Source organism: Papaver somniferum, chromosome 1 (genome assembly GCF_003573695.1).
Source record: "Papaver somniferum cultivar HN1 chromosome 1, ASM357369v1, whole genome shotgun sequence".
In the NCBI taxonomy this organism is placed as follows: Eukaryota; Viridiplantae; Streptophyta; class Magnoliopsida; order Ranunculales; family Papaveraceae; genus Papaver; species Papaver somniferum.
The window spans coordinates 209,058,089-209,130,177 of NC_039358.1; the positions used below are offsets into that span (position 1 = coordinate 209,058,089).

At 36.8% G+C, this 72,089-nt stretch overlaps 2 protein-coding genes and 1 non-coding gene across 4 annotated transcripts; all 3 read left to right on the forward strand.

Moving 5' to 3' along the window:
- The first annotated feature begins 3,477 nt into the window (after positions 1 to 3,477).
- LOC113314397 (protein NAR1-like) lies at positions 3,478 to 11,393 on the forward strand. Of its 2 annotated transcripts, XM_026563198.1 has the most exons (12): positions 3,478 to 3,704; positions 3,808 to 3,932; positions 4,025 to 4,107; positions 5,968 to 6,121; positions 6,763 to 6,922; positions 7,589 to 7,715; positions 8,512 to 8,692; positions 8,873 to 8,922; positions 9,023 to 9,203; positions 9,643 to 9,772; positions 9,881 to 9,972; positions 10,522 to 11,393. In XM_026563198.1, the coding sequence occupies exons 2-12, from the start codon at positions 3,810 to 3,812 to the stop codon at positions 10,672 to 10,674; spliced, it is 1,434 nt and encodes a 477-aa protein (XP_026418983.1). In that variant the 5' UTR covers positions 3,478 to 3,704; positions 3,808 to 3,809; the 3' UTR covers positions 10,675 to 11,393. The 2 variants fall into 2 exon arrangements, with proteins under 2 accessions (XP_026418983.1, XP_026418988.1); XM_026563203.1 differs by lacking the exon at positions 3,478 to 3,704 and having other exon boundaries at positions 3,914 to 3,932; positions 5,988 to 6,121.
- Positions 11,394 to 26,310: 14,917 nt separating this feature from the next.
- On the forward strand, positions 26,311 to 26,397 carry TRNAM-CAU. The gene is given in 2 exon segments: positions 26,311 to 26,348; positions 26,362 to 26,397. It is a non-coding gene; the product is annotated as a tRNA-Met (tRNA).
- A 2,703-nt stretch (positions 26,398 to 29,100) lies between these two features.
- Positions 29,101 to 30,485, forward strand: LOC113314414 (transcription factor IBH1). The gene has a single exon (XM_026563215.1). It carries the CDS (start codon positions 29,541 to 29,543, stop codon positions 30,072 to 30,074), a length of 534 nt encoding a protein of 177 aa, XP_026419000.1. The 5' UTR covers positions 29,101 to 29,540; the 3' UTR covers positions 30,075 to 30,485.
- The last annotated feature ends 41,604 nt before the right edge of the window (positions 30,486 to 72,089 follow it).

The following is a 72,089-nucleotide window of genomic DNA, read 5'->3' on the forward strand; positions in this document are numbered from 1 at the left end:
TGAGGAACTAGATCTGATTCACATAATATAAACACATGCTCGCTAATGTATCAATCCAGCCAAATAATCATATCTATTGTAGCTTTATAAATGTTGCTTCTATTTGACCACAAGAACTTACATCAACGGATGCAACCCAAATTGGCAACAACCTCTCGAATCTTGGTCAGATATATAACAGAAAAGATCATTCAACAAAAGTATTGGTAAGCACATATTCTCAAAAATACGTAAGAATTAACTGGTGTATTTTCTTGTACACCAGTTATATGAGTGCATATAAAAGTGCACCTTTTTTTTGTGCTTGTTACAGGTGTGTTTGCTCGTACACCTTGCTCTTAGAGATTCAATGGAGATAGAGAGGGCAAGAAAGGACACTGCTGCAAGGGCTGCAGAAGAAAAAGGAGGTGTACAAGCTTCAAGTTCACATGATACAACTATGACTGAAAACGCTGGCATTATGTCTGATGGAGCTAATACAGGCGATTTGATGGCAGGTCTCATGCTTGCTATTGGTTGTCCTGGGGTTGAATCTGTGGTTAGAAACAGAATGTAGTTTATGATTGTATATGAATTAGAAGATGTGGTTTTTTGCAGTGAAGAAAAGATGTGTTTGGTTTGATTAGAGTTTATGCCTGCTCAAGTCTGAAAGAAGATGGTGTTACTGAGATTTCAAGGTTGTTAGAACTGTTGATTTGATGAATATGAGATGGAGACAGTACTGTTACTTTGTGTGATTTAGAGTATGCAGTGAGTAAGCTGATAACGAAATGAAGAAGCGCGTGTATTGTTGTTGGCTGAGCAATTACAAGGTATGGATGAGATGCAGCTGGCTATGAAGCAATTGCAGGTGATGCTATGGGAAATTTGGAAGAATGAGTTTGCTTCTATGTTGCAGTACAAGGAATGGTGCAGCTGAGTAACTGGTGCTATTGAGATGGTAGAACTCTGAAGTGGTGATCTGGTAAATAAATATGAAATGTCGATGGAATTGAAAAGATGAAATATGAAATGTGTGTTATTGGTGGTACTGAGGAGTAGGAATTTATGTTGATGTTGGATGGGTAGTGTTGCTGCAGAGAAGCTATAGAAACGGATATAAAATTTGAGTTGAATTGCTGTGGTGCTCTAGTTGTTTGCAGCAGCAGGGTTAAGAGTGGTTGAGCGTTGGAGTTGGTGTTGGCAATGAGTTTGGTTGTAATCATGTTGTACTTTTGTAGATGTGTACACGTTTGTACACCAATGTAAACTAAGTTTTTTTTTAAATGAGAATTATATAGTCATATGGGTACTCTTTTTGTAGCTCTCGGAAAGAGCTTTCCGAATATATAAAGTTTGTGAATTTTGGACAAACGGTTTGAAAGATAAATTGATTTTATTTATTTTTTTATATTATTTAAAACTGATGACATCATCATGAGTCATTATGGATTAAACTGCAAATATTTGGACTAAATTGAACCAAGAATGTGTACTTTCCATAAAAAAGGACTAATTTGTACCTAGTTGAATGGGTTAGGACTAACTAGTATATTTGGATGGGATTTTGGACTAAACCGTATTTTTCCCTATTTTATTTCGTAATTCATACCTGATATGTTTAACCAAGGCTAACCTAGCTTGAACTTACCAGAAAAAAGAAAAGGTTAAATATAGAGCTGGCAAACAAGCCGAAACCCGCGGGTTAACCCGTGCCCGGACCGTGAAAACCCGAACCCGGACTGGCTGGTTTCTAAACAAGCCGGGTTCGGGTTGGAGATATGGTGACCCGTCGAGAAACGGGTTAACCCGGCCCGGACCGTGAAACCACTGGTTAACCCGTTAACCCGCACTTCATTCGTGTCGCCTCTCCTTCTCTGGGTTAATCGACTGAGAGGATAAACTCTCATTTATATTTTCTTCTTCTTCTCGTTTCTTTCTTCTTCTCTTCTTTCTGTTTTTCACCTCTGGTGAATTCTTGTGAGGGCTCTGAGGTGGTGAGGTTGGGATAATTAGACAAGAGTCATGGGTTGTTGCTGGAGGTGGTGTTGTTCTTGGCTGAACAATGAGAGAAGAGGAAATATTAAATCAGTGAAGATATGAATTAGAGTTTATAGAGTTGGATGATGTTATGAAGATTTAAAAGATAAATTATGAAGTTATTGTTGTTGAAGATTCATGAGTAGTTTTTTAATTTAAGCCTTGAAGTTGATTCAGTGACGAATCATTGAAGAATCAATAGTTAGGGTTTTCTGTAATTGATCGAGAATTCAATTAAAGGTGAATAAGGAGAAGTTATAAGATGAGTTTGTTTTTGATTGGTATTTGATGTAAATGGTGGAGTTATCCTGAAAAATTGATTAAGAAATTGCAGATTTAGGGTTCCTCATGTTCTTCCCCAATTTATGAATTAGAGTTTCTCAGGGTTGCTGATTATGAGACTCAGATCGAGACAGAAGAAGGGCAGAGTTGGTTTTGGTAGATGGTGGTGATCTTGAGATGAATTCTGAGTCAGGTCAGAGTAAGAAGAATCTAATTCAATTGCTTGAGTTGGATTGGTTTGAGGTAATTATTCTTCTCAATCGAATTAGTAAAGTTATTTATGTATGTTGTCGAGACTATGTGGTTGTTGATGAACCAGGATTTGAGATGAGTATTTAAGATATTGTATATATGTTGAACTGATACTTGGATGTGCATGCATGTTGTTAGGTTGAACTGCAGTTATTAGCGCAACACTGAAGTGAGTTAGTATTAGTAATATGCCTGGTGTGATCGAATTACTAGTAGTATTGTTGAATGAGGTATGCCTTTGTTTGTTGATAATTCTAATTGAAGTATATATGGTCATGTGGATATAATTGCAGTTGTTGATGATAATTCTAATTGAAATTGATTTTCATCTCTGTTTTTATTTCTTTAAAGAGTGGAAGATGATTTGGTTAAATGTGATTGTTCTTGTTTGGAAAAAGGAGAGAAATAGAGAGCTATTGATGGCAGTAAGAGTTGGTGACTAAAATGGCAAGGTTCGTGCTTGGAGGGTGGTTGAAAAATTGTCTCAACAAAATCCCTTGTGATTTGAAGGAGCTAATGCACATATTCTTCTGCAACATTTTTGTAGTTGACTCAACAAAAACCAGAAATCCCTTGTGGTTGGGAAGGAGCTTTAGATGGCCTGAATGTGGCCGGAAATAGCCCAGAAATCGATTTCTGGCGAGTTGACTCAACAAAAACCAGCTAACCCGTGAGCTCCCGTGAACCCGCAAGCTTTACCCGGGACGGGCGCGGGTTGGAGAAATGACCACCCGTAAAGAATTTCAACCCGCAAGTTTAGGCTTGTATTAACCCGTAACCCGCGGGTTGGTCACAAGCCAGATCCGGCCCGCCCGTTTGCCAGCTCTAGTTAAATATGTGAAAGGGTAAACATGTCCAATCGGGGGCCAAAGATAAAAAAATAGCCTTTTTTATTTTATCGAAGCATAACCAGGTTGAATTACAACATCTGGCCGTCAAGCTAGGTTATCTTTTTTTTTTGTTGTTGTTCATATAGAAGAGAAAAGAGGGAGAAGAAGTTTTGGCGGTGCTAGTGTCCAGGGTTTATACTTTTGAATTCTACTAGTTCCATAATCGTTGGCAACGACAAGAGAGGAATTCCGGTTCACTCGTTGGTTTCTTCCTTCACATCCTTTCAAACAGTAAGGCGGTGGTGGGTTTACATAAATTAGGTATGTCCTGTTAATCTAATTTTGGGGTGGTTCTTATTCAGTAATCGTCAATTTTATAGCTATTCTCACTGAAACTTGGTGTTTATTTCTTCAATTGCTTTAGATATGTCGGCAAAATTCTCACCAACTTTACAAATCAGTGATCTCAATGATTACATCGCCCCATCACAAGCTTGCATAGTCTCTCTAAAGGGGACTACTACGGCTAAGAAGCAGGAGACAGCCCAGGTGGTGGTCACTGTAGTTTCAATAAGAATTTTATTGATTTCTAGTTGCTATATCAAATGATTTTTGACTAATTCTTGTTCTTGTTTTTACAGAACCAAGTGGTGATTGCACCTTCTGTCAAACAATTGAACACAGAACCAGTTACAATTTCATTGAAAGACTGCTTGGCCTGCAGGTACGGTGTCTATTTTATCTGTATCATTTGTGTGTAATCAGTAACGGGTGAATTGGTACGAATCCGTAATAATCATGCCACTGATACATTTGTAAAATCTACATCTCTGCAATACGATTTGATCAATAGAATTGATATAAAGAAAGACAATTATTTGTTACAGCGATCTCTCCAGGTTATATACTCGACTCGACTCATTCTCTGGCTCTCTATAAACCACACGTGCACATGGCACGCCTACACTAACATGCACTCTACAGCACACACACTAACATATGCTATCACCCTCCCTCAAAGTCAAGGTGCCTGGAAGGTACATTGATCTTGTTCACTCTACAGCACACACACACACACACTTACATATGCTAATAGAAAAATAGCAGCTTATCACCAGTTCGGCATCAGAAATATGAACATAGTCACTGTAACATGATAAGTAGGTGATGTTGGGCATTTGCAGGTGTAGATTTAGCAGCATATCCAGCAGAAAGAAATGACAGACAGATGTACCGTACACAAATAAAAAACCAACAGATAAGAGTTGCAGTTCTAAGTTGGGTAGTACCGTACTCAGATAAGCAAACAGCTGCAGTTGAGTGTGACTGTAGAATCATAATGTTGTAGCAGCAGTAAAATATACTGATAGAAGTAGTAGTTGTAGTAGGTGTCATAGCAGCAGCACGGACACAGGCAGCAGCAGGAGTAGGTTGCGCAGTAGAAATAATCGAAGAGAAATACGAGCACATACCATCAGCACAATTAAACCTGAAGTACACAGGAGCCAGCTACTAGTAGTTAGTTGTTCAAGACCATAATGAGAGGTAGGTGATGCTGCAGTTCACAGAAAGTAAGAGATGGGAGCAAACAACAACATCAGTTGAGTCTTGTATCATTGGAAACAGCACCAGTACAACTGCAAAACTTAACACCAACTGACTATACTAACTGTACCACCATTTTTAGAAGTAAACAGTCTCACATACTGCAAAGTTTATCATTGGCATATGACATTCAGCACATATCCTGAGTGAGTTCTTGTTGCTGCAGACCATATAATATTTCATCACTTGTAACTCAGCAAAACCAAATAGAAGCTTGAAATAGAAATAGTGCTGAATGATAGTGAACCAAAAGATGTCCTGCATAGTTGAAGTACAAAACCAGCAAGAATTGAAGCTTCGTTTCAAACACGAACTTGATATAGAACAGAAATCCTTGTGATAGACAGGTGAATATGCTTACTATGCTGGTAACAAACCAAACCATCACACACACTTAACCAATATAAGCCCTTGGCCTAGCACTTGTGCACCAGAAAGCTGCAGCAAACTCATATATCACAAGGGAAGTAATTAACAAGAAGTCTTGTCACATTTACCATCTCCACTAACTCAGCATTGTGAAGTTAAACCTTAATATGAAGTGTGAGAGCTTATTCGCTTATTGTTGAACCTTAATATGTATTCTGTGGGTAACTATCTGCGGAGAAAGCGGAGAAACAAGTTGTGTATCTTAAATTATCAGTTTGAGTGATGTGTTTCTGTCTAATTGCACATAGAGACCAAAAGATGTGTACAAATTTTTCCTATTGGACCAGGGTTTGGTGTATCCTTTCATTTTCTTGACTAAAATTAAAAAAGTTTTTATGCGGAATTTACTACTTCTAGAACCATGTATACGTATCCGTCTAATCATCATCTTTAAAGTGCTTATCAATGTTATCATCCTCTAATGAGTTTTTGTAAACAAAATGCGACTTTTAAGTATTATCTGTTTCGTTGGTTTCTGGTTTTTTCGTTTTGGCAGTGTTTTTCTTTTTTGGTTTATCTTCTTCTAAATGATTAATATTTTATAATGCAGTGGTTGCATTACTTCTGCAGAAACCGTTATGCTTGAGAAGCAAAGCTTGGAAGAGTTCCTTACCAATATCAAAGATGGAAAGGATGTTATTGTCTCTCTCTCTCCGCAGTCTAGGGCTTCATTGGCTACACACTTTGGCCTTTCTCCATCTCAGGTAATATCAATGCTGCCTGTGTCATGTTAGTTGAAGATGAGCCATCTATATATATGTTTCTGCCTATTGTTGTTCCTAGATGTTGAATCAGATTAAAATCAAAGTAGGGATACAAGCTTTCATGAACACTTGATGAGTTTTTAGCAGTATGTAGGAAAAAAATAACTAGTTCATAAAAAATCACCAGTGCTCTCTCTGGAAACTTGCTTTAGAGGTGCTGGTTTTTCAAAATCTGGAGTGCTACTGGAGACAGTATCGCATACAAATATAGCTCAGCATTATGTTACTTTTTATTTCTGAATATGGCCAAAGTTACGAAATTAGCGACGCTTAAAAGATGGTCAAGTTATCTTGTTTAATTTCGAGTTGTAACAAATCAGCTACCAATTCAAAGATGTAATCGAATTCCTTGATTATCATCTTTCAGTTTCTGTTTTTAGTGATTACCAGTTGGATTTTGCGTTTCTTCCACCACTTAACTTTTAATTCTGGCTTCCATACTGAAACTGGGTGAAGTTTGTTCACACAGTTTCCTCCTAATTTCCTACTGTTCAAGCAGCTTTCCATTATTAACATGATTGATAGTTTCCTTTTGTCACACAAGAGACAAGTTTCTGATACACATTGTTTTGAATTTCCAGGTGTTTGGAAAACTCACTACCTTTTTGAAGTCCTTGGGGGTAAAGGCTGTATTTGATACCAGCTGTAGTCGAGATTTATCACTCATTGAATCGTGTAATGAATTTGTTGCTCGATATAAACAACAACAGTCGTTGCCAATGATTTCATCAGCATGTCCAGGTATGTTGTATTCCTTTTATTATTTGCACCTCTCCATGAATGTCAAGGGTTGTAATAGAGCTGGTTTTGGGTGACATGACTTTCTACCATGTCAGGTAGTGGTCTGGTTTAGCAAGTGACGTGATATATTCTACCATGTTAGATAATGACATGATATTCCACAGGGCTCTGATTTAGCAATTTTAGCCGTTAATGAGGTATATCATTATAAAAATAAAACTGTCATGTTCTGAAGCCCTTTAACCTCCTCAAATCAGCCTTAGATGTTGAAGTTTCATCTTTTCTCTGTTGTAAAATTTACTTTATGGAGTTACAGAATTGGCAGATAATAGAGCGTGGTCATCCCTTGTGGTCCGCATGGGTCAGGTTGTTAATTGAGAATGCAGCAATAACCACAAAAATAAAATAAACTAATACGGATTACTAAACTTTCATGTGTTTAGTAATTAGTTCTATCATCCAGAAATAGTAGACTTCTGCACCAACTAGAAGTCTCGTGTCATTTCTTCCATTGGGAAATCCCTTATCAACTGCAGCTATTGTTAGCAGCACATATGTCTTGAGATTGCACGAATCTGTTAATCATCATTTTACTGTTCTGCATGGTTCTCATGTTATAGTTGCTCACCTGCTGCCTGAATTCATGTTTTTCTGTTTGTTATTCAGGTTGGGTATGCTATGCAGAGAAAACTCTGGGATCTTATATTCTACCTCACATTTCGTCTGTGAAGAGTCCCCAGCAAACAATGGGAGCCACAATCAAGAATCATATTTGTCAAAGAATGGGTTTCCGGTGAGTTCTTCTAACCTTTACTCCACTGCATATCATGAACATTAACTGCTGGGATTGTGAGCTCAATGTTTTAATCCGAATTTTAGGCTCTGTTGGTAAGGGAAAACACATATAGCTCTGGAAGCATCAATAATCAAATGATGTGTAGGGAATTACATAATCTCTTACTTATGAAGATATTATCTAAACAAAGAGAAAGGGAATTGAAAAGTTAGATTGTGGTCTGATTTAGCAATTTTGGCCAAGTGATGGCAGTAAACTTGTTAATGAGGTGTCCGAGAAATATTTTAGCTGGCAATTTCGCTCAACTATTTATAAACTTCATACAGAACTCTAATGAGAACCTTTCTATAATGGGTATTTATAATTTAAGATGGCGTTACTAAATAGTGTCGTTGATAATGCTTTAGTGGTCATAACAACTTCAGTAAATATCCTATTTGTCGGCTTCTAGATACTTACTTTTCTTTTCAATATGCTATTCTGCTTCCAGATGTGACCTTTGTCTTCTTAGGAAGATCAACCTAACCATATATCCGGTTTAGACATTTTTCATTTGTGGTTCTGGAATTGATTATCTATTTCCTGTAATGGACTCATACTATTATTATTGTTATTTGGTTCATGTGTTGGATCTGTTTTTTTTAACCATTTTATCACGAAATCTATCTGTCCCTGAAATATCAAGTATTATTTTGGATACAATCTAAGACGTGAGGGTCAATCCGAAGTTCTACACTCCTTTCAATGCATTTTCTGGTTTATCTTTCAATGATTTGACTGAGATTATTTGTAGGCCGGAGAATGTCTACCATGTGACAGTTATGATGTGCTATGATAAGAAGCTCGAAGCTTCGAGGGATGATTTTTTGTTTCCGCTGGACTCAAATGGAGAAACTAGGAATGATGCCGAAAACCCAATGGTTGCAGAGGTAGATTCGGTCTTGACATCAGGAGAGGTCTTGGAATTGTTACAGGTATTTGTGGTGGCAATTTCTGTCTCTGAAAGCAATGTATCATCAACTTCCTTTCCTTTTACTTGAGATTTAACTAGTATTGTAATTATTATTGTTATTACTATTTTGGACGGGGAAGAAGTGGGCAGTGTTTAAACTTGTTTCAAGTTTCTAAGATTTTAAGCTATGTTATTTGTGCAGCGAAACTCTGTGGATTTTAAGACCTTGGCAGGTTCACCATTGGATAGACTGTAAGTCACCCATATCTTTAAGATTCTCATTGGTAGTTGTAATGTGTACCGGCAAAGTACAATTGTTGTCAATCTTTTAAATACATGGAACTGCTTGCAGGTTAACAAATGTTGACGAGGATGGACGTCTGTATGGTGTCAGTGGAGGCTCTGGAGGCTACGCTGACACAATATACCGGCATGCTGCTGAAGTACTAGCTGGAAAAGAAATTGAAGGACCTCTTCATTTTGAACCAAAACGGAAGAATTCAGATTTCCGTGAATTAAATCTGGATGTGGAAGTAAGTGGTTACCTTTGGGTCTGCTGTCATAGTAATTTAACAATACCATGTATGTGCCTTTTAAATACCTATGGTGCATGCAATGATACAAAGCAAGATTTAGTTAAACAAATGTCTGTCTAGTTCCACCTGATGGAAACGGATACTGAATTACTTCCTTGCTATCTTATTTCCTGGCATACATATCTTACCAACCCTCTGGATGAGTGTTATGGACCTCTGCCTTACTATTATTATCATCCGATGATGACTATAGTAATTTCTTAGATATTTATTTTTCTGGGAATTCAGACAATGGAGTTATGTACCCCCTCCCACACGTTAGCTCCATGTTTTATCATACTAAAAGTTCGCGAGTTTGATACCTTCATAAAACTTTATTGATTCATGCTTAAACTATGCTAGTATCTAACTTCTTAAGTGCGTCATTTTGATATAGGTGGAGGGGGAGAAAAGAGTTTTGAAGTTTGCCCTTTGTTATGGTTTTCGGAACCTGCAGAATGTTGTCAGGCAAATTAAAACTGGAAAATGTGATTATCATTATTTGGAGATCATGGCCTGTCCGTCAGGTAAGTGCTTGATGAAAAGTAGTTCCATAAATTGTGAATTTACGAGTCTAATGTATTTTGAGATTCAGAAACTAATTTTGGATGTAATTTTGGTTTGTTCATTGACAGGTTGTTTGAACGGTGGAGGTCAAATCAAACCAAAAGAAGGGCAGTCGGCAAAGGAATTAATTCAAACATTAGAAAGTGCTTATATGGAAGATGTAAGTTGCTCATCTTTATGGAGATATGAGGTTTGCTGAACTGCTTTGGTATTTGGAAGTTATCATCATTTCCTAAGTTCTGCCTTTCATATTCTTGAGCGGTTTGAAACATCCAACTAATATCCTTATCTGGAGACGAAATGTGATCTCTTATATTCTTTGGTTCGGTTTGTGGAATGAATCAGTTTTTTTTGTCATCTCCCCTTCATTTTCTATCTTCTGTGATTTGTACTGTGTTTTTTTGTTTGTTGTTTTCACAAATTAACGGTGTTTTCACATATTAACGGTATTTACTAAGGGTTTCCCTTGTGCTGGATGATTTATGAATGCGAGTTGTTACTCTTGGAGTCACATCCTTGTCATACCCTTTTTTTTTGTTATATTCTCGATCTTGATTTCATCATTGCCCCCCAGTGTCTGCTGTTTCATGCTAATATTGCACTCTTGATCATAGGTGGATAAAAAGCACTAGCAGTAGCCTTGTCTTTTTATAATTAGTTTGTCTCTCTGCTTTGTGTACACTCAATGACATTGGTATATTTCATACAGGTGGTGGTGGCTAACCCTTTTGAGAATCTGTTAGTGAAGGGGTTATATGATGAATGGCTGGAGCAACCTGGTTCGGAGAAAGCTAAGAAGCACATGTACACCCAGTATCATCCGATGGTTAAAAACATTACCTCTCAACTCCATAACTGGTGAGGAGCACGAAAGAAACATTATTTGTTGGCTCTTTTTGTTTATTCAAGCCGTAGGCACCATCCCTTCACTACTGCTACTACCACGGAGAAGTTGAGTGTTGGAAGACTTCCTTGTCTATGGCGGCAGTTGTTCAATTTCAAGACAGCTTTCTCAGCACGTAACTCCCTTACTAGGTAGATATTATTTAGAGGTAAAGCAGATCATCTTTCTGTCATAATCTCATCACTTTTGAGAGAAAAAGAAACAAGTATAAATTATTCACCAAGTATATGGAATGTATATGTACGCAAGCCTTGTGGTTGACAGAATACCAGAATCTGAATCCAGAGTTTGGACGGCGTTTTTCCTGTTTCTTCAGCTGTGCAAACTACAAGTGATGAACATATGAAACTATGAAACAAGTCTGGTATAAGGGGTTGCGGCGTGTGTTCATCCAACTGTTTCTGCCATGTGTTGGAAAATGCTAAGAGGTGCCGTGGCTACCGATGGTAGAGTCAAGTCGATTGGTTCACCAGAATCTTTTCTAATAATAAGGTTCTTGTCATGCCTTATTAGTGCCCTTCAAGCTTCTTCATTGTTATTTTGTTTATCTAGAGTGATCCTGTATATAGTCACTCTTGGAAACAATTTTTATGTTATGAATTTTGGATCATTTTGATATTGTTAAAAAGCCAAAAAGAGCAACAGATATATCTTAAAATGTGATGTTTGTTTGACTGTAGTAATGCTGTTGACTACAAGGTTCTTGATTATAGAAATACCATTCTATATAAAAAGAAAGGTCCACAGGACGCCTTGAACTTCAAGTGCTTCAGTTTGCTGCACCAAAAGAGAAGGCACTGAGCTCTTACAGCAGCACAAACAATGCAGAAATTCATACTTCTCTTGCCTTTCCGGACAGGAGTTGCAAATTTATTTTCTGAAAACGCCTACATTGCATTTTTGGGACCAACGTTCCTGATAGGACGGACTCGAGCACAGTTGCCCAAAGTTAAATAACTCGAGCAGAGTCAATTGACCGGAAATTTCTTATCTTCCCTGCATAAAAAGTTCTTTTTTCCATCCCTCTGCTCTTGCCTAGAAATTTAGCTCCACCATTAGTTCCTCTAGTCTTTAAATTGACATGCTGAAGAACCTTAGCTACAAATGGCTATGTCGTGTGTGAATCTACGAAAGATAATTCCTTGTATGCCCCACCATAATGATAAGATCCCTAGTATCCACGCAAGTAATTAATTAGTGGAAGTAGCACTAATGGCTGATATTAAGTTTCTAACAAGATTGAAATGACATTTTAACGAAAGCTTATTTCAACTCTCAGCCATCATCTCATTCTTATTCAAGAAGACGACTAATTTCGTCTTTACATTATGGTAGCCGTACCTAATATTTGGTTATATAAGTTAAACTCAAAGATAAGGCAACATGGGGCGGTGGCTTGTTGGCTAGCTCGTAGGTCTCATAGCTATATTGAGTGATCCTGAGGTCGAGAGTTCGAGCCTCTCTCGACCCAATTTTTTTTTCTCTTACTTTTTTATCGCCTTACATCATGTATGAGATCACCAGTTCGAGCCTCTTTCACCAGTTAGTTGTTTACTGCTTCAATGGCCCTTGGCCAACAGTCATCTTGAACGATTTTTTGGGACCATGGTTTTATTTTGGGTAAAGGTATTAGAAGTAATTCTAGGTCACCCCATATCTAGTTATTTATGTAATACCTAATCTACCCTCTTAATTAATTTTAGGTTATGATTAGTGAATGATTTAGTTAAAAACAATTAGTGAGATTAAATTAAAAGATGGGTTTATTATTAGTTGAGTAGAATTATTGAGAGAGTAGAGTTAAAGAAGATGAAGGAGAAAAACATGGAAAATAATTTTTTTTTCTAATTCACTAAGTTTGAGTATTCAAATGATGAAAACTCATCTGATTCTTCATCTCCCTCCTCTCCTAGAATATTTGTTAATCTTCAAAATGATCCGGATTTGAACTGGATTTTGAACAGTTCGGTTACTTTATATGAAGAACAAGTAACCGAACTCATCTGAAGTTGTAGTTCGGTTGCCCCGTGAGATGAGAAAGTAACCGAACTCATCTGAAAGTGTAGTTCGGTTACTTGCTCCAAACACGCAGGTTACCGAACTTTCTAATAATTTCTAGGAGTTACAGCGTTATGTTCGATTGGTTCTCAACTAACCAAACGTTGGTGTACAAAGTTCGGTTGGTTCGCAAACTGCATGCACTTTTGATCTAACCGAACTTTACGTAATATAAGAGTATATAAGTTTATAAAGTTCGGTTCTTTCGCAAACTTGAACCTAACAGCTAACCAACCGAACTCTGAGTTCGGTTTCTGCGATAAAATTGTGAAGTTACCGAACTTAACAAACAAAAAAACGTGAAGTTCCAGCGTCTATTGGCTAAGTTCGGTTACTTTGTAGTTTTAATTTTTTTTGCGAACAAACCGAACTCTATTGGCTAAGTTCGATTATTTTGGAACTCAACATAGTGGCCACAACAACACAGTTCGGTTAGACTGTATTTGTTTTTTTTCGGTTCTAAGGGTGGAGTTCGGTTACTTTGTAATTTTATTTTTTTTGCGAAACATTCGAACAGAGAGTTCGGTGACTTAGTTTTAAATCCAATAGAACCGAACTGTTCTTCGTGTTCTTCATTTTCAAGAAGTTCGGTTAGTAAACTATGATTTTTTGGAAAATCGACCTAACCGAACATGGCTCTGTAACTCCTATTAAAACCCTATTTTGATGATTTCTATTCGATTGAAGCAATCAAAATCAAATTAAAGCGAAGGGTTTGTTGGAAAATACCTCCGGAGTGGTCCCATGGCAGAATCAGGTTGCGGCTGGCGTCTTTTATACTCGATAAAATTATTATGTAACCGAACTTAATTGTGATTGCATTGATGTTGTTACATTTCTTAAATAGGCGGTGGTGGTGGTGGTGGTGGGAGGAGGTGGTTGGTGGTGCTGATAATCGGAGGTGGTGGTGGTGGTAATCGGCGGTGGTGGGCGGTGGTGGTAATCGGTGGTTGGTGGTGGTGGTGGTAATCGGCGGTGGTGGGTGGTGGTGGTGGGAGGAGGTGGTGGTTATATATATATATATGTGGTTATTAGGTTAGTTTTAAATTAAATTAGATTAAGAATAGGTTAGTCATTTCAACGTTTTAGGACACCCCTTATTACTATAGGGAAGGTAGCCTAATAAAATCATGATCCCCTCAAAAAAATCATGGTCCCTAAAAAATCATTCCAAACATATCACGGATGCGGTACCAAAATGGGCGTGCTAGTTTGACTTATGATTATATTTTTGGTTTGCACATGATAAAGAAATTTGGTCTGTGGGAGTAATGATAAGGCATATGCACAGTTTATACAAGCAAAAAATTGGGGGGCAATTCTCCTCATTTTTTTCTTCTTTAGATGGTTTTTTAGAATAATTGACATGAACGGCTCTTCAATCTATTCCCTCCCTTTCCTTTACGAGCTTGTTCAATGGGGGCCCACTAATGTATTATGTATCTTGCTAAAGAAGGACATAGGATCTTTGGAAGCTTATCCATGTCTTGTATCAACTCTAAAGTTGCAAAAAGAAACTGTTATAAACGTGGTGTGATGATTAGTCACTTAACAAAACTCAACTCATAATTATGGTAAAGGGAAACTCCAATGACATGGAAGTAAAATCATCTATAACTTAAAGAAATATCCACAAGTATCAGCACTGCTCGGTCGAACTCGTAAGCGTTGTTATCTCAAGCTTGTTTGTCAATGTTAGTGATCAAAACTATAAGTCTTGATTTCTAGTCTACTTATAGTGATGTCTCGGACTAGGATAGATTGTGTAGTTGAGGATTAGACTTCATGGCGTTCATCAATTGAAGACGAAGAACTACTAAGGAGAGCTTGTGGAACTTCATCAACAAAAGGTATGTGGAGACTAAAACTCACCTATTACTTGGAAAGTCTATTTCTACTCTATCTCCTATATTGAGACAAAAATCGTATTACTATATAGTATTCGATTATACACATTTGAGATTTCGAGCTGAGTTTAACTCGCTTACATATTTCTCGAAATATGTGTTGGTAAGCTTTCGCTTCAACCAAGTTCAACTTATATTCTTGACGAAAGTCAAAAGATGATCATGTGAAAATCGCCGAGTAGCATTTTACAAGGTTTGTGTGATACAATCATTTGGTGTAGACTTGGAATGTTTCGTTATGATTATTTCAATAACTTGAAAATTTCTTTGATGCTAATAGTAAGTGAAAACGGATAATGTCATCCTATAAGAATGTTTCAATGATTGAAATAGAGTTTAGAACTATTGGATTATGAACATAGTATGCATTCTTGCATGTATGTGATCCATGACCAGAACTATAGTATGCATCGTATGCATACTTGTAGTTGTGGAATTTCGGGTACCAAGTACACATACCGGTACACATGCTTGCGTAATGTATAGGTCCGGGAGTTTTTGTTGGGTTTTGGATGTGTACTAAGGTATGCGTACCTGTTCACATACTGGCGAACCCAAATTCAGACCGGCTACTTAGGTATGCGTACCCGTATGCGTACTTGAGTGGTTAAAGTTCTAAAATCGGTTGGCTCATGAACTAATACATTTATATATTAAGGAATGCATTATTTGCAAACCATGGCTATAATGTTCATGAATTGATTCGAGTGAATCAAAACGATTTTGCTTCAATTGTGTTCTTGTATACTGTTAGAGCATTGCTCGGTCGAACTCGCAACCGTTGCTATCTCAAGCTTGTTTGTCAAATTTAGTTGTCAAAACTATATGTCTTGATTTCTAGTCTACTTATATCTCAGTTTCGGACTAGGATAGTTAAGTGTAGTTGAGCTCCAGACTCCGCGGCGATCATCTTACGAAGACGAAGAACTACTCAAGGAACCAGTTGAACTTCATCCGACTAAAAGGTATGTGGAGACTTGAACTTATATATCACTCAAAAGTCTATCTATTTTATCTCCTACTCTTGAGACAAAAGTCGTATAAGTATGATAGTTTTCATACATACACATTTGCTATTTCAAGACGAGTTTATCTCGCCTATCTATTTCTCAAAATATGTGTTGGTAAGCTTTCGCTTCAACCATTTTCATCTTTACCCGTGACGAAAGTCATGATGACGTTTCAATCTCTTGAAAATTGCTTTGATGACGATAGTTGTGAATAACGACTATTATAACATTATAGAAGAATGTTTCAATGATTGAAATGTAGAGTTGAGATTATGTAAACATTTATGGATATAAGCACATATAGTGTGTCCGCACATTAGTGTATAAATCCATGTACCGGAAACCAAGTGTGTGCATATGTGTGCATACAAAATTGGTAAAGGAGACAGGTTGGGTATGCGTACCGTACGCGTACTGGCGGAACTTTTCCTCCCGGAAAATTCTGCTGAGTTTGGAAACCAAAAACCAACTCAATCCGGTTGCTAAGGTACGCATACCCGTACGCGTACCCAAGCTGGTTCTTTTCTCAAATCGGTAGTTCATGAACTTAAACAATAAATTATAAGTAATGCAGTCTTTGCAAACCATGGCTATATTGTTCATGAATTGGTTCAAATGAATCAAACCGATTTTGTTTCAATTGTGTCTATGTATAAAGACCTAAGCAATTGCACAACTCTTCAATTAGTTCTTTTGAAGTCATTTGAACTAGTTGTGAAGAAGATGAATACGGTTAGTATGAAAGTGCTCTTATGGCTAACCATTGGTTAACTATTTGTGAACCGACTAAGTGTACACATTTAGGTATGGTTACTCAAACCTAAATGAAATATTTTTCATTTGTGTATGACAAGCTAAGTTTCGATCCAACGGTTGAAAGATATTAGCTTGTATCTAATCAGGTTTTCATCCAACGGTGAATATTGAATGCTTTGTTACTAATCTAACATTGATTGCAAACCCTGATTTGAAAACTATATAAAGGAGAACTCTATCAACTAGAAAAACTAATCACCACACCTCCTGTATGATACTAGTTGGTTTAGCTAGAGTCGATTCTCCTTTAACCTTAGGTTTATTCTCGAGACCCTGTAGGTTAACGACTTAAAGACTTCATTGGGATTGTGAAGCCAGACGAAACTACTTCTCTTGTAGTTGAGCGATCTGATCTTGCCATTTTCTATCGTACGAGTTCAATTGAAAGATTTGCTTGAGATTATATCTCCGATATGGGAAGATAAAAAGAAATCACAAACATCTTCATCTCATCGTTTGTGATTCCGCAATATCTTGTTTCGCTACCATACGATTAAGATTATTGTGAGGTGATTGATAATTCTAGGCTATACTTCGGGAATATAAGTCCGGGTTATTGATTAGTTCCCGTTCACCTTGATCTTATCAAAAGACGGAACAAAACTCGTAGGTTTATCTGTGGGAGACAAATTTATCTATTACCGTAGACTTTTCTGTGTGATACAGATTTGTTTATTCAAGTCTTCGACTTTGGGTCGTAGCAACTCTTGGTTGTGGGTGAGATCAGCTAAGGGAATCAAGTGTGTAGCATCCTGCTGGGGTCAGAGACGTAAGGAGCGCAATTGTACCTTAAATCAGTGTGAGATTGATTGGGGTTCAACTACAGTCTAGACCGAAGTTAGTTTGTAGTAGGCTAGTGTCTGAAGCGGCTTAATACAATGTGGTGTTCAATCTGGACTAGGTCCCGAGGTTTTTCTGTATTTGCGATTTCCTCATTAACAAAACTTCTGGTGTCTATGTTATTTCTATTCCATATTATATTTTGTTATATAATTGAAATATCACAGGTTGTGCGTTGTATTGATCAATTGTGAAATCCAACCTTTGATTGTTGATTGGAAATTGATTGATCCTTGGATATTGGTCTTTGGTACCATCTAAGTCTATATATATTGTATTTAATAAAGACTCGCAGATTTCTATTTGCTTGAGTATAGATTAAATCAAGAGATCGAGATATTAACTCCTTGATATACTTTTTATTAAGATTGAGTCTGACTGTCTAGTTGATTCTCTTAAAAGTATATTAGAGTTAGTCCATACTGATTGCTAATCAAAATATTGGGTGAGGTTGTTAGACCCTCATATACTTCTATGAGAATATAGCAATTGAAAAACTCTATAACTAGTTTCATTTGAGTCATTTCAACTAGTTGTGGTTAAGATGGATAAGGTTGATATGAGAGTGTTCATATAGCTAACCTCGGTTAACTACTGTTGATCCAACATGTGTACACGTTTAGGTACGGTTAATCAAATCTAAATGAGGGTACATTTCATTTGTGTATAACAAGCTAAGTTCTATCTAACGGTTGAAAGATATTAGCTTGAGCCTAATCAGGTTTTCATCTAACGGTGAATATTCAATGCTTCGTTACCAAGGTAACTTAGATTGCAAACCCTGATTTGAAAACTATATAAGGGAGAACTCTAGCAACTGGGAACTTAATCCCCACACCTCATGTGTGATATAGTTGCGACTAGAGTCGATTCTCCTTTAACCTTAGGTTTTTCCCGAAACCATGTAGGTTAACGACTTAAAGACTTCATTGGGATTATGAAGCCAGAGCCAACTATTTTCTCTGTAGTTGAGTGTTCCGATCTTGCCCTGTTCTATCGTATTGAGTACTATCTTCTCTAAGATTTGCTCGAGATTGATTCTCCGATAGGAAAGATAAAAAGTAGTCACAAACATCTTCGTCTCATCGTTTGTGATTCTACAATATCTTGTTTCGCTACCATACGATTAATATTATTCTGAGGTGATTGATAATACTAAGCTGTTCTTCGGGAATATAAGTCTGGTTTATCAATTGGTTCCTGTGCACCTTGATTTATCAAAAGACGGAACAAAACTCGTAGGTTTTTCTGTACGAGACAGATTTATCTATTCCAATAGACTCTTTTGTGTGACACAGATTTTTTTTATCAAGTCTTCGACTTTGGGTCGTAGCAACTCTTGGTTGTGGGTGAGATCAGCTAAGGGAATCAAGTGCGTAGAATCCTGCTGGGGTTCAGAGACGTAAGGAGCGCAACTGTACCTTGATCAGTGTGAGATTGATTAGGGATCAACTAGATTCCAGTCCGAAGTTCATTGGTAGTAGGCTAGTGTCCGTCGCAGCTTAATACAGTGTGGTGTTCAAAGCTGGATTAGGTCCTGGGGTTTTTCTGCATTTGCGGTTTTCCTCGTTAACAAAATTCTGGTGTCTGTGTTGTTTCTTTTCCGCATTATATTTTGTTATATAATAGAAATATCACAGGTTGTACGTTAAGATCAATCAATTAGATAATCCAACCTTTGGTTGTTGATATAAATTGATTGACACTTGAACATTGGTATTTGGTACCGTTCAAGTTGTTTCACATAATAATCAGGCTCGCGGATTTCTATCCATTTGATTTGCTGATGACATTGTGAAACAGAGATATAAAACTCATTGATAAACTTTTCTCTAGATTGAGTCTGACTGCCTAGTTGATTCTCTTGAAAGTATATTGGAGTTTGTTTATTCAGATTGTCGAACGAAATATTGGGTGTGGTTGTTAGTAATGTAATGTATCCTTATTTTTGACTTGAGAATAAGGATTACATAAATGGTGCCCAAGTCCTATAAATTATGGTAGTAATTTCTCATTAGTCTATTTTGAGCAAGTAAATATTTTGTTGTTAAGATAGATAATGGATCATGAACCGTGGAGACTTTTTCAAAGTTTCTTTAAGGTTAGTTATCCTATAAGTCTATTTATGTTCATTTGTAATCAAAATCGTTCTTCACGTTTTTATTTTTGAAAGATACAGTCTCATGGCACCTATAACTAGAGGTATCACAAAAAGGGATGCAGTAGAAGCTGTCAATGTGTATCTTTGTGAAGGAATCCAGTCCTCAGGGATGAAAAAGGTGAAGGAAACGATTAGTGATCAGGTTCTTCCTCTAACTGCCTATTGTCTATTTGTCATTATGATAATAACTTTAAGGCTATGGTGAAAGATTTCATCAAGAAAATAAATGATTTAAAATCTCAAATAATTTTATCTTTAGAAGAAATATTTCACTATGAACAAATATTGTCTCTTACAAAGAACACTTTGCGTGGACTGAAAAGAGAACTTAGTGAGTTAACTGATATTTTTGAAGATTTGGAAGAACTAAATGATCATATTATCAATAGTTTTTTCAATAATGAGAAGGAATTCTCTGTAGATGCCCTGAGAAAGCTCTACAATGCCTAGGAAACTTCTTATGAGAATTTATTCTTGTGTTTTTAAGAAGGATAACTAGGGTTTGGAATAGCCATTATTGTGAGTACACATAGCTATTGCCAACGTTTTCATCTTGCAATGCCTTTAGATTTATTTATTTAAATTCTAAGTTATTTGGAAGATGATTTTTGTAGTATTAATCTTTATGGTTTTATATATTGCAAATTGTTATGGGATATGTTGTTTACGTCCGTGAACCTTGACTGTCCCATATTTTTTCAAAAGTTAACTCTATTATATGTCGGTATGAAAGTATTGATAAAAGATAAAATGAACTTTTGACTGCAAGAGTGAAGCCTATTATGTCATTATGCAAATATTGATGGAAGATAGGATAAACTTTTGTTTACAAAGATTAAGTCTATTATATGTCATTGTGAAAATAGTGATGAAAAATATAATGAATCTTTGATTATTCCGCAGTATTGGTCTTTCCCTGATCCACATCTTTGTGTATGTACTGTGTGGCTCCACAAGTTCTCTTATGTTGAGCATGACCAATTGAGTTGATCATTTTCCTTGTGGTTAATTCAATTAAGATTTTTGGATACAAATTCATGTTTCATGTGATTTGTTAATGTCCAAAGAAGTCCTTCTTTTCTTGTAAAAGTAAGGTCACTCTTGTTGTTCTTTCGGGAATGACATTTTATGGGGGAGAGTTCTTAATTGAGCTTGTGCTTAATTTCCAAATCTTTGTGGGGAGTGTGGCTGTGGAATATTGTAGGAGTTATCTTGTATCTTTATAAACTCCTTGATGAATACACTAAGTTTCGAGTATGTGAATTCATCGAAACAAATTGGTATGTTGTTCTCTTTTGGTCATGAAGTATCTCTATGAAAATTTCATGAGGATTCCACTAGTTTTCGTACCTTTGTCAATTTATATTGACAAAAGGGTGGAGAATTAATATGTAGTTCACACTAAAAATATGGTTTACGGATCATTATGTAAGGGGGAGTGGTTTTCATTGTGAGATGAAGTATTGACTAAGGGGGAGCGATGCATATCACCATAGTATTGTTTTCAAAGTTGTGATACAATTGAACTTTGATGATGTGTAATAATACTATGACACTGTATAACAATGATTGAGAGCAACTGTTTTCTCATTGTTATAGATACGAATCTTCAACAACTATGATGCTGAGTTGAACACCTTTAGAATCATTGGAGTACTTGGAAGTGACGAAGATTTCGAGTAATGTTGAAGAACCAAGGAGATAAAGCATTTGGATGAGAAGCTACAAAAGTTTATTTATTTTGTAATCCATATGTATTGATAGTTTTGTCACTAAAATTGACAAAGGGGGAGATTGTTAGAGCATTGCTCGGTCGAACTCACAAGCGTTTTTATCTCAAGCTTGTTTGTCAATGTTAGTGATAAAAACTATAAGTCTTGATTTCTAGTCTACTTATAGTGATGTCTCGGACTTCGATAGATTGTGTAGTTGAGCATTAGAATACATGGCGTTCATCAATTGAAGACGAAGAACTACTAAGAAGAGCTTGTGGAACTTCATCAACAAAAGGTATGTGGAGACTAAAACTCATCTATCACTTGGAAAGTCTATTTCTACTCTATCTCCTATATTGAGACAAAAGTCGTATTACTATATAATATTCGATTATACACATTTGAGATTTCGAGCTGAGTTTAACTCGCTTACATATTTCTCGAAATATGTGTTGGTAAGCTTTCGCTTCAACCAAGTTCATCTTATATTCTTGACGAAATTCAAAAGATGATCATGTGAAAATCGCCGAGTAGCATCTTACATGGTTTGTGTGATAAAATCATTTGGTGTAGACTTGGAATGTTTCGTTATGATTATTTCAATAACTTGAAAATTGCTTTGACGCTAATAGTAAGTGAAAACGACTATTGTCATCCTCTAAAAATGTTCCAATGATTGAAATAGAGTTTAGCACTATTGGATTATGAACATAGTATGCATTCTTGCATGTATGTGATACATGACCGGAACTATAGTATGCATACCCGTATGCGTACTTGTAGTTGTGGAATTTCGGGTACCAAGTACAGATACCGGTACACATACTTGTGTAAGGTATAGGTCCAGGAGTTTCTGCTGGGTTTTGGAAGTGTACTAAGGTACACGTACCTGTTCCCATACCGGCGAACCCAAACTCAGACCGACTACTTAGGTATGCGTACCCTTATGCATACTTGAGTGGTTAAAGTTCTAAAATCGTCTGGCTCATGAACTAATACATTTATATATTAAGGAATGCATTCTTTGCAAACGACAACTATAATTTTCATGAATTGATTCGAGTGAATCAAACCGATTTTACTTCAATTGTGTTCTTGTATACTTTTATGAGAATGTAACAATTGGACAACTCTATAACTAGTTTCATTTGAGTCATTTGAACTAGTTGTGGTTAAGATGAATAAGGTTGATATGAGAGTGCTCATATAACTAACCTCGATTAATTACTGTTGAGCCAACATGGTGTACACGTTTAGGTACGGTTGCTCAAACCTAAATGAGGGTACATTTCATTTGTGTATAACAAGCTAAGTTCGATCTAACGGTTGAAAGATATTAGCTTGAGCCTAATCAGGTGTTCATCTAACGGTCAATATTGAATTCTTTGTTATTGAGGAAACTTAGATTGCAAACCCTGATTTGAAAACTATATAAGGGAAAAGTTTAGCAACTGGGAAACCTAATCCCCACACCTCCTGTGTGATACTAGTTGCGACTAGAGTCGATTCTCCTTTAACCTTAGGTTTTCACGAAACCCTGTAGGTTAATGACTTAAAGACTTTATTGGGATTGTGAAGCCAGACCCAACTATTTTCTCTGTAGTTGCGTGTTATGATCTTGCCATGTTCTATCGTATTGAGTACTATATTCTCTAAGATTTGCTCGAGATTGATTCTCCGATAGGCAAGATAAAAAGTAGTCACAAACATCTTCGTCTCATCGTTTGTGATTCAACAATATCTTGTTTTGCTACCATACAATTAAGATTATTGTGAGGTGATTGATAATACTAGGTTGTTCTTCGGGAATATAAGACCGGTTTATCAATTGGTTCCTGTGCACCTTGATTTATCAAAAGACGGAACAAAACTCATAGGTATTTCTGTGGGAGACAGATTTATCTATTCCAATAGACTTTTCTGTGTGAGACAAATTTGTTTATCAAGTCTTTGACTTTGGGTCGTAGCAACTCTTGGTTGTGGGTGAGATCAGCTGAGGGAATCAAGTGCGTAGAATCCTGCTGGGGTTCAGAGACGTAAGGAGCGCAAATGTACCTTGATCAGTGTGAGATTGATTAGGGATCAACTACATTCCAGTCTGAAGTTCATTGGTAGTAGGCTAGTGTCTGTAGCGCCTTAATTAATACAGTGTGGTGTTCAAAGCTGGACTAAGTCCCGAGGTTTTTCTGCATTTGCAGTTTTCCTCGTTAACAAAATTCTGGTGTCTGTGTTATTTCTTTTCCACATTATATTTTGTTGTATGATAGAAATATCACAGGTTGTGCGTTTAGATCAATCAATTAGATAATCCGATCTTTGGTTGTTGATATAAATTGATTGACACTTAAATATTGGTCTTTGGTACCGTTCAAGTGGCTTCACATAATAATCAGGCTCGCGGATTTCTATCTGTTTGATTTGATGATTACATTGTGAAACAAAGAATAAAACTCTTTGATATACTTTTCTCTAGATTGAGTCTGACTGTCTAGTTGATTCTCTTGAAAGTATATTGGAGTTTGTCTATTCAGATTGCCGAAAGAGATATTGTTGTTAGACCCCCGTTTTTTCAAAGGATACTATTCTGTAAGTTCAGATTCAGGTCTTCAACTGGGCTCATTCAGATGGTGGTTTTAATCTAGACAACATTATCGATAATCGGGACATTCATACTTTATTTCTATTCTTTGGGCATATGTTGCTTGAGGAATATCTCCAACTTGATTTGTTTTTGTTGTATCTCTTGAGCTTGTTTGCTAACCTTTGGTGGATGCTTTAAAAATATTGTTAATCTCTACCGATTAAAAAAAGTAATTTCATTGTTCTCTAGATTTAATGAGATTAAATCCGTTTTAAACCATAGCTAGTAAGTAGTAAGTTCTCCAAGCAAGCAAGAACCAACTAGGTGTATTAGCCTCTCTACAACTCAAACCACTGCGCTAGTCAATTTGGTAATGTCCGGATATACTAATTAAGAAGCAAAAAGGCCATAAGTTAGGTTGGAAACAAAGTTTGGGAATGAATTCTAGAAGTGAGAAAGTATCGCTCTGACTTTTGGAATTTATAGAAGCACTTCTGCTTCTCGTATCTGTTAGAGCATAGTTCGGTCAAACTCACAAGTGTTGCTATCTCAAGTATGTTGTCAAATTTAGTTGATCAAAACTATATCTTGATTTCTAGTCTACATTTTAGTCATGTCTCGGACTAGGTTAGAAGTGTGTAGTTAAGTACCATACTTCACTGCGTTCACCATTTGAAGACGGAGATCAATTGAAGACTTTGTAGGATTTCATCGACAAAAGGTATGTGAAGACTGAACCATTCCTATTTACTAAAGTATCCACAATTTTATCTATGAGATTAAGTCGTATGACTAAGTAGACTTTAAATTATAGCACAATAGAAATTTCGAGCCAAGTTTATCTTGTTGAATATTTTTCTCTAAATTTGAATTAAGCTATAAGTCAATCATCTACTTGATGAATTTTGTTAAGAGCAATTCATTGTTTATGAACTAGATTATGATTCAAGTTAATTTTATTGAAGTGTACTTCAACTTGTTTGAAGGCTTAATATTCTAACTCGCCGCCGTACTTGGATATACCCAAACTAATCGGGGGCTAGGTAATATGACAAATTATGGTCATTTGAAAGTAAAATCCCAAACCCCTTCCATATATCTTTAGCAATACCTAATCTGCCCCCTAACTAATTAATATTAATCTATTGAATTAGTTAAGTTAACAATGTTAGATTAAATTTGCTAACCGAACATTTTGATTATTGATTTTGTTAGATTTAATTTATGAATCTTGTTAAAAAAAATTGGAATTTTTTTGGTTTTTATCGTAACGAAAAATCGTCATGATAGTCATCCGACAAGCATGCCGACTAGTCAAAAATATAAAAGAAACTGTCATGTTAAGTGAAACAATACCATAACTGTTGCGAACTTAAAGCAACATAAATTCGCAACTGACATCCGCAACAACTACATTTATGTTGCGAATCTGAGTTGCTATATCTTGAATTTGGTTAGTGCTAACATAAATCAACTTTCAAACCTAATATGCTTCTTGAAGAACAAAATAAAGTAACTGATTGAGTATATGACATCAATTACTAGCTATCTCATTCTCTCGACGAATTAATCAACGATTTTTTTCATTTAAAAATAATGAAATATAGAGAAGAAGAAAAGACTTGATCATTAGGTTGATGAAGAAAGGGAAACAAGTGATTAAGGTTTTGCGTTTGGATTATTAGGGGAACTCCCGCTCTCACGTCTACATGTGTGACTAGTTGTGACCATTGTGTTGTGGCCTGTTTTTGTGAAACTTACGAGAGTAATATGTTTATAAATTTTATCATTATATAAGTTTACATTTCTTCCATATTTCAATTTTAATTTATAATGTAAGGAAATTTAATAATCAACCATGAATTTTCGATTCACGATTCAACAAATAATTTGATATTTAAAATTGAAAAACGATTTGTTCCGTGATTTATGATTTCACGATCTTGCTTTGGACCATGCCAATGTAAGTGCTATTTGGTGTGAGTTAGTTAAGACCAGTCGGCCGTCCACTTACTAAAATGAGATTTTTAGCCAATCATCTGATTCTTTTGGCCGGATATTTTAGTTATGCAGGGATAAATAGTCAATTCTCGACTTACAAACTCCTCAAAACTATTGAAAAGTAACATTTTCCCACAAATCTCTTTATACGTGTGTTTTCAAAACAAGATCCTAAAAACAACGTCGGGCTTCAAAGTCTTTGAATTGGAACTGAACCTTAGCTGCTAATGGCTATGTCTTGTGTGAATGTGCGTTGACAATTCTTTTTAGGCCCCACAAAAATAATACGATCGCCATTGTCCACGTATGTAATTAATTAGTGAATGCTAATTGGTGATTTTGAGCTCCTAACAAGATTGAAAGGACATTTTAACTAAAGCTTATCTCAACTCTCAGTCATCATCTCATTCTTATTCAAGAAAATGGCACCTCGATTGAGGCCTTACGTCTTGTTAAAGGTCCTCATAGCTGATGATATATCTGGATTGGATTGAAACAGCAACATGGGGCGGTGGCGCAGTTGGCTAGCGCGTAGGTCTCATAGCTATATCGAGTAATCCTGAGGTCGAGAGTTCGAGCCTCTCTCGCCCCATATTTTTTTTCCCTTTTAAATGCTAACATTTGGCTTAGCTTAGCTGATGCGTTGGCGCTTTTTTTTTTAAGTGTAAAATCGTAAAGACTTGAACCAGCAGTGTGATATATATATTGCATATCCGAGAGAAGCACTTCAATTTTTTGATCTATATGGGGACGTTTTTTGAAGGGGGCATGGGGACAAATAATACGTTTACACATATATTTGATATTAATTAATTCTCATGAATTATGGTTCGTTTTCTAAAATATCAACACCAATTAAAAAAATAAATCTTTTTTTTAAAAATACACTTTTTTTATATTTTTGTAAACATGATTCATTAATATTAAAGATATTTGTCAACATATCATTTGTCCCGCATGCTCCATCAAAAATTTACTCATGACGAATAATACATCAACACACTTTGTACAATCAATGGGGCCGTCTCTACTCATTTTTCCTTCTTTATATTGTACTGTACAGTATTTTAGAATAATTGACATGAACGGCTCTTCAATCTATTCCCTCCCTTTCCTTTAATAGCTTGTTCAATAATGGCCCGCTAATCTATTATGTACCAAAGAAAAGAGGGACATAGGATCTTTGGAAGTTCATCCATGTCTTATCAACTCTAAATATCCATGTCTTAAATATCACAAAAATTAACTGTAATGAGCATGCTGTGTGTTATGCCCCGTATTGTACTTAAGTATGCAAAATTCGTATTATCAAATCGTATCAGGCGAGACGGCACTTTTTAAACGTCTCATAGTCATAGCTATGGTAAGTTGTGTTTCCTTCATTTTAATCTTTGATGGAGCCACTGAAACTAAATAAGTAGGGGGGAGATGCAACATAGCATGGGCATCCTTCATTATTAGAGTGGTCACTTACAAACTCCCAACAACACCTTTCTACTGAGAAGTCAGAAGTGGAGTTCAATTCGCACCATCTCTCTCGCATACACTGTAGAATTTGAAGTTGAAAGGAGATGTCGATTTATATGTCTGGGCATGCATTTTATGGTCGGCCTTACCAATCAATGGAAAAATCAAATACGCATGATGTAATGTGAACATCCAGCTATATGTTGACACATGTCGAAAGGTGTTTAGTCAAATTGCGAAGCTCGACCGATGAATCATTAGAAAACATGTGGATTTGCCTACCCAATATTTGCATGGAGTGAGCATTATTATGTGAGGTGGTTAAGTGGTCTAATTTGAAATTTGATGAGATTTAATATAAGTTGATTGACATTGGTGGAGGCCACAATTTCTCATCTTTAATCAATTCAATCCTTTCTGAAGAGAAAAAAGAAAATAAAGAATTAATGCTGGTTGAGCGTGCATCTTGATATGCTTCTTTTTGTCTTGTGTCTCTTTCTGTTTCTTTTAGGTAGAATTTTCTTTTTCTTTTTTATTTAATAATTTATAGTTTAATGAAATTATGAGCGTATATTGAAAAAAGAAAATAAATGTCAATCAAAATAGTTTTTTTTTTAAATTAAATTTGAATACTAGTATAGAATTTGTACCGACTACTAAAGAAGAGAAAAGAAGAGAATGAGAATTATGCTTGTGAATGCAAAGGACGGCCGAAGAGTCTGCATTCCATTCTTCTGATAATTCTTTGGCAATTATATGTTGTGTCGCTGTAACCATCATTATCTAAAAATGGTCCAAAGAAATTACGTGAGAGCTATACAAATAGGAGTTTTAAAGCCCCAACATCACCTTTTTATAGAGTTAGAAACTTAGAAGTAGGTAGTTCTAGATTGATGATTAATTCGTAGATTTGTACCCACAGAAATAATTCTCAATGGATGATGTTGGCAAGGTTTATGAGCTGAATAACCCATTTCTTTTATTAAGATCATAAACAAATTACAACGATTTCCCAGTGCATACTGTCACCCTGGATTTACAATACAAACGGAACTAAGCAAGGGCAAGTGAGGGCTGTTTTAACTGTTAATTGGTTTTCAAAGCTTAATTATGCATACTTTCTATGCAAAACCCCTATTCATATTGTATATCAATAATATTTTGTTTTCCGTTCCTAGTGTCAATCCTACGCCACTTTACATGCACTTGCATACCATGTTACAGGCAAGGAAGTAAAAACATAGATAAACAGTTACTCTTTTATATTCTTCATCCAACTAATTTTTGCAGTACCGAGCTAAGTATCTAACAACTTTTGTTTCCTTCATATTTCCTCACTTTTTGATGATGGTTGCACCAACACTTAACACCATTAGATATAAGCAATCTTCTCATCTACTCTCCCACCCATTAGACATTTGTAGCGCGTAACTTAAAAAATATAGTTTAGTGCATGATGAAGAATCCAGTTATAGAGATGTGTTGATGAAGGGTCATGGCTGTGATGGAAAAGGAATATTGTTTGGAGTTTAAGTAGAGAAACATACACTGTATTAGCAGTCAGCCGTCATTGTTTAAACTTTGTATATACGAAAAACATGGAACAAAATGGAAAAAAACAATAGATTTATCAACTAATAAACCAGATTAATGACTTAATTAAAGAAAAAATTAGTAAAGGAAGAAAAAAGAAATTAAAGGTCCCCTCAGAGCCAATTAGGGTCATTCTAACCATGTGCTATCATGTGGTGGTTGGTCCTCTTGGTGGGCCCACTAACCCACTTCTCCAACCCCTCCTTTAATCCTAAAAATACAGCCTTCATACCCAAGTTTCATATTCTCCTCCTCCTCCTCATCCTCACCTCACCTTTCTTCATCATCATCTCCTCTAGAGAGACTCCAATCCTTAGTTTCATATCCCCTTCTCAAAATTTTGGCAAGATTTGTAGAGAAAAACAAGGGTGTTTTAATTGATACTTTGTGTCAGAAACTGGTTTTAATTTTACCTTTTGTCTCTCTGACAATAGGACCCAATTGTGTCCGAAGAAAATCTCTGCTCTGACAAGTACCATAATTCTAAGTCATTCCTCTCTCTCTTAATCACGTATATATATATAACTCATCATCAAGTGTAGGAGCTTCAAGAACCCTAAACATACCTTATATGTGTATGTTATAGGGATCCATATATATCTCTTGTTGCTTTCTCTTTTTCATTTTATTTTTTGAGACTCAAAGTAGTCTAATATTTTTGATTGAATTGTCGTGATGATGAATCAACAAAGCATGAGTTTGTCTTTAAACCGGAATTCTTCTTCGCGCAAATTTGCTATTCGTTTTGTAAGGGCTTTAACCAGAATAAAAATGGCCACACCGATTGTATCATCAGTCCAGAGTCGGAAAAAATGTAGCCGGAGAATTAAGTGTGCAGCTGATACATCCATGGCAGCAACTATTGGGTCTAGAAGAGCTTGGGGTCGTGCTATCCTTTTGAAACATCGAAACCAAGTTAGAAAACGTGTTTTGATGAGGCAAAAAGTTGTTGGTAATAATAAGGAGAATAAAACTAGGAAGATTAAGGTGATGAATAAAGAGAAGAAGCAGATTAATAAAGCAAGGAAGATTGATCATATTAAGGGGGTTCAGGGATCTGTAAACCGAGCTAATAAACTCCGAAAACTTGTTCCAGGAGGAGATGCCATGGATTTTTGTAGCTTATTGGAAGAAACTGCTCACTATATTAAGTCTCTTAATACGCAGGTACAGCTTATGCAGAAAATCGCTGACATCTACGAAACTTGATGGATCCTTTTTATTCTTACATCACAAATCTATACAAACATACCAACTTCAACGATGCGAAAAAGAAAGAAAGAAAAGGATCAGAAACAATATAAATCAAGAGTGTGACCATGGCCGGCCGTGGTGGTAAGTGATAATCATCAAAGTTTATAAACAACTACTACTTTACATGCACATATATATGTTATATATAATAATTTAATAACAGTCCTATATATGCGAGCTATAGAAGAAAATTAAGGTTTGGTTGTAAATTAGACAGAGAGCTAGAGAGACGTATATTGATATATAGATTTGTCGAAAACATATATACTGTTCTTGGGTGTGGACAATTACATATGTACATAGGTAATATAACCTGTTTGATGAAAACAATGCATACTGTTTGTTGAATTTTGTTATTGAGATCTACTCTCGTAGTCATCATCTTTCAGTAGTTCTCTGTTGCAGGGTGTTTTACTTATGGTTCCCACTTCTCAAGATATTATTGTCTGACCAGTATATATATCTTGATGAAAATCTAAGGCTGATGAGGATACTATATGTCTAGTTGCTACGTTCGTTGCATTGATTATTGCATAATTAATCAGCTAATGACTACCACATCTGTTCGTATTCCAGATCGAATCCGGATGTCGTGTGATATTTTCAGATACAGATGCGGGTCCGTTTACTCTCTTAACTAATGTCGTATTAGCAAAGAAAATACCGTAGATAACCACCAAAATATAAATGGTGATTGGTTATAGTGTCAGTCAGGTCCTACTAACATGCACTTAAAAAAATGGGTTTTCCTTTAGTTTGGAAAACTAGAGCCCTAGGTAGCTAGTTAGCTATATATATCTTGGGGTTAGTACTGTAACTGATCATATACACATAACTATGCTAGATCCGTGAAGCAATTCATCAATCATTTGTTTGCTTGTTAGGAGTGTAATGTTAGAAATAATCATACGACCATTTGTCTTGTGCAAGAATTATGGATTGATATACACATACGCGACAAGTTGCAAAAAAGAACAAAAGCACACAGTATCATGGTGATAGAATAGCTAATCTAGATTTGTCCATAGATTCATATCAGAATCATGGTGATAGAATTCACAAGCCGATAAGCAGTGCCTTTGAAATTTGCATAGTGTACCGCAATACTGCATTTACTATGCTAGTTAGCTAGCTAGCTGTCGTTAGTGAAGGGATATTTCATAAATATAACCACGTCAAAGGGTATGGTCATAGCTGGTGAAGATCTCTCTAGCTACTTAGTTAAGGCTTGGTATAACCAGCTATTATCAGTTTGGTAGCACTTCCATTTTAAGAGAAAGACAAGCACATGGATAATTGATAATTTTGGATATACAAGTATGTAATGCAGGAACTCCCTCTGTTTTTGTTGTAAGCTTAGAATATAGTGTTGCGTCTATGACAATAAAACACTCAAGAAAGATGTTAGAATAAAAAGATTAATTTCTGTAAGGTAAATAAACACTCAATTGGACTGCAAACAGAGGACAGAGTCACGTGTTCAACACGCTGTCCTTAACACGATATTTGACCGGTACGCCTCAAGAATGAGTGATGCCTATACCCTGTGGTCAAGTTCGTATCCAGGATAAAACTGCCCGTTGCGAGCACTGTTAGCATTACAGTACTTGCCCACTCTTACGACCTCAACAGCGATTGTGCATGGAATGAAAAATAAAGGACCACACAGGGGGAGAAGACGAAAAGAAGAGGATAGTAGCTCTTCTGAACACAAAACGAAATGAGAGAAAGTGATCGCTTTATATAGGGGAGAATAGAGAGAGGTCTCATAAACGCGCATTAAAACAATTTCAATTAATTCAGATTTTTTCCAACGGTTTTAAACGTTCATGCATCACTTAATATCGATTTGAAACGTTCATGCGTCATTATGTTTGATATAAAACGTTCATGCAAATTTAAGTTTGATATAAAACGTTCATGCATAAACATAATGTTTCCCAAAGAATTATTTTGTTTCAAATATTAATTCGATAATGCAAAAGAAATTTTGCCAAAAAATATAAGTCCACACCCGCACGGACGGACGGCGGCGGCGTGCTTCGTTGCGAAGCAACGCGCGTGTGTGAAAATGTGTGATTGCACCAACTAGCCCATTGCCTAAGTCCTCTCCCTCGCACAAAAGTGCTAATGACCCAAGGGCCACTCTAATATCAAAAAATTCAATACTTATGGAGAGGTATCATCTTTAGTTTTCCCTATGTGGGACTAAAGGTTCATTCACAAATAGTGAAAATGAGCTACTGTCCTTAGTGACCAATAGATCCTAAGTTCCAAACACACCAAGACCAAAAAAAAAACCAAATTATTGTATAAATTCATTTTCTCTGACATATAGTTATACTTGCCCATCTTCGAATCGAACTAGAACTACGAACTTTTGTAGCCAGAGTTCACATTATGCCCATATACATATCATCCATGCACAGTACCGATAGTTAGTTACGTTTTTGCATTTTTTTCAATATGGTAGTCTTATATTTTTCGAAATGTTCTCATTTTTTATTGGAGTAGAGAGTTTTGTAAGAGGAACATGTCACTAAAATATTAATTTCAAATTCATTTTCGTTTGGGTTTTATAGAAAACATGACGAAAACATATCGTAATAATGTCAATATAACCATGTCATTGGATCCTGCCCAACGAGTAGTAATACATTTAATTGAATTCCATTCACGCGCCGCGCCTTTAATGTGACTCTTTCCTAGACTTTGAGTTCTAAAGGCCCTCCTGTTATAGCATCATTCGTGAAAACTCGCTACGCTCATTTGGCATGGCATTGATATTGTCATCTCAATTTGTTATTTTATTTAAGGCAGTTTGATCAGACTTTACCTGATCAAGTTTCTTCATTTGCATGAAAAATTATTTCGAGAAAGAGACAACCAAGGAAAACTAAACGATACCAGTCAAACACCAAAAATCTGAAGCACATTTATGTACAGTATGTAGTAGTCAACCTTTACATTTTGGGCTTGAATATATAGATCCGTCGTTGGCCGGTCACCGTGAATGGTCTACAGGGATGTCCAAATGTATTATCCCATTGGATCCATACAATAATGTTTGTTCTTGCATTTAAAGGAGTAAAAAAAAGTTCAAAGAGACTTTGGAATATATGCATCGTTCATGGCGAATTTAATGCAAAATAAAAATAAAAAATAAAAAAACCCCTTCTACAACGTGGCTTGATTGGGGTATACCCAAACTAATTGGGGTATACCCAATAGGACAAAATCTGGTCATTATGAAGTAAAATCAGGCCACCCATTAACCTTATATTTTCTAAATGGCTAAAATGCCCCCATAATGATTAATACTAATTTAATTAAAATGATTAGATTAGTTAAATTAGTTAGAATAGTTAGTTGATTTATAAGTTGAGTTTTAGAAAAATTTAGAGAGAGAAGTAGAATGAAGTAGTAGAGGAAGTTTTGGGGGGTAAAAGTTAGGGTTTTTGAGAATTTGTGATATGAGTGATTCAAATCCTGATTTTGAAGTGGGGGAGTCTTCTAACTTTCCTCCTACAGATGAGTACTTGTATGATGATCTACCAGACCATGATCAAATGGATTACATGCATGACCCTCACTTTTGTTTTCCTCAAACTCATGATGGGCATGGAAGTGATGAATATCTTGAGCCAAACGTGGAATCCAATGACCAAGAAGAAGAGAATGGTGCTACAAGTAATCAGGTAGACAACATACGTGGTGAAGATTGTGATTTTTCCATGCAAATGATGGATTTTGATTTTGTTTTTCACTTTTGCTGCACATGGTCGGCAGGTTCGACAATTGTCGATCATGCCGACTGACTACACCGGCGTGGTGTGTATTTCAACAACGTGCCGTCTTTTCATGAGAAGTATTCGTGTCGGCAGGGTAGAAAATTTAAACCATGTCGGCTTTCAGTTTTACAACACAGGAGATCGTTACTTGAAAATGCTTAAGCCGGCATTTTAATCTTTTTGAACCCTGCCGACTCTAGTCTAGTCGGCACTGTTAAATTTTTCTTCCATGCCGACTATTTGTGGTCGACAGGGTTATATATGTCGACCTTGCCGACTTTGGTAATACATATCAACTAACTTTTGATGTTTTGTAGATTGTTGCATTGGTACCGATGACGGATCAACCTCAAGATCAGAAAATTAGGGGTCCTGATACTTCCGCACGTTACGCTAATGATTTGGAATGGGAGGATAAAAATGACGCGGTCAAATGGATTATTGAGAAAGAAAAAGAGAAGATCTGCGTTCTATTGAAAAACACCCAACAAAAATCTACACGGTTTGAAATGGTATGCGAGTGTTATGGGTCGCCAGACGAAAGTCACAAGAGAAAGGGTTATGTGTATGATGAGAAGACGACTAGGGTGTACAAGACGAAGTCAAAGAAGTGTTGATGCCTATTCAAGATTATTTTTTGGAGTAACAAAGAAACCGACAACATGTGAAGAATGAGTAGAGTTGATGTTGGTTGGCATAACCATAAAGATCCGGAAACTCTTGTTGGGCATTATCAAGTTGCCAAGTTGAAACCGCACGAGTTCGAACAACTAAGAACAAGTTGGGGAATTAAACCAAGCAAGCTCCTTAGTAAGTTCAAGAGGGACGACCCGGATAATCTTTCTCCATTATCTACAATTTATACTACCAAGGAAACTATTAAAAAAATTGAATGGGATGGAAGAAAGGTGATGGAAGAATCACAATGGTTAATACACAAATACAACTACACGGCGAGACATCATGAGTCATCGGAGGGGAAGGTGGATCGTATTTTTCTTGCGCATCCCGATATGATTCAATTGACGCGTTGCTTTTACCAAGTCTTGTTCATGGACTGTACTTATAAGACGAATAGGTACAACATGCCTTTGTTGAACATTGTTGGACAAACCTCGGATAAGCAATCGTTCACGGTGGCATGGTGTTTTATGGATCGTGAGAAGGATGATAGCTATACTTGGGCATTGAAAACTTTGAAGCTTCTCTACCACGAAGACGAGACTCCCGGGGTTATAGTCACCGACAATGAGCAAGCAATAATGAACGCCGTGAGGATAGTCTTTCCCAATGAACAAAATTTCCTTTGCACTTGGCATATACAATGCAATATTAGAAAGAATCGTAGAAGTCATATCCAAAAACCGAATGCAAAGAAAGGAACTAAACGTGAAAAAGAGGAAGATGAACGTCTTATCAAACTAACTAAAGAGGAGCGAGAGAAGGAGAAAGAGAAAGAAGACGAAGAATGGAAAGAAGGTGAGATCAAGTTTGGGTTATTCATGAAAGCGTGGGATAAGGTGGTTTGGTCGATGAGTGTTTCAAGATATGAGATAAACTTGAAGGAGTTCGAGGAAGATTGGGGGACTAATTACCCCAAAGTAGTGGAATATTGCAAGAAACAATGGTTGAGGCCACACAAAGAGAGGTTTGTGTATGCTTTTACTTACAACTATAAACATTTTAAACTTGAATCCACAAGTATGGTAGAGCAAGCTCATGGGAGACTAAAATGTCTACTTTTCAAAAGTCAAAATGGGATTGTGACGGTGCAACATGCTATCCATGAGTACACTAATAATGATATCAACAAGATAAAAAAAACAATTCCAAGAAAGTAGCTTCCGGAAGTTGTGGGAGTTTAAGGAGGATAATTGGATGCTTGTTGGTATACATTGCAACGTCTCGCATTAGGCAATACGTTTTATGATGAAATATCTCGCTTTGTTTAAAAAGTATAAAAAGTATGACGACCTGAGCACTCCTTGTAAGTGTAGGATAATGAAGGCTATCGGACTTCCATGTCGTCATATGCTTGGTAGGTATAAAACTCCCATTCCTCTTGATGATATCGATCCTTATTGGAAGCATTTATCTTTCAAATCGGCTCCAAGAGAAGATCCCGGTGAAGAGTTTGGCGACATGGAACTTGGGAGAATAATCCTTGAAAAGTACCCCAAGTTGAATAGGTTGGACAAACAAACTATGAAGCACAAGTTGATGCCGATTAGGGCTGCACATGGGCGGGTATGGGTGGGTATAAGCTAAAACCAACCTCGCACCCACAGACTGCGGGTTTTTTTTTCATAACCAACCCCGCACCCACAAACAACGGGCGGGTTTTGTTACCCGCCCGCTACGGGTTGGGCGGGTATGGGTTTAAACGGGTTTAAACCCGCTTTATATTCAAGTATTTAGAGTAACTTCTATTCTCCTTGATTAAGTGAGGAAAAAAATCCAAAACCCCCAAAATATTCATATCTAGGAAGTTCACAGATGAAGATTAAGTGTTGAATCTGTTGATTTTTCGATTGTTGTCGATTTCTGGTAGGCCTTTTTGATATTATATTTAAATGCAAAATGGTCCCCGGCAGCGGCGCCAAAAACTTGGTGGACCCGGGAACGTGTATAAAATTAAAGCGCAATGAAACGCGGGCCTACAGTAATACCGCAAGTGCACGGTCGTCGGTTGTAGCTCGTGCAAGTACGGGTCGATCCACAGAGACTGGGTGTGTTTTGTAGTGTTTAGCTATTTTGGGTTCTAGTTGCTATTGTTGGGCTTTGGGTACCAATGGATTTTGGTAACCAATGGGTTATGATTGTGCTTTGGGCCTTTGAGTTCTTTGGGAATGAACTGGGCTTTAGCTTTAGCCTATCAGTACACTAGGCTTTTGGATATAACTGTGGACTGGGCTTAACAGCTCACTTGTGAACTGGGCTTGGTCTCTGAATTAGGCTTTTGCCTTAAACCTGAATTGGATTGGGCCTTTAATTGAGTTCAGGCTTTTGGATTAAGCCCACAGTTGAATGAATTGGGCTTCAGTTTGTACAAACAATGAACAGTGGGCTTCAACTTTTGGTTCAAACCTGGGCTTGGTCTTGAACTGAGAACTGAGCTTGGGCTTTGATTTAGCTAGGCCTTTGGGGCAGCAGCAGACAGGGAAAAGGCAGCAGCAGTGGAGCAGCAGCAGGAAGAGGAAGGAAAGCAATGCAGCAGCAGCAGGAAGAGGAAGGAAAGCAATGCAGCAGCAGCACAAGCAATGGAAGGGAGGCAGCAAGCCAAGGGAAGAAAACAGGGCAAAACAAGGCAATGAAGAAAGAAGAGATGGCAGTGAAGTAATGGTGGCACTAAGCCAAGGTAACAGTGGCAATGAGGCACAAAGGCAGTTAACAGGAAACAATGGAAGGTGACAGACAGCACAAAAGCAAGGGAAACTACAAGCAATGAACAATGGAACCAAGGCCTAAGCCAAGGGCAGGGGAGATAGGAAGCTAACAAAGCAAAGCTAAGGCATTCATCTAGAGTGGGAAGAGAACCAGCTTGCTCACAGTCACTAGTGAGCACTAGTTTCTCCCCACTGCTCAATCAACTCAATGCACTGAGATTTCTAGCCTAACATTCCACTAAACTAACATTACATGGAACACAAACATCAACAGGAACAACACACATTAACATGACACATGTAAACAACATTTAACAGGAACAACACATCTCTTGATTATAGCACATGTAAACAACATCAACATTAACAGCACACATTTAACAGGAATTGATTGGAAACTGAAATTGAATATTAACAGAACAAAGTTCTGGACACTGGCTAGTCCAGCATCAAACCTCACAGTAACAGTTAACAATGGATAAAACAAGAGCAAAATATGAATAGCACAAAGATTGGAGAGAAAAAACATTAACAGAACATAGTTCTGGACACTGGCTATTCCAACATGAGTCTTTACATCACACCCACAGTCCCAATTTATACCCACAGACCCCATTTCCCCAAAATACAAAATTAGGGTTCTTCACCCAAATCCCAAAATCAAACAACACAGAAATTAGGTATTTGATTCTACCTAATTTGATAGTACAATTTGAACCCATGTTTCTCTCTATTCGTCTCCAGGCTTTTCCTAACAGAAATTAGGGTTTTCTATAAAAATCCCCAAAAACCTAATTTGGACAGTTGAAATTAGGGTTTCGAATTTCACTCACCAAACATGTGATTTGACACTTCAATCGTCGACCCATTATTTTCCTTGTTCACCTGCTCCATCCCATGCTTCAATTGCATCTTTCCAACTCGTCCTATTTTATTGATTTCTTCCCTAGGTTTTTAGAGAGAAATTAGGGGAGAAAACTATATAATAGAAGGCTAGAACAAGGGGGTAATGATGGAGAAAGATAGGGGTGATGATGGTGGAGGTGTGGTGGTGGCAGTGGAGTTGAAGAAGGTGGTGGCGTACATGGTGGTTGCAGAGCTCTCTGCACATGGTCTGTGAAGGAGAAGGTGAAATCGATGTTTTGGGAGAAGGGTGCGTTTGGGTAGCTGGTATAGGGTTTGGTGCTCCAGTGTGTGGCGTCTTCATCAAATTTTGATGTTTTGTGACTCTGAGCTGCGGGATGCGAAGATGGTTGGTAGATCTAACAATGAGATAAGAGACGAATCGATGCAACCGTTGGATTTTGAAACACAACGAAGTCAACGGTGTTAGATGATGTTAGGTACTGTAGTGTTAAGCGGAAGTATCGAGATTTGATGCGCAGGCAAAGGAGCGACCGTAGGATCTAAATGTGATCTAATCTGAAGGCTTGGAATTTAAGCGCTGTGGTGTTTGGCAGAGACTTCAGATTTTGATGCTCTATGAATGAGCGACCGTAGGATGATGAGTTGGATCCAATCTAACGGTTGAGAATGGAGGCGGGTATGGATATAGAAAATGGGTTTGGGTAAGGGTTTTGGGCCTTGGGTATGCCAAGCCCATATCTTCTTTAAGAACAATTCTTCCTTCTTGAGCCCATTCCTAACTTTTTGGTCTTGTGCTCCATTCTTTGCGGCTTCCTCGTGTAATTTCTTCCGGCTTTTCACCACTCTTCAGCTCTTTTCCGCTCCGCAAGTCATCCAGACTTTATTTATTACCTAAAAATGCAAAATTAAGTAAGAAAAATATTTATTCTTGAAAACAATGAAAATACAGAATATGGGATAAAATGTAGAATTAATGCACAAAAGATGAGTTAAATGCCAAAAAAAAGGGATAAATAAATACAATATTTGGCACTCATCAATTTCTGGTGAAGGTTCGAAGTTGTTGTTGTCGATTTCTGGTGAAGATTTCTGGTAATTGTCGATCGTAGGTGAAGAAGAAAAACTGAGGAGGAAGAAGAGGAAAGGCCGAACAGAGAGAAGAGTGTAGAAAGTGAATGAGGGTTATCAGTTATCCTATCTACTAGTATTAGGGTTTCATAATGGACGACTAGGATTAGTTTTATCTAATGATATATAATCTGCGGGTTTTTTGGGCGGGTATGGGCGGGTATTAGCTTAAACCAACCTCGCACCCACAGACAGCGTTTTTTTTTTTTCATAACCAACCCCGCACCCACAACGGGCGGGTATGGATTAAAAACCCACGGATTTAGCGGGTACGGGTGGGTTTGGGTATCATGGGCGGGTCTTGTGCAGCCCTAATGCCGATTGTTTATCATTTTATGGAAGAACTTCAAGAACCGGCGAAACAAGATCCTAACGGTAGACCACCTACCACAAAGACGAGGGCGGAAGAAAGGGAACAAATTAAAGAGTATTTGAGTACAAAGTGCGATCAATCCGAAAGGGAACAAATTAAAGAATATTTGAGTACAAAGTGCGATAAATCCGAAAGGGAACAAATTAAAGAGTATTTGAGTACAAAGTGCGATCCATCCTAAAGAAAACAAATTAAAGAGCATTTGAGTACAAAGTGCGATCCATCCGGACATGTTTATACCGAGGCGCAATACAAGGAAGAGCCGGATAAAAAGAAAAGAGGTCGTCCGCGGAAAGAAACAACTACACCAACGGTTTCAAACTTGAAATCAAATAGCACTCCACTTCTTGAGAGTCAAGCAAGTGTGGAATTTGTTGGAAAGAAATGGGGTCGGCCAAGGAAGGATTCAACTACACCAACGGTCTCAAACTTGAATCTAAATGACACCCTACCTCTTGAGAGTCAAGCAAGCTAAGGATATGTTGCGAAGAAAAGAGGTCGTCCAAGGAAGGTAGTATAACTGGTGTGGCAAGAGTATCGCGTACAACTCCCTCCAATTATTCAAGAGTTCGTTATTGGTACCGACGACGTCCCAAAAGATGGAAATTGTGGGTTTCACGTTGTCTCACAATAATTGGGACACCTAAGTGGAGCGGTTGAGGATAATCTCATCCAATGCCAATACATAAGAAAGAAGATGGCCGCCCGACTAGAAAACGACAAGGAGTTTCATATCTCAATGATGCTAGAAGGTTCCATGGAGGACAAAGAAGCGACTTTTAAAGATTTTCTAACTAGTGTTAAAGGCCCAGAGGGAAATGCACCGGTCAAATGGGAGCATTGGATGAGAATGCCGGAGTGTGGCCATCTATTGGCGGATACGTGAAATTGCGTGGTACATTCGTGTTTTGTGTAATGTACTTTGGCGTACTACAAATGAATGAAATTGATGTGTTTTTTTTGTGTATACTCCTTTGGTCGGCATTTTATTTTTCACATGACCCTGCCGGCCCTCCCAGGTCGGCATGTTATTAATTCGTCAGGCTGCCGGCTGCACTGCATGAAAGCACATGAAAATAGGCCTGGGACGGTCGGCAAGGTTTTTCTCTCTTACAGTTCCGACTGTCCGAGGGTCGGTAGGGTCTTGGTTTCGTCAGGTTGCCGACTTTTATCTGGTTGGCATGGTTTTTGAGGATAACAATGCCGACCAAAACAGACAAAAAAACTTGTTTCTGGATGTTCCCATGCATTAAGTCGGCAGGGTGTATGAGGAGAACCTTGACGATTGGAAATCCTCCGGAAGGTTTTATGAAGATAACCATGCCGATCAAAACAGAAAAAAAAACTTGTTTCTGGATGTTCTCATACATTATAGTCGGCAGGGTGTATTAGGAGAAACCTTCCGACCATATATTCACCGACATGGTTTGTAAACTCTAAACTGCCGACTGTGAAGGAGCCGACACGCTTTTAATTTAGTACAATGCCGACTTTACATCGAATACAAACCTTAATTAAAGCATACAAACGTTAAAAACTTAACCCTAACACATTTTGGAAATAGATAATATCTTTTTCCGGTGCACAATTTCTTAGGAAAGGTAATTAGCTTCATCTTACCGTCGCAACATGGATCTGTGCATGGTAGAAGGTTGATATTAGAAACTTCATCTTCATACGGAGTTAGGTGATCATATATCCAATAGAAAAACCCACAACAAGTGCATTGAAGCATACGGCTGATATACATCTCCTACTGCAGCTTTCATGAGAAATAAGAATCCCTTACAACCCTCAATAGTTCATTTGCTTCCTTCAAAGTGAAAATCGTTTTCAAAATGACCACTTAGTGTACAAAGACTACAAATATTTGATTGTGTTGCACTTGAAACTTCCATTCTTTATGCAAGGTTGAAGATGAAGTTGAGAATGTTTTTATAATAACAACACACCTAATATCTTATTTTGAAATTTCTAGCCGTTGAGCATTCAATGGGTTGTACTTTGTACCTAAAAAGTACAACTAACATATAAGTCGGCAAGGTCGAGATTTAAAACCCTGCCGACCACCACTCCCTGACCGCATTGTGGCATATAAATCCTAGTATGGTTGGCAGGGTAGAGTTTACACACCATGCCGACTCAGTAAAACATGAAAAATTGTCTAAAACTGCACAAAAAAGAATAACTTCTAAAGCAACTGAAACTGAAAATTAACATAAGTTTAACAAGTCTAAAACCAACACTTAACAGTTCAAAACATAAGGTAATCGTTCAAACCACAATCTAAGTTTCTAAACCAAGTGAAACATAATAAAATTTAAAAATTTCATGGATCCTTCTTGTTGTTGTTATCTTTCTCCACATCACTAGCTTCTTCACCATCACTAGCTTTTTCAGCAGCATCAACTTTTGCTTTCCCCTTATCTGGACCTATGTAATCACCGTCCTTATTGTAATAGGGGTTCACTCCAGAAAAGTCACATGCCCTGAAAAAAGTCATTGGATCAACCTCCTCTTATTCCTCCTCTGATAATGTGCATTCTTCATAGTTGAGGGGATTGCTAGGACCGTGCATAAACCTTAGGAATTCTTCAGGATCTTTCTTACCCATCAGAAGTAACTTCCTTACAGGGAAATTCTCTTCAGTTTCATCTTTAGGATCTTCTACATTGGGATAAATTCTGTCAATAATTTCTAATAGCTCTTCTGCAGTAACCGAACAAGGTAGATCTTCTTTTTTTCATATGGGAACCTAAATAATGCACAAATAAAGGATATAAATTTTTACACATTGAAACATGGTTATAGTCATCCAGTCGGCAAGGTCTAGAATCTAAACATTGCCGGCTAATACATAGTCGGCATGGTAGTAATCATCTTACACGCCGACTAATAAAAAGTCGGTAGGGTTATATTCAATAATAATGCCGACAGTTAACCCAGCAAAATCAGGTTTCTGTGACCTAAAGTAGGAACGGTACAATTTTAAGAACATGCCGACTAAAGGAAAGTCGGAAGGGTTTGTTTTGATTACCATGCCGGCCTTGGTTAATGTTTCGCAGTCGCCATGGCTGATATGAAAAGTCGTCATGATCTTCATGTTACTACCATGCCGACTGTTACTAACAATGAGAAGGCCGACATCTTATTTTAAAAAAAACCTTGCCGACCTAGAATCCTGAAAAACATAGTTTGTGATTTCTAACCTAATCTAACAATCACAAAACACTAAACAATAATGGGTTTGAGTTTAGAAATCACTTACAGTCTTCTTTTCACCGACGGAGGGTTGTTTTCAACATTCTCAGGGATTGAACTTTTGGAGTTACTAGTTCCATCTTTTCCCTTACCTTTTTCTATGATTTGGATCTTTTGATACTTCATGTTGAATCTGTGTTATCTATTGATCGTTTGGAATCAACCATTTTTCAGGAAAATCAAAATTTTCAATTTTCAGAGATTTTTTCTTATGAGTTTGATGGAAGATGAGATGACGAAGAAGAGAAGATGAAGAGAAGATTAACGGTTTGTTTAAGTTTTTAATTTTAGGGTTATTAGATTAAGTAAAAGGGTTAATTAGTTCAAGGGTAATAAAGTAAACTCACCCACATTTAGCCTCCCCTTAGTAAGGTACTATGTCCATATAAATCTGGGTATACTCCAATTAGTTTGGGTATACCCCAATCTCTCTAGGTTATAGAATTTAAAATCTTGGCTAAATTGGGGTCTAGGCCAATTATTTGGGGCCTATGAAATTTCTCTCCCAACTCTATCAAATGGCTATGGGGTGACAAACTTCTCAAAAAGCCTAATTTACCCCCAAATTAATTCCTAAAATTAACCCATATAAATACTAATCCTTACCATTTTCAGCAAAATCCAAAAACATAAAAACCTAAATTAGAAAAACTTTCGATTTTCATCCTAATCTTTCCAAATTCTCAAAACCCTAACAAAAAAAATTCATTCTCTTCTCTAACGATGTTCGATCCAACCAAGAAAAAGGTAAACCTCCATCAACCCGTTCTAGTATTCGCATTTCTTTATTGATTTACATGTTTAAATCTTCTATTTTTGAAAACCAAAATCTCTGATCTTACCCAGGATCGGTTTATGTTGACATATCGAATAATCTGATTCTGGGTTTTGTTCTTCGTCCATGAATAACATGCAGAGTAATCGGTTCATATGATGATTAACATCGACCGATTCTGTGTGCGAAATCGAAATATGGAAAGACATCACTGAAATCGGTTTATAAGTGCATTAGCATAAACCGATTCTGGGTACTATTTTGTTTTAATTCCAGGTTTCCACAATCGGATTGTATTTACTTGTTAATGTACCGATTGTGAAATTGTACCTTCAGATTCCATTTCATAATTGGTTTTTATATATGTATCACATAAAGCGATTTTTTATGTTTGACATTCCTGTGTGTTTTGTTGTTTAGAATCAGATTACATATGTTTAGTTATGTACCGATTATTAACTTGATTTTTTGTTTTTTTAATACATATGGACTTCGACCACCTAACATTTTACTCTCGAGATCTCACTCATGAGGATATTCACAGGGCACCACAACCCGTACCAGAAATAAGCCTTTACAAGTTTACATATGGGCGTGAGACCCGTCTGGAGAAAGCACTCGCACTGGTAGACAAGCTTGCACTGGAAGATCTCCATGAGGTCATCAGGTTCGCGAGGAGAAGGAGGGATTTGATTTCAGCTGAAAGGGATCGTCACAGACATTTGGAAGAAATGTTTGAAGAAATGGCTGAATATCAAGCCATGGCTGATGCAGAAGCTGCTGCTCTTGATGCTAGTGTTGGTGGTGGTGCTGCTGCTATTGTTGATGCTGCTACAAATGCTCATGGTTTTGTTGCTCCTGATGCTAGTGCTCCATGATTTATAAATTTAATTTCTAGGTATTAAAAGTTTAAGGTTTTAACTTTTAAGACTTGGTTGTTTAAGTTTATAACACTCTTTTGGGATGGTTAAGGTTTATATTTTGGATGATCATGGTTTGAAATTAATGCACTTAAATTTTTAATTATAGTCTTATGTATATCAAACAAGTTTATGCATGCTCAATAATTTTGATACCCAAACACATGCCAACAATCGGGATACTCGATATGTCAAACATAAACAGATTGTCTAGGGTCCATAAAGGAATCGGTTTATGTGTGGGGTAAGTATAATCCGATTCTTCATGTCTTAGAAATATTTTTTTTCTGTATGTTTTTCAAGCTACAAGCGGATCACATATGCATTTACATAAACCAATTAGTGTCGGTGAAAATTCAAATTTTTAACATGTCTTAAATCAGTTTATGTTGGTCACAATAAAGACCGATTCTTGGTGGCATAAAAACACAATTGGATTTTACTGACCTTCTAGAAGACCGATTATTCCAAATTATTTCACTTTTTCAAAAAAGAAAGTTGTTTGGGACTTCCTCTATATATAGAGACCTCATCCCTGGACCCCATTTGCCTCAAAATTGCTCATTTTATTCCCTCTCACTCCATACGTCCACAAAACAACACACACATATTTGCATATACTCTCCAAAGCTCATATCATCATCTACTCTTTCTAACTCTATTAGAGCATGGCTCGGTTGAACCCACCAAGCGTTGGTATGTCAAGTTTGGTTGTCATATTTTAGTGAACCAAAACTCATGTTAAGAGTCGCTTGATTATGTACTAGAGTTAAACTTCGTATAAATTAGCTTGAAAGTATTAGGATATGAGACATTACAAGTATTGCAAAGACATGAAGATGTGAACAAGCAAGGAGCTATAACGACAACAATCATCCTCTCACTTGAGGTTAGTAATATTTGACTTGAACTGTTTCGTTCCCTAACGTATCTTTCAAGTCGTGCATATTAAAAAAATAACTGCGAAGCATATTTGAACTCTAGATAGACATAGTATTAAGGAATACAATACGAGGTTTATTTCTTAACCATTAAACTTTGTAGATAAGACATCGCCATAATCATTTGAATGCTATTGCGATTATGTATGGGTATGAGGTGAGGATTTCATCCTAGGGAACAATGTTTACATGTGTTCTAAGGAAGTAAGTTCTTAAACTTGTTTGTGAACCGAAAAGGAAATTTCCAGGTGTTATTGGTTTTGTTATTCACTGCATATCTTATGAACAACCAATATGTGTGATAGAGTATAACCGCTCACAACTCGTTGTGTTCTTGGTAGAACTGTTCACAAAGGCCTGACTTATGTATTGGTGTATAACTTTTATTAGTAAAACCAATCTTAAGTAATCACTTGTGGTATGATCGGATTTTGTATGTCTGACCTTGTAAGGGAAAGGGAACCGATCCTAGTAAGAGAAAGGGAACCGATCCTAGTAAGGGGTGCAGTACATCAAAGGGAACCGATCCTTGTATCGGGTGCAACAAGGTTTATAGCAGAAAGGGGAACCGATCCTATGGACATGTACAACACATATAAGTTAGATACCAATATATGTGAGGAACCGATCCTAGTACCTAGTCAACCGAACTTTTGGGAAGCTAGTGTGACTATGCACAATACTCATATGGAGGTAGAACCGAAACTTGTTTTGGTAGAACCGTCAACCCATGATTGTGATTGAATGTTGGTTTGATCAATCACATAGTTCTTGAAAGTCAGATGAACCAATTCTAAACTTGTTTGGAAGTGTGGCAAATCGGTTTCAAGGTTGTAAGTGTGAAAGAGAACTTACAAAGTTAAGATGTCGACAAACTTTGAACACGTGCTATGAATGTTTATTTCTATAATTTTTCAAAGATATTCCTTAACGGCTAAGAGAAGAGAATCCCAGGATCGTAACATAAGTAAGTTAACAATCTTTTAATTAAGGTTATTAATTTCATTTTGTAGGGAAATTTCAGAATTAATGTGCATTTACTAATTATATTTTCCGAGAGATTTCGATCATTATTTTTGGACAGAGCATTTCCAGGAATTATGGAAATCGAATTTGTGCTTTAATGAATATCTTGAGAATATTTTCGGTTTTGGAAATTCCTTGGTGTCCAAACTTCCTTGTCTATAAATACACGAAGTTTTCCTTTTTAGCAAACTAATCCTTCGTAACAACATACTTCCTCTTTTGTCTTTATTACTGGTGTAGCCGCCTATCGGAGAGGAGAGTAATCTAATTAGGTGAAATCTCTTATGGCCGCTCGTTTTAAAGTCTTCTTTGGGATTGATAATCTCTAGCGCGACTCGTTGGTGGGAAACTAGATAATTGCGGTTTATCTTTGTTTTCGATTGATTTGATTGAGTAATGGTGGTTGAAATCTGATTGCACCTAGTTTGTTTATTCTTGAGAATCTTCTCTTCTGATATAAGATTCATTCAAACTAGTTTAGAGTTTCGACATGGATCTTTAGACTGTTGTTAGTTCTAAAGACGATCTTGTGATAATCCATTGTTAACAGACTTCGTTTTGTGCGTGATTGATCACAAGAGATTCAAGTGATTGTGTGCAGGTTTTTTATTTAAGATTTAAGAAGATTTGAAGACAAAGAAGATATTGAAGATCTGACTTGGGTTTTATAATCTTTGGTGTGCACAATACTTGTTTCGGTAAAAGAGGATCCACTTAATAATAGGTTTATCCTTGTGGTAGATTGGATTGATTAATTGAGTAGATCGGCATCAACACAGTTCTTTGGATTAAAGGTGTTGATTGGATTAATCTTAAACGATTACCTTTGGGTGATTGAACATAAGATAGATCTAAGGACCCGACGAAGGAGTTTATGTTAAGATAAACGGAAGATCCTTTGTCTGACTTATATCACCTGGTTGAATAGAGTTGAAAAAGCGGGGGTCTAACAATACCACCCAATATTTCGCTTAGCAATCTGTATGGAATAACTCCGAAATACTTTGCTAGAGAATCAACTAGACAGTCAGACTCAATCTAGATAAAAGTATGTCAAGGAGTTAATATCTCTCTCTTGTTTTGATATTACTCAAGCTAATAGAAATCAGCGAGTCCTAATCAAACACAATGAATACTTGGACGGTACCAAAGACCAATGTCCAAGGATCAATCAATATCAATCAACAACCAAAGGTCGGATTTCCAATTGATGATCACAAATGCACAACCTGTATTATTTCAATTATATAAAAAATATAATGCGGAAATAGAAATAACACAAACACCAGAATTTTGTTAACGAGGAAACCGCATATGCAGAAAAACCCCAGGACCAAGTCCAGACTGAATACACACTGTATTAAGCCACTACATACACTAGCCTAATCCAATCTAACTTCGGACTAGACTATAGTTGAACCCCAATCAGTCTCCCACTAATTCAAGGTACAGTTGTACTCCTACGCCTCTGATCCCAGCAGGATACTGCGCACTTGATTTCCTTAACTGATCTCACCCACAACCAAGAGTTGTTGCAACCCAAAATCGCAGACTTGATAATAAACAAATCTGTCTCACATTGAAAAGTCTATCAAAGGATAAATCTGTCTCCCACTGAAGAACCCTAGGTTTTAGTTCCGTCTTATGATATGAAATCAAGGTGAAAAGGAACCAATTGATATTCCAGTCTTATATTCCCGAAGAACATCCTAGATTAATCAATCACCTCACAACAGTTTTACTTGTATAAACAAGAGGACGTCGAAGAATCACAAACAGTGAGACGAAGATGTTTGTGACTTCTTTATCTTTCCTATCGGAGAACTCTCACGATCTCAAGCCAATCAATAAGATTGTACTCGTACGATAGAAGATGCAAGATCAGATCACACAATTACGATAAAAGTAGTATCGGTCTGGCTTCACAATCCCAATGAAGTCTTTAAGTCGTTAACCTGGTTATAAAGAAGAAAACCAAAGGTTAGAGGAGAATTGACTCTAGCGAGCGCACTAGTATCACACAGGCGTGCGGGGATTAGTTTTGCCCAATGCTAGATGTCTTCTTTATATAGTCTTCAAATCAGGGTTTTTCCTAAGGTACAGAGCAATCAATGTTCACCCTTAGATGAAAACCTGATTTAGATTCAAGCTAATATTTCTCAACCGTTAGGTCGAAAACTTAGCTTGTCACACACACTTGAGATATACGTTTACTGGGTTTGTGAAAACCGTTCCCAAACGTGTACGTGTATGTTGGTTCAACATAGTAACCCAAAAGGTTAACCATATGAGCATTTCATATTAACCTTGTTCTTATTCACCATAACTAGTTCAATTGACTCAAATGAACTAGTTAGAAAGTTGTTCAACTGCTATGAGATCTTATGTAACTACACAAGATACAATTGAAACAAAGATGATTCGATTCGATTGAATCGGCTCATGAACTTTATAGCCACGGTTTGCATACTTCATTCCTTAGTATTTAAGTTTCATGTTCAGAGCACATCTTTAGATCATAACCCACTCAAGTACGCAAAAAAGTTCGTAGACTTAAGACAACCGACAGAGTTTTCCAAACTCAGCAGAAAATCTCGGCAAGGAGACTTCCGCCAGTTCGCGGACTAGGTTCGCGGACTAAACACGTAAACGAGTTTTTTGGAAAATCCCAGCAGAAATTCTCGGTAAGAGAACTTCCGTCAGTTCGCGGACTTGGCAAAGCCAATTCCTCCGGTTTCTCTTAATCAACAAAGTTCGCAAACTTCGGATTAAGGAATAGGACTTATGCACATATGTGTTACCACACAATGCTTGTATCCATCATTGGTTATATTGACCTAAACTCTCATTTGAACCATTGAAATATTCTTAGAGGACGTTATATAGTTGTTACAGTATTTCTCGTCAAAGCGATTTTCAAAGTGATTGAAACATTATGACTTTCGTCATTAGGTGAAGATAAACCTAATCAAAGGGAAACACTTTACCAACACATGATTTCGATATATAGATAGGCGAGATATACTCGACTCGAAATATCAAATGTGTATGATCCAGTCTATATAGCATACTACTTTTGTCTCATAAGAAGTAGGAGATAGAAGAGATAGACTTTTGAGTGATAGATAAGTTCAAGTCTCCACATACCTTTTTGTTGATGAAGTTCCATGGTTCCTTGAGTAGATCTTCGTCGTTGTATGATGAATCACCATGAAGTCCTTGAGCTCAACTACACTTTTCTATCTTAGTCCGAGACTTAGCTATGTATACTAGAAATCAAGACTCATAGTTTTGATCACTAACATTGACAAACATGCTTGATATAGCAACGCATGCGAGGTCCACCGAGCTATGCTCTAACAATCTCCCCCTTTGTCAATTTTAATGACAAAACTATTAATACATATGGAATACAAAAAAGATAAACTTTAGTGGCTCCTATTCCATAGTCTAATCTTCAACATTCCCTGAAATCTTCGTCCTTCCAAGTACTCCAATGATCCCAAAGGTTGTAAGTTTAGCATCACCGTTGTTGAAGATCCGTAGCTATAACAATGAGAGAAATCGAGATTCTCGATCATTGTTATACAATGACATAGTATTATTATGTAACATCAAAGTCCAATTGCATCACGACTTTAACAATAATACTACGGTGATATGTATCACTCCCCCTTATTCAATACTCCATCTCACATGGAAACCAATCCCCCTTACACAATGATCCGAAAACCATATGTATATGTAGTAGAACTACACATTAATTCTCCCCCTTTTTGTCAACAAAATGGGCAAAGGTACAAGAACGGGATCCTAATGAAATTTCCGAGAAGAGACGTTTCATAGACTAAAAGAAAAAATACATACCAATTTAATTTAGATGCAATCATAAAGCCGAAGCTAAATGCATTCGTAAAGGAGTTTTAAGATACAAGATAACCCCTATAAAATTCCACAGCCGCACACCCGGCAAGATATTACCATTAAGCACAAGTTCAAAAGAACTCTCCCCCATTTGATGTCATTCCTGAAAGAACAACAAGAGCGACTTTAATTTCGAAAGAAAAGAAGGATTTTTAGTTGGACACCAAAAACCATAGGAATGATTCTCTATATCCAAAACTCAATCAAATTAATCACAAGTAAACCCATGATTAATTTAATTGGAATAGACAACTAAATCAAACCACAAAAGCGATCAATTTAATTGATTGTGCTCAACATAAGTAAACTTACGAAGCTATGACTAAGGTAATCATACGGAGATGACTAACTTAATCGTTCACATACTCAACATAAGGAAAACCTTACGAAATATATAACTATATTAACCAATAGACCATGATTATTATAGCCGTTCATGTACTCAACACAAGGACTTGTGGAATATATGAATACTCAACTAGACTAATTACAAGAGAACCTATAATTAATCTAATTGGAAAACAAAACCAAACTAATCACAGAAGTAATCAATTTAATTGTCAATTGTTTTGCTCGACAAAAGAAGACTTTCGGAGCAAATAACTAAATAACCAACCAAGATGATTAATTTAGTTCAAAGATGCTCGACATAAAGTACCTTACGGAACAACCAACAAAGTTAATCACAAAATAATCAACTTAGTTGTATCGTGCTCGACATAAGACACATTATGGAGCCTCACGGAAATACAAAAAGAATGGATCAATGAAGACCAATACCGTGGAATACATACAAGGATCTATTCTATCTTTCCATCACTATATGCATAATGACATAATAGACTTTATCCTTGTCACACAAAAGATTTTACCTCCATTCGTCCTTTTATCAATACAAATAACGACTTTACTTTTGACAAAATATGGGACCTTCAAGTTCACGGACGCAAACAATACATATCCCATAAAAATATTGCAATACTTCAAATCAATCAGATTAATACTGCAATAACATCATCCTCCAAATATTTTTAGAATTTAAAACCCATAAACCTAAAGAAATAACACAAGAAGATGAAAACCAAAAATAGCTATGTGTAGTCACAATCTTTGATATTCAAAGCACTAGTTATTCTTCCAACTAATCCAAAAAGAAGACATACTAGGTATCTAAACAAAAGCATTACTCATCATCTTCATCATCGGACAATTTCCAGGATGCTTGAATTGAATCCAACTCTTCCTTGAGCTCGGGATACTTGGTTCCAATCAATGCCACTTGATCTTTTAAGCACTTCACTCTTGCATTTACCTTGCACACACCCTTGTAAACCTTTTGAATAAGCCTCAAGGTGGCAGGTTGTTCAACATCAAGAGGAGTACCTCTTTGTCGCTTGCGAACATTTTCCCTTATACGCCGAAAGGTACATGGACGAACAAGTTTGGGAACCCCAAGAGAATTTCCAATAAAATCAAGTCCACGATCACGGCAAATTTGGCTAATCAAACAAGGGTAGCCTAACATCTTGATGTGAGAAGTCATTGTCATCATTTGAAAGATGATAAAACCACGAATATCAATATTTGTACCGGATGCAAGGAAGAAGACCAATTCTGCAAACTCATAACTCCACCAAGAATTCTCAATTGTGGAGGGACAAAGGTTAGAGATACCAAGTTTTCCAAAAGCCATTAAAGCAATACTAAGATCATTAGTAGGAAACTTTCCTTGACTCCAAACAACCTTCTTTCCACAAATTCCAATAGAGATATCATCATATGATGGACGTTCATCAATTGGTATAGGTAACCGTACGTTGCCTAACGGTTTTTCGGTGACCCTTGAAATTAACTCTCTATTAACAAGAAACCTTTCTCTATTTATCATGGATTTGAATTCCATCTTGTTAAAATCAACATCATAAATGTTGGCATAGAAAATCCTTGTTAGAGAATCAAAACCTTCACCAAGGCCGTTAATGATATTCCCAAGCTTGAATTTTTTGAAGCAAGCTAAATCCTCTTCATATCCACTAAAGGTTTCCAATCTCTTTTCTAGAATAAAACCTTTGGAAGCAATCATATCAAAAGTTCTAGCACAAGAATCATTCACAAACCTAATTCTAAGAGAATTTTGATCACAAGGAGAATTCAAGGTAGGGTTTTTTGAGCTTTTTGAACTCCTTTTCATGCTCCTAGAAATCATCATAAAGAGATATACCAGAGGGAATTACTTACTTGAAGATAACTTCAAACACCCTTCCTTTTGATTTCTTCAAAGAACTTTAATGGTGGAGAAGCACAAACCCTGGTTCACGTAAGCGGACGAAAGATGAGGAAGGAGAAGGTTCGTGGACCACATACATATATATCCCTCATTCACGGGGTTGAGATGTACACGAATCGTGACCCACATAAGACTTATGGTATTTTCTTAGCCCTTTCCACATTAAGTTATTCAACCAACATACATGTGAAAGATAACTGAAGCAATAGAAAGCTAACCAAGCACAACATAACTGTACACAACTCAAACCATTTCTTGCCCCACTTCAAGATATGTACAAATGGGGTAAATTCCAACCTTGTTACCAAGAGGCATAATGCGCAGAGGAGTTCTCATGCGACACGTCTGGTTGATAAGTGTGAACAGTCCTTGTAGTATAATCAAAACAGATTTAACACATACGAAACCTTTTTCGGAATGATTCTTAGACTTAACAGAATTAAGTTTTTCTAAGAATTTAAAAACGCCTTAGAACGCTTTGAACAAATCTTTATCAATCGATCCTTTATAATAGTATTCCTCAAAGATATCAAGAGTTAATCTAGTGAGGTTCCATATCCTTGAGCATGTTGAACTTTTTCTCAATTTTTCCTTCTTTTTATTTTTTCCTTCTGATTGCTTCTTAACATCTAAATTTCCCCTTTTAGATGAAGTAAGATTATCATGAGAAGCCAGAGGTTTAAACCATAATAATCTCTGAACAATCTTTAAGGAATTATGGAGTGCGTTACAGATGCCAGGAGCAAGCTTTCCAAAAAAAATTCCCATAGGGAAATTTATAAGGAACGAACAAACACAAACTTATTAGGTTTATCGTGTTTGCCTGTTCTGATACCAATTAAAAAAGCGGGGGTCTAACAACACCACCCAATATTTTTCTTAGCAATCTATATGGACTAACTCCGAAAAACTTTGCTAGAGAATCAACTAGACAGTCAGACTCAATCTAGATAAAAGTATCTCAAGGAGTTAATATCTCTCTCTTGTTTTTGATATTACTCAAGCCAATAGAAATCAACGAGTCCTAATCAAACACAAGGAATACTTGGACGGTACCAAAGACCAATGTCCAAGGATCAATCAATATCAATCAACAACCAAAGGTCGGATTTCCAATTGATGATCACAAACGCACAACCTGTATTATTTCAATTATATAACAAATATAATGCGGAAATAGAAATAACACAGACACCAGAATTTTGTTAACGAGGAAACCGCAAATGCGAAAAAACCCCGTAACCTAGTCCAGATTGAATACACACTGTATTAAGCCGCTACAGACACTAGCCTACTCCAAGCTAACTTCGGACTGGACTATAGTTGAACCCCAATCAGTCTCCTACTAATTCAAGGTATAGTTGTACTCATACGCCTCTGATCCCAACAGGATACTGCGCACTTGATTCCCTTAGCTGATCTCACCCACAACCAAGAGTTGCTGCAACCCAAAATCGCAGACTTGATAATAAACAAATCTGTCTCACACAGAAAAGTCTATCAAAGAATAAATCTGTCTCCCACAAAAGAACCCTAGGTTTTTGTTCCGTCTTATGATATGGAATCAAGGTGAACATCAACCAATTGATAATCCGGTCTTATATTCCCGAAGAACAGCCTAGATTAATCAATCACCTCACAATAGTCTTACTTGTATAAACAAGAGGACGTCGAGGAATCACAAAAAGTGGGACGAAGATGTTTGTGACTTCTTTATCTTACCTGTCGGAGAACTCTCACGATCTCAAGCCAATCAATAAGATTGTACTCATACGATAGAAGATGCAAGATCAGATCACACAACTACGATAAAAGTAGTATCGGTCTGGATTCACAATCCCAATGAAGTCTTTAAGTCGTTAACCTGGTTTTAGAAAAAAAAACCAAAGGTTAGAGGAGAATCGACTTTAGCGAGCGCACTAGTATCACACAGACGTGTGGGGATTAGTTTTGCCCAATGCTAGATGTCTCCTTTATAGAGTCTTCAAATCAGGGTTTTGCCTTAGGTACAAAGCAATCAATATTCACCGTCAGATGAAGACCTGATTTAGATTCAAGATAATATTTCTCAACCGTTAGATCGAAAACTTAGCTTGTCACACACACTTGAGATATACGTTTACTGGGTTTGTGAAAACCGCGCCCAGACGTGTATGTGTATGTTGGTTCAACATAGTAACCCAAAAGTTTACATATGAGCATTTCATATTAACCTTGTTCTTCTTCACCATAACTAGTTCAATTGACTCAAATGAACTAGTTAGAGAGTTGTTCAATTGCTATGAGATCTTATGTAACTACACAAGACACAGTTGAAACAAAGATGATTCGATTCGATTGAATCGGCTCATGAACTTTATAGCCACGGTTTGCATACTGCATTCCTTAGTAATTTAAGTTTCATGTTCAGAGCACATCTTTAGATCATAACCCACTCAAGTACGCAAACAAGTTCGCGGAGTTAAGACAACCGACAAAATTTTCCAAACTCAGCAGAAAATCTCGGTAAGGAGACTTCCGCCAGTTCGCGGACTAGGTTTGCAGACTGAGTTCGCGGACTAAACACGCAAACAATTTTTTTGGAAAATCCCAGTAGAAATTCTCGGTAAGAGAACTTCCATCAGTTCGCGGACTGAGTTCGCGGACTTGGCAAAGCCAATTCCTCAGGTTTCTCTTAATCGCAAACTTCGGATTAAGGAATAAGACTTATGCACATATGTGTTACCACACAATGCTTATATATATCATTGGTTATATTGACCTAAACTCTCATTCCAACCATTGAAACATTCTTAGAGGAGGTTATACAGTTGTTACACTATTTCTCGTCAAAGCGATTTTCAAAGTGATTGAAACATTATGACTTTTTTCATTAGGTGAAGATAAACCTGATCAAAGCGAAACGCTTTACCAACACATGATTTCGAGATATAGATAGGCGAGATATACTCGTCTCGAAATATCAAATGTGTATGATCCAGTCTATATAGCATACGAATTTTGTCTCATAAGAAGTAGGAGATAGAAGAGATAAAATTTTGAGTGATAGATAAGTTCAAGTCTCCACATACATTTTTGTTGATGAAGTTCCACGGTTCCTTGAGTAGATCTTCGTCGTTGTATGATGAATCTCCATGAAGTCCCTGAGCTCAACTACACTTTTCTATCCTAGTCCGAGACTTAGCTATGTAGACTAGAAATCAAGACTCATAGTTTTGATCACTAACATTGACAAACGCGCTTGATATAGCAACGCATGCGAGGTCGACCGATCTATGCTCTAACAAGAGTTGATACCAAACAGATTTGTTGTTCCTTTACTCTTTGGAATATGAACCAAAGGAATTGTTCCAAGTACGTGACTTATTCACAAGTCGGAGGCGTGGCAATACAGACTGAACTAAGTGAACTATAAGGTTAGTCATTTGGTCTCAACTATACGAAGTTAGGTGTAATTTTGTGTAGCGGCTTAATCCTGAGAGTATTCAATTCTGGACTAGCTCCCGGGATTTTTCTGCATTTGCGGTTTCCTCGTTAACAAAATCTTGTTGTGTCATTTTCTTTTATTTTCCGCATTATAATTGTTTTATTATAATTAAAGTAAATCACACAAACGTTAATTCCTATTTACTTGATAAGCAATCCTATTGTGTTTGGTTAAGTCCGAACCTTTGCATCAACTAAACATACTTCTTTGATGTATTGTCTCGATCTCGTATCGATAGACGATCACACGAAGTGTGAACCGATTAGTTTTATTGTCTCAACTTATTCCATAGACAATCACTTTCGGAGAAAGGACTTATAGGTAGGAAAAGTTTTAGCTTGAGGTATATTTGGGTACCGTCGCCTTTTCAATTGGTATCAGAGCAGGAAAACACGAAAAGATCTAACAATATGTGTTTAGTGCGATCCAACCTATAAGAATGAATCTAATAAGTGATTCAGTTAACGTTCCACCAAGATTTAATGGAAGTAATTATCCATTATGGAAATTGGCTATGAAGGCCTTTCTTCAATCCCGAGATTTTAATACATGGCTATTAATCGAAGACGGATACCAACGTCCGTTAGATTATTCGGAGTCAGATTTCAAACGAATAGCATCGTATACTCTAGAAGAAAGGATTCTTGCAAAAAGGAATTCTGATGGTTTAAACGCCATTATACATGCAGTTAGTGATGATCTTGTTCATCATGTGCTGTCTTGTAGAACTTCTAAAGAGGCATGGGAGATTCTTGAGACTGTATTCGAAGGAGATGAATCTGAAAAAGAAACTAATTAAACTTATCACCCTTTCATTTGAATGGGAACATCTCCATATGGATGATAACGACACCTTCGAGGAGTTTAATTCTAAACTTTCTGAGATTGTTAATGCATCTTTTCTCCTTGGAAAGGCAATACCTGAAAAGGAAATAGTATGCAAAATTCTCAGATCGTTACCATCCAGATATGAGTCTAAGAAACATGCCATAATAGAAGGAAATGATCTTTCTACACTTTCTCGAGGCTCCCTTGTAGGAAAGTTAAAGATCTTTGATAGATAAATTCTGCTTAAGAATGAAACTGGGAAACGTTGCCAAAAGGTTATGACACCTGTTGAAAAGGAGCTTGACTCAACTATTGTGCTTCTTGCGCAACGAATTAAGAACATTTTATCTTATGATAAACGTGTTCCTGATACCTTATCAGTTTGCCATAAAAAGGTTAATGATGAAGTTCAATGCTTCAAATGCCGTAAAATCGGACATATGGCAAAACACTGTCCCAACAGAAAAACTAGAAAGTGCAATAGGGCATATGTCTCCACTCTTGGTGATATTCCGGAGGAAGAAACCAATGAAGAAATATCTAATTGCAGTGCACTTCTTTCCAACTCCAATTGTGTTGATTCACATGAGTATAATCAACTCCTGGAAAAACTTGAGTTGGAAAATTAAGGAAAATGAAAGGTTAAGCCTAGTTCTTGAAAACCTTTTGAAGTCTATTTCAGATAAATCTTGTATGGTAGAATCTGAACCAGAAAAGTTGGGTGAAATACCAAGAGAATCGGAAACCAGTTTTTCTGATGACACAACTAGTTCTTCATGTGAAGAAAATGATCTCACTACAATCCTTTGCGAAATCAAACTCACTCATGCCCTTCGAAAAGGGATAAGGAAGACCGGAAAACTTTTTGGGTTACAAAAAGTGATCGCAAACTCTCCCAATATAAGAGAGAGGAAAAAAAAGAAGGGAACACAGTCCATCGTGGTGTTAAATCATCCTAAAGATGTTTTTGCTAAGAATGGTGAGAATAATTCTCACCTCAACACAAACTGATAGTGTTGAGTTTTGCATCCTCACTTGTTTCCCAAAATTCTGATTGTGAGGAAGCATAAAATCTGGGTAAGTTATTCATGATTGTTTCTTTAGTGAAAAATATTGAATATTTCTTATTTTTGGGAAAGAATATGAAAAAGCGAGGGTCTAACAACACCACCCAATATTTCTCTTAGCAATATGTATGGACTAACTCCGAAATACTTTGCTAGAGAATCAACTAGACAGTCAGACTCAATCTAGATAAAAGTATCTCAAGGAGTTAATATCTCTCTATTGATTTGATTTCTACTCAAGCTAAAATCAATAGCGAGTCTTTATCAAATACAAGGAATAACTTGGACGGTACCAAAGACCAATGTCCAAGTATCAATCAATATCAATCAACAATCAAAGGTTGGATTTCCAATTGATGATCATGAACACACAACCTGTATTATTTCTATTATTATAATGCGGAAAAGAAATAACACAGACACCAGAAGTTTTGTTAACGAGGAAACCGCAAATGCAGAAAAACCCAGGGACCTAGTCCAGATTGAATACACACTATATTAAGCCGCTACAGACACTAGCCTACTGCAAACTAACTTCGGACTGATCTATAGTTGAAACCCTACCAATCTCCCAATGATACAAGGTACAGTTGTACTCCTGTAGGATCAGAATCTCGCAACGACAACGTTTTAGCGAAATTATCAATGACACAGCACAACAACGTCGCAGAACAATTTCAGGAATGATAAAAAAAATGATGTCAACAAAGATCACGAGAAAGATATGATAGTTCTGCGAAAATTAGAGAGTTTGCGAAATTAAGATTTGTAAGGTTGCGAGAATGTCGCAAACCATACCTGAAAATAAAGGACAGATTAGCTGTCATCCACTATGTATTCCTTTATAAATAGTCGTTCGAGTTGTAAAGATGAGAAAGATCTTTTTGAGTAAGAAACAAGTAAATAGGAGAGAGAAAGTTCAGAGCAGAGATCATTCTTGACTTCTTTATCTTTCTTGTAAGAACACTCAAAAATTAATCAATAAAATTAAGAATATAAACCTAAAATGAGTTGATCAATAATGAAATCATATGAGGGGTGTAGTGTAGGATTTCCTGCAACTACATTATGGCGCTAGAAACAGGGATTGAAGATCGAAAGTTGAAGATTGTTGATTGAGAATATTCAAGTCAAGAAAGTGATTAAATAAATCAGTGAATCAGTTAGAAGAAAGATGAATAGAATTAATGAAAATGGCAAAAGATTGGAGTGTAATATGATAACAAAAACGATGATTAATGAATTCCATGAAAACATCAAAGGAAGAATACATAAACGAAATTTGGAAGAAAGGAAAGTTATGGCGGTAGAAAAAACATCACCCTTGAAAGATTGGGAAAAGCAAAAAATTGCATTCATGACGGAAGAAATACCAAAAGAAAATTTGAACCACACATCTCCGTTGGTCATCACAGTTCCTATTACACGAAAAGAGAACGATACAACAATAAAATCCACATGAGAATGGATGTTGATCAGAACTTTAATTGATACAGGAAGTTCAGTTGATATAATATTTTATCACGCATTCCGGAGAATGGGATTTAAAGATGAAGAAATGTCCAGTTCAACATATTTTGTTCACGGCTTCGGAAAATCCACAACAAAACCTAAAGGAGAGATAGTGGTACGAATTCCACTGGGAGAAATCGAAACACATGTAACATTGTGCGTAGTAGATATGGAATCACCATATAATATGTTATTAGGAAGATCATGGATACATGCGATAAAAGTTGTGGTATCAACGTTGCATCAATGTATTAAATTCCCCACTCCAAATGGAATAAGTGAAATCAGAGGAGATGTTGACAATGCGAAATTATGTCATCAGATTGAAGTAAAGCATTATGAAGGACAAGCAAAAAAGAAACAATTTCGCAGAAAATTGGCAAAGGAAGCAAAGAAAGAAGAAGAATTTAGAGTATATATGATAAGGGCAAAAGAAGGCAAAGGAATACCTAGCGAAATTTTGGAAGAAGGAGAAGAGCCTATGAAAACAATAAAAGAACCAACACCAATGGGAGAACCTAAACCCAGTTACACTGCGCAGAACCAACAAAAGAAATAAACGTTGGGACTATAGAGGAACCTCTAATATTGAGAATTGGAACCAAAATGGATAAGGAAGAAGAAGAAAGAACTGTTAACTTGTTGCGAGAATATAAAGATGTTTTCGCAGGAAGCATGGATGAGATACCGGGAATATATCCATCAATTGCATGCCACAAGTTGGAGATTGACAAAAATATGAGACCATTTAAACAGAGAATAAAAAAAATTGCAACAACTTACCATTCCCAAATAGAAGAAGAACTACATAAAATGCTTGATGCAGGAATCATAAGAGAAGCTAAATACCCAGAATGGATAGAGAATATGGTCATTGCCCCAAAGAAAAACAAAGGAATCAGGATTTGCATAGATTTCACTGATTTAAACAAAGCTTGCCCCAAAGACAGTTTTCCATTACCATATATTCCTCAAATGGTAGAATCCGCAGCGGGAAACGATAGGGTATCATCTTTAGATGGATACAAAGGGTATAACCAAATCCCTCTCGCTGAATAAGATCAAGAACATACTGCTTTCTTTGCCCCTAGAGGTTTATATTGTTATACGAAAATGCCATTTGGTTTGCGAAATGCAGGAATGACATACCAAAGAATGGTAGAGAAGGTGTTCGCAAAATGGATAACAAGACGTTAGAAGTATACATGGATGACATGTTAGTAAAGAGTAAAGAATCTAAAGACCATGTACAAGATTTGAGGGAGATTTTTGAAAAAATGCGGCAGTATAACATTAAATTGAATCCTGAGAAGTGTATTATTGGAGTTGCATCGGGAAAATATTTATGTTACATTGTATCAAAGGAAGGAATACAGGTTGATCCAGAAAAAGTGCAAGTAGTTCGTGACATGCCAACACCAGCAACAATAAAAGATGTACATAAGTTGAATGGGCTTCTAGATTCGCTGGGGAGATTCATTTCGCGATCATCAGACAAATGCAAATATTTTTTCAATATACTCAAGAAGGGTGCAAAATTTAAATGGAGTGATGAATGTGAAAAGGCTTTTCAAGGAATCAAAGAACATCTTATGAATACAACTATTTTACAAAAAGCAGAACCAGGAGAAGAATTATTGATCTACCTTGCGACAACGTCGCATGCATTAAGTGTTGTGTTATTGCGAGTAGACGCAGGAGTGGATAAACCCATTTATTACATTAGCAATACTTTTAATACTGCCGAGAAAAATTACTCAAAGATTGAAAAGTTAATCTTAGCATTAGTTTATGCATCATTTAAGCTCCGCATATACTTTCAAGCACACAAGATAAAGGTATTAACAAAAGTACCAATTGAATCAGTGGTGAAGAATTCTAAAAGATCAGGAAGGGTGGAGAGATGGAATGCACAAGTAGGCCACTTTGATATTAAATATGAAATTTTGTCTTCACCAAAATCACAAGTTGTTGCGGATTTCTTGGCAGAATTTCCTTTAGAAGAAGATGAAGCAGTAGAAGAAATGATGGATGTAGAAGAAGAGCATGGAGATCCAAAAGATTTATTAACAGAACCAAATAGATGGGAAATATTGGTAGATGGATCATCAAATGGAGAAGGAAATGGAGTTGGAATTGTTTTAATTTCCCTAGAAGGAATAAAGATGGCCTTTTCATTCAGATTAGAATTTGCATCCACTAATAATGAAACAGAATATGAAGCTGTGATACATGCCTTAAAATTCGCAATAGAAATGAAACTAGAAAATGCCAGGATCACTAGTGATTCGCATATAGTTATTCGACAAATAAAAGGAGAGTATACTACAAATGAACCATCCTTGAAGAAATACAAGAAGCTGGTTGAAGAATTGTCAGCGAAAATCCCAAAAATAAAATGGAGGCACATTTCAAGAAAGGATAATAGACTTGCAGACGCTTTTTCTTTCATCTCAAGCATGATGACATATCCAACTACGAGATGCATAAAAATACAAACAATTCTGTCACCATCAATCAATAAAGAAGAGGAAGATGTGGATATGATGATAATAGATAATGAAAAAGAAGAACAAATAAACAATGTCGCAGACTGGAGAATAGAACTTCATGCACATTTGGCGAAAGGAGAAACACCAAGAAATAGATTGGAAACACACAAGTTAAAAATCCGAGCAACGAATTATGAATTAAGAGATGGGTCGCTATACCGAAAATCGTTTAGTGGACCATCACTCAGATGTATGACACGGGAGGAAGGAGAAAAGGTGCTGAAAATGTTACATAGTGGAGATGCTGGCAATCATAGTGGAGGAAGATCTTTGGCACATAGAGCAAAAATGCAAGGTTATTACTGGCCATACATGCATGAAGATGCAAAACAAATATCAAGACGTTGCGAAGATTGTCAGCGGCATGGAAAGAAGCCAGGAGCACCATTGTCATCTTCAACCAGTGTCTGTCTCTTTGGAAAATGGGGCTTAGATATTGTGGGGCCATTTTTACCAGAAACTGGACAAAGAAGATACTTAATAGTCGCAACAGATTATTTCACAAAATGGACAGAAGTGAAGGCAGTACAGCATATTCGCGACAAAGATATCTTTGCATTCATATTCGAAAATATCATTTGCAGATTTGGAATTCCTGCACAGTTGGTATCTGATAACGGGAAACAGTTTGAGGGTCAGAATATAGAAATGTTACTTAATGCATTCAAGATAAAATGTGGAAAGTCAACTCCTTTGTATCCACAAGCTAATGGGAAAGTAGAAGCAACAAATAAAACAATTGCAGATATATTAAAGAAGAAATTGGAAGGACACCACAGACCATGGTGCGAACAAGTACATAATGTAGTATGGGCCTATAATACAACTAGAAGAGAAGCTACTGGAATGTCACCTTTTTGTTTAACATACGGAGTTGAAGCGGTGTTACCAACAGAGGTTGTTATTCCGACAACAAAAAGAGAAGCTTGGGAGAAAAATCTTAGTGCGGGCTTAATTTTAAACAAACTTGATGAATTAGAAGAAAGAAGAGAAAAAGATTTACAACATATGGAGAATTATCAGCGAAGATTAGATCGAGAATATAATAAACGTGTCAAAGTACGCGAATTTCAACCAGGAGATTTAGTTCTGCGAGAAACACCAATATATCAGCGAGAAAATGGTGGAAAATTAGCGAAAAAATGGGATGGACCTTACATCATTAAGGAGATAGTTGGAACAGGAGCTTATAGATTAATGGATCCATAAGGAAGAGATGTTGGTCATAGATTAGACAGACCATGGAACAGGCTGTATTTAAAAACATATTATCAGTAAGAAGCTTTGAGAAGTTATGAATTCTGAAAGAATAATTGCAGAATTACTCATATCAAAAGAAGATCATGATGTGCGAAATTGTCATAGAGATAATCACAGAACGATGACATAAAAGAAAGGGGTGAACCTTTATGGCGTACACCCTAGTTCGCGAATACAATTTCGCAAGAGGAAAATGTAAGACCTAAAGTACGTCATATTAGGGGGTACCTGTTGCATGGCTCAGGGAAAGGCTACACCGCCACCGAAACCTGAGTCATGGAGATTTGGGGTCAATAAAGCCCATCCGGGAGAGGCACCTTGGATTCTCAGCTTAAGCATATGACTTAGGTTGGGCGACTAAGGTAATAAGGACTCTCCCAAGGAGTGCAGAATCTGATCAAGGCGCCGAGGTACACGGTTGAGTCAAGAGTGTCGAGGGCGTTTGAAGCGTCCTTGCCATTCTTGACAAGTCTTGGCTCATACTGCACTCGGCCTGAAGAAAACCCCACTTAGGGTGCAGTCTCGTAACCATAAGCCCTATAGGTAAAAGGGATACGAGGCTGCGAAAACAACTGGTTGTTGTTAAGACTGGATGGGAGGAGCTAACCTTGTATGGTAGAAGTACGCCTCCTTGAAGGGGCAACCATGGGGAGATAAGGGAGGCACCCTCCATTAGGGAGCTGATAAGTGTATTAAGACGCAAATGTCATGAGGCTTTTTATTCGCAAGGATATTAAGGCTTGTCATATTTGTGCACCAATCCTGAAGAGGCAATAATACAAAATAAAAACATAAGAAGATATCAATGGTTTTTCGCATGAAAGTGCGAAGACGTCCTGCGATTTCGTCGCAAGACGGCAATGTCATGGGGCTTTATTTTCGCAAGAATATTTAGGCCTGTCATATTGTCGCAACATTCCTGAAGAGGCCATAATACAAAAGAAAAAGTTAAGGCAAGATCAATGGGTTTTTATGAAAGTGCAAGGACGTCCTGCGATTTTGTCGCAATGACAAAGGTGGCATAATAAGACCTTTAATTAGGAAGGCAAAATAAGACCATATGATAAAAAAATTAATTATAAGTATTCGTAACAGATTATTTTTTGCAAGAAAGATAATGAGAGGCAAGTATGGGAATCAATACACAAGAAGCATTATCTTTCTCATCAACAAAATATTAAAAGGAAAAGTTGACTCCAAAGTTGGTTGAAAAATGTAACTCGCAAAAGTGATAAAATAAGACAGTTCAAGAAAACAAAGCTAGATAAGAAGCTCAAGCTTCAATATTAATGTCAGTAGCAGGAGATGATAACAAAATTCTTCGCCAATATTCTCGCAAGCTCTCCTTCATTTCGGTTTTGATCTTCGCCATGACTAGCATCTTGATTATCGCCAGCAATTACTTCTTCAGGAGAAATTTCTTTCTCATTCTGATTAACACCAGCAGATACTTCTTTAGAAGGAACCTCTTCTTCATCTTCCAAGAAATTATCCTCTGCACCGCTTTCGTAATCATAATCACTATCAGCAGGACGAGGAACTTCATCATCATCTACTTCTAAAGGATCAATTGATGTAGGAGGAAGAGAGTTGGACAATAAAATGTCATTTACAAGGACTTCAGCCCGGAGATGAACTTGGCGAAGAAGTGCTCTTGATGATTCCTATCTTGAATATCCTTAAAATAAGCAAGATAATCAAGTCTTCTTTCTGCTCGGTCGCGAGAACCAGTAAGGGTAGAGACGAGCAATGCATTTTCTTTGCGAATTTTAGCATATTTAGCCTCCAAAACAGAAATAGAAGAATGAAGATTCTTCTCAGACTCTGCGAAAATAGAATACAAAATTTATTAAGATAAGGAATTCAGAGAGATATGACAAAGAAAAGATAATTAAGGCAGTCAAACTATTATGACTACCTTCCTTTTGCGAAATAAGGTGTTGAATCAAGGATAGACAACTATTCTCCCAATGGTCCATTGCGTCATCAAATTTATCTCCAACTAAACCTTTAAGTCGAGACTGAAGATTTTTCTCTTTAGAAATAAGAAAGGCATTTTTCTTCGCAAGAGAAGAATAAGATTCTTCTAATTTGGAATATTGTTCTTTAAGCTGATTCGCCTTTACACTTAAAGCTATTCTACCTTGAATGAGTGTATCTCTTTCAGCGATAGATGATTCTGTTACTTCTTTAAGTTCATTTCTCAAAGAGCGAAGAGATTGCTCTTGGTCAGCACATACTTTTTGGAGAATACTAAGTTGTTGCGAAGATATCGCCATCTTGTTTAAATAAGTTCGCTTCTCTTGAGATAAGGTTTTATTCTCATCTGATAAAGTTTCCATCCCTAAATTAGCTTTAGTTAAAGAATAAGAAAGACGAGATACTTCATTACTTAATAGATCTTGTCTTTGAACTAATTGGGTATTTTCATTGGTAAGATTATTTATCTGATCAAGAGAATATGAATAGAGGTTATCTAATTGGTTATATTGATCCATCAAGATTTCTTTATCAACACGGGCTTCTTCAAAGCAGATTCAAATTGATATCTCTATTATTCGTTTCTGATTTAATGCTTAACATGCGAAAGAGGGATTTAAAGGATAATTAAACATGGGAAGGATAAAACCAAAAAGGAAAATTAAAGACATAGATAAGAAAATCATACCTCTCAATTCATCATTCTTCTTGCGAAGATTGTCACGATCCAGCAAAACATTCTGAAGCTTCTGATTTTCAAGACGAAGAGCATTACATTCTTTTTCTAAAGCTGTCTGCGAAGCAGCTCTGTCAGAACCCAAATGCTTGCTCAGAATTTCGCAAACATTAGACTTGATGGGATCAGTAGAAGACTTCTTGCCATCATCCAGAATTTCAGATAAAACTTTGAAAGCAATATCTATCCCTTCCACGGTTTCTTTCGAAGAGGAAGAGACTTGGGTAGAGAACTGGTAGAGATAGAAGGTTGAGAAACATTCTCAATGGGAAGAGAAGAGGTTTCATTCGCAGAAGGATCCACAAGGGGATTTCAATCATAGAAAGGTCAGGAAGAAATGAATCAGAGGCAGCATTTTCGCGAATTGGAGATAAAGGTTTATCTTGCGAAGATGTCGCAGGAGATTTGGAAGAAATGAGTAGGTGGAAGGGAACAGAAGTTGGAACAGTTTTAAGGTGGCGAGATTTCTTGAGAGGTTTATTAAGATCTTTATCACCCTGCGAATTACAATCCAGATAAAAACAGAGGCAACAATATTGTTATTAAAAAGATAGTGTTTCTTACTACCTTCTCATTCGCAGACTTTCTTTTATGTGCGACAACCTTATGCTGTGATTTGGGAATGTTAGGGTTCTGAACTGTAAATTTAGTGTTGGAGCCGCTTTTGCTGAAATAACAAGAGTATGGGAAACATAAAACATAAACAACATCAAATAAGGCAATAAACAAGATCAATTTCAAATATGTCAATTTCAGCAAAACTCATAAAGAAGAAAAAAGAAGACTAACCTTGATGAATCCATGAAAAATAATAGCAGGGAGATTGTCTCGAAGAAAATTACGAACTATGAAGATCTAGTATGAAGATGAAGAAGAACTTAAAAGGTTGAAGAAGAAAGAAGAAAAGTTGCAATAATGGAATTTGCAGAAGAACGATGAAGTTGCAGAGAGAGAGAATAAAAGAAAAAAAGAGAGTGAAAGGAATATATATAGAGGGAATTTTCCTCGAGAAAATAAACACGTTAATACGGAAAGATAGCGGTTAAAAAGTAACGGTTAAAAGACGTGTCGAGAAATAAATGGAAGAAAGAATACGTGTGATAAATGCAGAATAAAAAGAAAGCAGTTGCGGCATTTCTCACATCATTCTCTACTTTCAGAGAAGATATGAGAAGAGGCAAGATGTAGGATCAGAATCTCGCAACGACAATTTCAGCGAAATTATCACACAGCACAACAAGCGTCGCAGAACAATTTCAGGAATGATAAAATAAATGACGTCAGCAAAGATCACGAGAAAGATATGATAGTTCTGCGAAAATTAGAGAGTTTGCGAAACTAACATTTGTAAGGTTGCGAGAATGTCGCAAACCATACCCGAAAATAAAGGACAGATTAGCTGTCATCCACTATGTATTCCTTTATAAATAGTCGTTCGAGCTGTAAAGATGAGAGAGATCTTTTTGAGTAAGAAACGAGTAAATAGGAGAGAGAAAGTTCAGAGCAGAGATCATTCTTGACTTCTTTATCTTTCTTGTAAGAACACTCAAAAATTAATCAATAAAATTAAGAATATAAACCTAAAAATGAGTTGATCAACAATGATATCATATGAGGGGTGTAGTGTAGGATTTCCTACAACTACATTATGGCGCTAGAAACAGGGATTGAAGATCGAAAGTTGAAGATTATTGATTGAGAATATTCAAGTCAAGAAAGTGATTAAATAAATCAGTGAATCAGTTAGAAGAAAGATGAATAGAATTAATGAAAATGGCAAAAGATTGGAGTGTAATATGATAACAAAAACGATGATTAATGAATTCCATGAAAACATCAAAGGAAGAATACATAAACGAAATTTTGAAGGAAGGAAAGTTATGGCGGTAGAAAAACATCACCCTTGAAAGATTGGGAAAAGCAAAAAATTGCATTCATGGCGGAAATTTTGAAGGAAGGAAAGTTTGAACCACACATCTCCGTTGGTCATCACAGTGCCTATTACACGAAAAGAGAAGGAGACAACAATAAAATCCACAAGAGAATGGATGTTGAACAGAACTTTAATTGATACAGGAAGTTCAGTTGATATAATATTTTATCACGCATTCCGGGGAATGGGATTTAAAGATGAAGAAATGTCCAGTTCAACATATTTTGTTCACGGCTTCGGAAAATACACAACAAAACCTAAAGGAGAGATAGTGGTACGAATTCCACTTGAAGAAATCGAACACGTGTAACATTGTGCGTAGTGGATATGGAATCACCATATAATATGTTATTAGGAAGATCATGGATACATGCGATAAAAGCTGTGGTATCAACGTTGCATCAGTGTATTAAATTCCGCACTCCAAATGGAATAAGTGAAATTAGAGGAATGTCGACAATGCGAAATTATGTCGTCAGATTTAAGTAAAGCCTTATGAAGGACAAGCAAAAAAAAAACAATTTCGCAGAAAATTGGCAAAGGAATCAAAGAAAGAAGAAGAATTAAGAGTATATATGATAAGGGCAAAAGAAGGCAAAGGAATACCCAGCGAAATTTCGGAAGAAGGAGAAGAGCCTATGAAAACAATAAAAGAACCAACACCAATGGGAGAACCTAAACCCAGTTACACTGCCGCAGAACCAACAAAAGAAATAAACCTTGGGACTATAGAGGAACCTCTAATATTGAGAATTGGAACCAAAATGGATAAGGAAGAAGAAGAAAGAACTGTTAACTTGTTGCGAGAATATAAAGATGTTTTCGCAGGAAGCATGGATGAGATACCGGGAATAGATCCATCAATTGCATGCCACAAGTTGGAGATTGACAAAAATATGAGACCATTTAAACAGAGAATAAGAAAAATTGCAACAACTTACCATTCCCAAATAGAAGAAGAACTACAGAAAATGCTTGATGCAGGAATCATAAGAGAAGCTAAATACCCAGAATGGATAGCGAATATGATCATTGTCCCAAAGAAAAACAAAGGAATCAGGATTTGCATAGATTTCACTGATTTAAAAAAAGCTTGCCCCAAAGACAGTTTTCCATTACAAGATATTCCTCAAATGGTAGAATCCGCAGCGGGAAACGATAGGGTATCATCTTTAGATGGATACAAAGGGTATAACCAAATCCCTCTCGCTGAAGAAGATCTAGAACATACTGCTTTCTTTTCCCCTAGAGGTTTATATTGTTACACGACTAAGATCCCAGCAGGACACTGCCTACTTGATTCCCTTAGCTGATTTCACCCACAACTAAGAATTGCTGCAACACAAAATCACAGACTTGATAATAAACGTATCTGTCTCACACAGAAAAGTCTATCGAAAGAATAAATATGTTTCCCACATATAAACCCTAGGTTTTGTTCCGTCTTTAGATATAAAATCAAGGTAACAGGAACTAATTGATAATCCATACTTATATTCCCGAAGAACAGCCTAGATTAATTAATCACCTGACTACACAAGCGGATTGTTGAGGAATCACAAACAGTGAGACGAAGATGTTTGTGACTTCTTTATCTTGCCTATCGGAGAACTCTCACGATCTCAAGCCAATCAATCGATTGTACTCGTAGGATAGAAGATGAAAGATCAGATCACACAACTACGATAAAATTAGTATCGGTCTGGCTTCACAATCCCAATGAAGTGTTTAAGTCGTTAACTCGAGTTTAGATAAGAAACTCAAGAGTTAATGGAGATCGACTCTAGCGAGCGCACTAGTAGCACACAGACGTGTGGGGATTAGGTTTGCTCAATGCTAGATGTCTCATATATATAGCTTTCAAATCAGGGTTTTGCCTTAGGTACAAAGCAAACTCTATCCACCGCTAGATCAAAACCTGATTTAGATTCAAGCCAATATCTCTCAACCGTTAGATCGAAATACATAGATTGTCACACACACTTGGGTACACGTTTACTGGGTTTGAGAAAACCATTCCCAAACGAGTGCATGTATGTTGGTTCAACATGATAACCCAAAAGGTCAACCATATGAGCATCTCATATTAATCATGTTCTTCTTCGCCATAACTAGTTCAATTGACTCAAATGAACTAGTTAAGAGTTGTTCAATTGCTACGAGATCTTGTGTAACTACACAAGACACAATTGAAACAAAGATGATTCGATTCGATTAGAATCGACTCATGAACATTATAGCCACGGTTTGCATAAAGCATTCCTTAATAATTAATGTTTCATGTTCAGATCACATCTTTATATCATAACCTCTTAAGTTCACAAACAAGTTCGCGGACTTAAGTTAATCGGTTGAGTTTTCCAAACTCAGCAGAAATTCTCGGGTCGAGAACTTCCGCCAGTTCGCGGACTGGGTTCGCGGACTGAGTTCGCGGACATAGCACACAAACGAGTTTTGGAAATCCCAACAGAAATTCTCGGTCGAGAACTTCCGTCAGTTCGCGGACTGAATCTGCAGACTGGGTTCGCGGACTTGGCAAGCCAATTCCACAATCCTACCGATTTCTCTTGATCAACAAAGTTCGAAAACTTCGGTTCAAGGAATACATGGTTATATAATCTAAACTCTCATTTCAATCATTGAAACATTCTTAGAGGACAATATTCAGTCGTGAAGAACAATAAACCTTTCTCGTCAGAGCAATTTCCAAAGTGATTGAAACTTTCATGACTTTCTTCACTAGGTGAAGATAAACCTGATCAAAGCTAAATGCTTTACCAACACATGATTTCGAGTAAAAGATAAGCGATTAATATTCAGCTCGAAATATCAAGTGTATATGATCTAGTCTATATAGCGTACGACTTTTGTCTCATAAGAAGTAGGAGAAGAATAGATAAATTTTCGAGTGATAGATAAGTTCAAGTCTTCACATACCTTTTTGTTGATGAAGTTCCACGGTTCCTTGGTCTAGATCTTCGTCGTTGTCGTTGAATCACCATGAAGTCTTTGATCTCAACTACACTTTTCCTATCCTAGTCCGAGACTTAGCTAATAGGCTCGAAATCAAGACTTTATAGTTTTGATCACTAACATTGACAAACATGCTTGATATAGCAACACATGCGAGGTTGACCGATCTATGCTCTAACAATCTCCCCCTTTGTCAATTTTAGTGACAAAACTATTAATATATATGGAATACAAAAAAGATAAACTTTAGTGGCTCCTATTCCATAGTCCAATCTTCAACGTTCCTTGAAATCTTCGTCCTTCCAAGTACTCCAATGATCCCAAAGGTTGTAAGTTTAGTATCGCCGTTGTTGAAGATCCGTAGCTATAACAATGAGAGAAATCGAGATTCTCGATCATTATTATACAGTGTCATAGTATTATTATGAACATCAAAGTCCAATTGCATCACGACTTTAATAATAATACTATGGTGATATGTATCACTCCCCCTTAGTCAATACTCCATCTCGATCATGGAAACCACTCCCCCTTACACAATGATCCGAAAACCATATGTATTTGTAATGTGACCTACAATATTTCTCCCCATTTTTATCAATAAAATTGGCAAAGGTACAAGAATGGGTTCATAATGAAATTTCCACCAGAGACATTTCATGACCAAAAGAAAGAAAACATATCATCTTAATTTAAATGCAATCTTATAGCCGAACCTAACAACATTCATTAAGGAGTTTTAAGACGCAAGATAACCCCTATAAAATTCCACAGCCGCACTCCCCGCAAGATATTACCATTAAGCACAAATTCAAAAGAACTCTCCCCCATTTGATGTCATTCCCAAAGGAACAACAAGAGCGACCTTAATTTCGAAAGAACAGAAGGATTTTTATTTGGACACCAAAAACCATGTGAATGATTTTTTATATCAAACACTCAACCAAAATACTCACAAGCAAA

Coding starts and splice junctions, on each gene's coding strand:
- LOC113314397 (XM_026563198.1), top strand. CDS start 3,810: ATGTCGGCAAAATTCTCACCAACTTTACAAATCAGTGATCTCAATGAT. Junction 7,716..8,511: donor TGTCAAAGAATGGGTTTCCG/GTGAGTTCTTCT, acceptor GATTATTTGTAG/GCCGGAGAATGTCTACCATG. Junction 9,973..10,521: donor AAAGTGCTTATATGGAAGAT/GTAAGTTGCTCA, acceptor TATTTCATACAG/GTGGTGGTGGCTAACCCTTT.
- LOC113314414 (XM_026563215.1), top strand. CDS start 29,541: ATGATGAATCAACAAAGCATGAGTTTGTCTTTAAACCGGAATTCTTCT.